This window comes from Phyllobates terribilis, unplaced genomic scaffold, assembly GCF_046119375.1.
Source record: "Phyllobates terribilis strain yellow unplaced genomic scaffold, ASM4611937v1 Scaffold_13__5_contigs__length_258822181, whole genome shotgun sequence".
NCBI lineage: Eukaryota > Metazoa > Chordata > Amphibia > Anura > Dendrobatidae > Phyllobates > Phyllobates terribilis.
Genome location: NW_027362773.1, coordinates 221,692,392 through 221,764,480, shown reverse-complemented (window position 1 = coordinate 221,764,480; position 72,089 = coordinate 221,692,392). Strand labels below are relative to the sequence as shown.

Sequence of the window (72,089 nt, the reverse complement as noted above, 5' to 3'; positions counted from 1 at the left end):
TTACGGCAAAAATGGCAAAAAGCAGGATAATACAGAGATTTGATCCGTGGAACTGCACAACCACAGTTCTATTTTCCTGGCCTACACCAGACTCTTTTAAACAGATATATTGGTGTCTGAACAGTCACAGACACACTCAATTTTTTTTTGGGGGGGGGAAATACCAAGGACTGTTTGTTTGATTTAGCAGGCTTTAGAGACCCTACATTACCTATTTCGCACTATTTATCTCTCCCTAACTCAGCAGCACTGACCCTACACTGGTTGATCCAGAGCGACTGTGTCCAAGATGGCGGCGCCCGGTTTTAAATACTCGAGGTGATGCTGTGCGGCCAGCCAATCACTGTAATGCCCACAAACAACATGGCTGCCGCATTACAGTGACTGGCTGGCAGTCCCTGCATGTTCATTGGCTCTGTAAAGAGCGCCAAACGTGCAGGGCGGAGACTCGAGCTCCCGTCCAAGTAACCCGGAAATGCTCGGTGCTCGCCAAACATCCCGAGTAGCGTGATGCTCGGGTGAGTACCGAGCAGTGTCGAGCATGCTCGTTCAACACTAATAGATAATAGTTAGTATATGGATATATAGATACAGTGGGTATGGAAAGTATTCAGACCCCTTTAAATTTTTCACTCTTTGTCTCATTCCTGCCATTTGGTAAATTCTAAAAAGTTCATTTTTTTTCTCATTAAAGTACACTCTGCACCCCATCTTGACTGACAAAAAATAGAAATGTAGAAATATTTGCAAATCTATTAAAAAAGAAAAACTGAAATATCACATTGTCGTAAGTGTTTAGTATTGCTCAGTATTGAGTAGAAACACCCTTTATGGCTAGTACAGCCATGAGTCTTCTTGGGAATGATGCAACAAGTTTTTCACATCTGGATTTAGGGATCCTGAGCCATTCTTCCTTGCAGATCCTCTCCAGTTCCGTCAGTTTGGATGGTGAACGTTTGTGGACAGCCATTTTCACGTCTCTCCAGAGATGCTCAATTGAGTTTAGGTCAGGGCTCTGGTGGGCCAGTCAAGAATGGTCACAGAGTTATTCTGAAGCCACTCCTTTGTTATTTTAGCTGTGTGCTTAGGGTCATTGTCTTGTTGGAAGGTGAACCTTCGGCCAAGTCTGAGGTCCAGAGCACTCTGGAAGAGGTTTTCATCCAAGATATCTCTGTACTTGGCCGCATTCATGTTTCCTTCAATTGCAACCAGTCGTCCTGTCCCTGCAGCTGAAAAACACCCCCCATAGCATGATGCTGCCACCACCATGTTTCACTGTTGGGATTGGCCAAGTGATGAGCAGTGCCTGTTTTTTTTGTCCACACATACCACTTAGAATTATCACCAAAATGTTCAATCTTCCTTTCATCAGACCAGAGAATCTTATTTCTCATAGTCTGGGAGCCCTTCATGTGTTTTTGAGCAAGCTCGATGCGGACTTTTATATGTCTTGCGCTGAGGAGAGGCTTCCGTCGGGTCACTCTGCCATAAAGGCCCGACTGGGAGGGCTGCAGTGATAGTTGACTTTGTGGAACTTTCTCCCATCTCCCTTCTGCATTTCTGGAGCTCAGCCAAAGTGATCTCGGGGTTCTTCTTTACCTCTCTCACCAAGGCTCTTCTCCCATGATTGCTAAGTTTGGCTGGACGGCCAGGTCTAGGAAGACTTCTGGTGGTCCCAAACTTCTTCCATTTAAGGATTATGGAGGCCACTGTGCTCTTAGGAACCTTGAGTAATGCCGAAATTCTCTTGTAACCTTGGCCAGATCTGTGCCTTGCCACAATTCTGTCTCTGAGCTCCTTGGGCAGTTCTTTTGAGCTCATGATTCTCATTTGGTCTGACATGCACTGTGAGCTGTGAGGTCTTATACAGACAGGTGTGTGCCTTTCTAAATCAAGTACTATCAGTTTAATTAAACACAGCTGGACTCCAATGAAGGAGTAGAACCATCTCAAGGAGGATCACAAGGAAATGGACAGCATGTGACTTAAATATGAGTGCCTGAGCAAAAGGTCTGAATACTTATGACCATGTGATATTTTAGTTTTTCTTTTCTAATAAATTTGTCTATATTTCTGTTTTTTTTCCAGTCAAGATGGGGTGCAGAGTGTACTTTAATGAGAAAAAAATGAACTTTTTAGAATTTACCAAATGGCTGCAATGAAACAAAGAGTGAAAAATGTAAAGGGGTCTGAATACTTTCCGTACCCACAGTATATTGATACATAGGTAATAGATATATGGAGAGATAGATATATGGATAGATTTATTGATAGATATATAGATAGATAATAGGTATATGGTAGATATATAGATATATAATATATATATGGATAGTTAGATATATGGATATATCCATCAATATACTGTATCTATATATAGATCTATCCATATATGTATCTATCTATAAATATTTCTATATATCCATATATCTATCTAATTATCTATCTTAGATAGATATATGGATAAATAGATTTATAAATAGATAGATAATATATAGATATACAGATAGATATAAATATGTGATATATATAATCCGTACTTTGCATGTGTACCTTACTGTTCATGTCATTTATTAATAAATGAGTAAATTTCTGGGAAAAAAATGGCGTGAGGTCCCCCGTAATTTTATTAGCCAGCAGAGGGAAAGCGGACAACTGGGGCAGATGCTTTTAGCCTGGGAAGGGGGTAATATCCATGGAGCTTCCCAGCTACTAATATCAACCCCCAGCTGTATACTTAGCCTTTACTGGCTATTAAAATGGGGGACCCCCCCCCCCAAAAAAATGACGTGGGGTCCCCCTATTTTAACAGCTAGCAAAGGCTATGCAGACAGCTGGGTGCTGATATTAATAGGTTAGGAAGGGGCCATGAATTTTGGCTAGTACCAGGAGCCCTCAGCCACCCCAGAAATAGTGTATCCATACTGAGTTCAATTCATTGGCAAGCGTGGGAAAATACTCACTGCGCATGCGCTGACCTCATTTGCCGGAAATACACTGAGTCAGTGTATTGCCAGCTGTTGAACAGAGCGGGCACATTTTCCAATGTGCCCACTCTGTTCATGGAATCTTCGTGAGACCCTCACTATTTGGACTGTGGCAGAAAGGTAGGATGAAGTTGCTTTATTATTTAACTTTTATTACAGGTGATCATGTGCTTCGGGGACTAGGTGTAAGGTGAGTACATGGTGTTTTTTTATTTTTTGCAGGGGCAGCGGACATCGGGGACAAGGCGTAGTTGAGTATAATGTGTTTTATTTTTCTTTGAACATTTTTTTTTATTAATTTTAACATTTTTTTTTACTTTCAGCAGAGCACATGCGCCGGCAGATGGGAGACTATTGCTACCATCCAGCGGTGCCTGCGCTCGCTGTTTTCTATGGCAGGAGGTGCCGGCTGATGGTGGTAGTGGTACCATCAGCCAGCGCCTATGATGCGCTGTAAGCTTTTTACCGTGGGTCACTGTCACAGCTGTGGCATCATGCTGACACCTGTCAGCATGATGCCACAGCACTCTGACCGCGGTAATGCTATTACCGCCGATCAGAGCCTGTGTTTCCTGCGCTGTCACGCAAGTGGCAGCCTGGGAAACCAGGGTTATTCGGCTCCCGAATTGAAATGAATGGTGTCTGTGTTCGGGTTCAGTGTTTGGGTACTGTCCTGGTACCCGAACCAGAACTTCTAAAAAAACTGTTCGGTGTTAGGCTCAATTAGCCAAACTTGAACAGTCACTGGTTCGCCCATCACTAATCAGGGCTGATAATAATCTTTTTGCCCTTAGTCCTGCTTATTTTGGTGAAAATCAATATAATACACCATTTTTACTGCTCCATTTGCTTGTTATAAGCATACTGCCAGATTTGGTTGATTTGAATAGCATTGCTGTATTGTGGAAGCAGAGAAACTTGTCCATCATCTCAGGTTGTCAAATATTACTGCAGTATTAATCCTGTTTTTTTGGCAATCTGCAAAACATTATACTCCATTTAAAGCCTGCTACTAGTGTGTTCAAAATATAACCACACTTGTTCGCTGACAAATAGCATCAGTATACCATCACTGGGCAAAAGGATTGTTCATCAGATGTGATCAAATACTGCGGTATTAATCCTGAGTTTGTTTTCACACTGCAAAACATTATACTCCATTTAAAGTCTGCTACTTGTGTGTCCAAAATATTTCCACACTTGTTCGCTGACCAATAGCATCAGTATACCCTCACTGGGCAGAAGAATTGGTCATCAGACGTGATCAAATACTGCGGTATTAATTCTGACATTTTTTTGCAAGCTGCAAAAGATTATACTCCATTTAAAATGGGCAATGCGCATGGTAAGGGACGGTGAAGTTGACATGATGTTGATGGCGCAAGCAGAGGCCGAGGGCAAGACGAAATTGTGCCTGCTGAGGGAGCACAACAAACACCCACATCATGTCGACCTACCTTCCTGTTCCACTTTCTAGGGGGCCACGGAACACCACTCTTGAAGCCAGAGCTATCTGAAAAGGTTGTTGGTTGGATAGCAGATAATTAGGGATGAGCGAGTATACCCGTTACTATTCGGTACTCGCTGAATAGTACGGTACTCGGGCTACTCGTTACTCCCCGAGTTTCCTTGTGATTACTCGCTAGGAGTAAAGAGTACAATGTAAGTCAATGGTAAATGCGAGTAAGCTGAGTAAGTGTCTGCAGGAGCGTATAAAGTGGTCTGGGGGCTGAGGAAAAGGCTGAAATGGGTGCATGATTGTTTAAAAGCTGGCGGTAAAAAGCCGCCGGCTTTTAAACAATGGTAAAAAGAAAAATGTCTGACCTAGCACCACAATTTATCTAACTGCATGTTTGTGCCAAAGTCCCCATATAAGCAAGCAAAATAAAGAAGGACATGGGACATAAAAGGCACCAAACATACCAAATAATTCAATAGGTACGTAATATCGTGAAAAATTCATACAAAATTTATTATTGTTCTCAGGACATTAAACACCACCATTAAAAAACATGATTAAAAGACATATATGACAAAAAATAATAAATGAACAAAAAAAAAGAGAGAGAGAAATCCCCTTGCAGACAATAGCATATCAGTATAATCTGAAATAGTGAGTAATTAATCTCTGCAAAATAGTCAATAATTGCAGTACATAATTTAAATCCACCTAATATAGATATAATAACATGATTTAAATAGAACAATCAATAAAAAAGCATCATTTGCAAATAACCTCCAGACCCACTCTATATCTAATAATTCATACACAGTTCTCACAAGGAGAATATCCAATATATAGAGTATATCCTAGGAAGGAGAGTGGTACCAGGATAGGGAATAAATATAAAAGTACCAACAATATATATGCACAGATAAGAAAAGGAGATGTCAATAATACATGGAGATGTTTTGTATTATTGACATCTCCTTTTCTTTTTCCGCAGAGACAACGAGTTGGAGTTAGGTGCAGGTTCAGACACTGCAGGAAAAGGGAAGGTTTGGACATAGAGAGAAACAGGTAACGGGCTAGGAAACAGTTCAGACAGGAACTGAACCAGGAATAAAATACAGGAACGAGCCTGGGAACTCAGCCCCTAGGGTGGCGGAGACACACTAGAAGTCACAGATACAGGTAACAGGCCGGGGTATACAGCCCCCAGGGGCGGAAACAGACAAGATACAGGACAGGACCTGGCAACTCAGTTGCAAAGAACACACTGAATGAAAGTGTTGCTCAGGCACCCCCTACTGGGTGGAGGGGGTTTAAGTATCCAGTAACTCACAGCAATAGGCTGGGGAGGCCATAGGAGTGCGCACACAGTACCTATAAGAATCAGGCAGTAGCCGCACCGCCGCGCTAAGCAATCAGACAAGAGACACAGCAGGTACTGGAGCAAAGTGTGCAGCCTGGATTTATAGGTAAGATGGCAGTCTTGCATGGTGGGAGGTGGTAAGCCATGCCAGCATGCCGCCAAGGATGTTACATGAAGCCTGGGAAGGGGGTAATACCGATGGAGCTTCCCAGGCTACTAATATCAGCCCCCAGCTGAATACCTAGCCTTTACTAGCTATTAAAATGGGGGACCCCAAAAAAATGACGTGGGGTCCCCTCTATTTTAATAGCTAGCAAAGGCTAGGCAGACAGCTGGGGGCTGATATTATTAGCCCAGGAAGGGTGCCATGAATATTGGCCCCCTCCCAGGCTAGAAACACCAGCCCTCAGCCACCCCAGAAATGGCGCATCCATAGGATGTGCCAATTCAGGCACTTAGCCTCGCTCTTCCCACTGCCCTGTAGCGGTGGCAGTGAGGTATTAGGGCTGGGGTTGATGTCAGCTTATAATGCCAGCTGACATCAAGCCCAGGTTAGTAATGGAGAGGCATTTATAAGACACCCCCATTACTAACCCCATAGTGTAAGGCAAATGTAAAATAAAAACACCAACTCCCAGAATAAAATCCTTTAATTGAAATAAACACACATTCCTTTAATGTTCTAAATTAAACTCTACTTACCATATCGCCCATTCCAGCTGAAGCCAATGTCTTCTGCAATAAAAATAAAATAATAAACCAACCTCATCCTTACCTTTCCATGGTTCCCAGGACGGCTTCAGCTCTGCTGCATTGACATGACAGGTAGGATCACAACAGAACGCTGCCATCCAGCTTGCCATGCCGCAGACACTGAGAAGCTCCTCAGTGTCTCGCTGTGACGGCATCCAGATGAGCCGAGTTCATGTCCAATGAACTCAGCTCACCTCATGCACGTCACTGACAGCGTGGGAGAATTCTTCTGCTCATGCAGTGCCGGCAAATAACGTCACCGCTTGAGCAGGAGAATTCTCCCATGCTGGGATGGCATTGAGATGGCAGGCTGGATGGTAGCAGAACACTGCCATCCAGCATGCCGTCCTTCAGAGACACTGCGGAGCGCTCGCTGCTCACAATTAAAGAGAATGCATTGCAGGCAGATTATGATGAGATGGAGCAAGGAACTATACATGGTGATGCTACAAAGCCCAGCCTCATCTCATATCAATGCAGATTGGGTGATAATGAGGTGGAAGAGGAGGAGGAGGAACAGGATCTGGTTTCCTGCACTACATACAGTACTACCCACACAACATTCATACTGTATGCTCAGCGTGGATGGCCTGAGGAAAGGGAAAATTAGGATGAGGATGAGGAGGAGAGCATGGACAGTCGTCCTCTTGGTCAGGAAAATTAAATCTTGGCTGTTAGCAGTCTGGCATACATGGCTGACTTTATGTTCTTCTGCCTTTCCCATGACCCTCATGTTGTACGCATTTTGGGCATCAATAATAACTGGTTGGTCACACTCCAAACCCATGCTACAACAAGAACTCTCGATCTCTCCTTCCTGTGGCGGAGAGGTCTAATAATATGTTGCAGTATCAGAAGACCCTTGTTGAAGAATTATTAAAAAAAATTGCAACTGAGAACGCTGGCGGCAGAGGTCACAGTTCCTTGGGCAACCAAGGAGTACGGGCGAGGGAGACACAAACAAGATTCAGTAGAGGCAGTGGAACACTGTCAAAGGTCTGGGACAGTTTTCTCAGCCCCTCCAAGTGCCCAGGCCCAGATGCACGGGCTTCTCTGACAAGGAGGGAAAAGTTTTGGAAGATGCTGAAGGAGTACCTTGCCGACCATACCAGCATTCTCTGTGATTCCTCTGTGCCTTATAACTATTGGGTATCCAAGCTGGACACTTCACATGAACTGTCTCTCTATGTATGTTCTTGTATATAGTATGTTAATGTATACCCCCCAGGGGTAAATGTTTTTCAGCCCATGCACTTAGTGCATGGACATTACCAGTATATGAGACCCACTTCTTAATAATGGGAACAATTTTTTTTAATGATGCCCTCTTTTATGTCTCTTCAAAGGGGTATTGGATTGTGTCCTAATTTTTGGCAGCCCTTGCAATCACTGAATACACAATAACAGTATAGGAGACCCACTCCTTTATAATGGGAAAATTTGTTTTAATGAGGCCCTCCTCTACGTCTCTTCAAAGGGGTGTTGGAGTGCGTCCTAATTTTTGGCAGCCTATACTCCTATACTGAAATAACAGTATGGGAGACCCACTCCTTAAGAAGAGAAAAAAAAAAGTACTGAGGCCCATCACTACGTCTATTCAAAGTGGTATTGGAGTGCGGCCTAATTTTGAGCAGTTATTGAACCTGCTGCATATGCAATAACAGTATAGGCGACCCACTCCTATGTTGTATGTTGCAGTACCAGATGGCCCTTGTTGAAGAATTATTTAAAAAAATATCAACTGACATTGCTGGGCACAGAGGTCACAGTTTCTTGGACAACCAAGGAGTATAGGCGAAGGAGAAAGAAAGCAGATGCAGCAGAGGCAGGGGAATGCTGTCAAAAGTCTGGGACAGTTTTCTCAGACCCTCCAAGCGCCCAGGCCCTGATACGCGGGTTACTGTGACAAGGAGGGAAAAGTTTTGGATGATGCGGAAGAACTATCTTGGCGACTGTACCAGCGTCCTCCATGATTCCTCTGTGCCTTACAACTATTGGGTATCCAAGCTGGAGACATGTCATGAACTGTTTCTCTACTCCTTGGAGGTCCTGACCGCTAGTGTTTTGTAAGAGATGGTTTTTAGTGCCACCGGGGGTATTATAACATATAAGCAATAACAGTATAGGAGATCCCCTCCTTAATAATGGTAAGGCCAATTAAAATCGATTCACTATTCTACAATATTACCTCTCTAATCTGAAATTTGTTTACAGATGAGCTATCGCAGTATAGATAGCGTATTACACCAATCCAGACACATATTATTGCGTACTGCTGAGGAAAAAAAAACAAAAAATCTATTCTATTCCCTATTGATACCACTGTTAGCTGCATTTACAATAGGGACAGGTGCAAGGTATCATCAGCTGGAGATGAGTGTTGTTCATTATCATTGAATACATCTCTTCCACAGTGCATTACTTGATATCTTCCATGCACTGGTTAACCGATTCAGAATTTTTAACGGTGATCTGTAATTAGAAAATGATGAAAGCAGACAGAGTTGCTTGCGTTCCTTCACAGTTTGGTGGTGCAATGTTCCAAAAACAATTTCTCTTGTACTATATTATCTCTATTATCTGACATTTGTGTACGGGTGACCTATGGCAGTTGTAATAGTGTCTTACAAGCATCTAGTCAGGGATTATAGTATTATGCTCCGTGCTAAAAAAAAATTATATTCCCTTGTTGATAAAGCTGTTAGCTGCTTTTAAAATAGGGACAGGTGCTTGATTGTATTATCAGCTGGAAATGAGTGTTCATTCTGGATGCGTCTGATCATGACTCACACACCACATGGCCAAATAAGGTTGTAAAATGTTAAAATTACATTTACTGGTGAATGTATTTTTCACCATTGAAAGAAATGCAAAAGGGCAAAAACACATCAAAACTGTACGTGTGAACAAAGCCCAAGGTGTGGAGGAGCATTTTTGTTTTTGATTATTTATTTTGCCTTATATATAAAGTCATGGAGAGAATGTTTCTTAACATTTTTTTCCAGGAAAATCCATTTTTGCTTTGTTTTTGTATGTTTTATTGTCAGTCCGTAAAAGTGGCGTAATACTCTGACAACATTGTTCACAGCAGTGACCTAGGAGTCAGAAATGATTCCAGGGGTCTTCTCCATGCTGTCCCCATGTCATTTGAGCACTGTTTACATCAATTTGTCCAATATTTAGGCCCTTTCCAGACCGTCGGGGGCGAGGGCCGCAGGAAAAATGCGCGCGTTTCCCATTGACTTACATTTGGCTCATTACTCGGGTCGAGCACCCATGCACTCCGATTTGCTCAACTCGACCAATGAGCACCTCAGCATTTTAGCGCTCGCTCATCACTACTTTTTATACATAAAATTGAATCTTTTATGCTGAAATAAAAGTTAAGACAAAAGAGAGAATTATTGTTTATCATTTAATTGCAGGGTATATTTACACTGCGCAATAATTGTTAATGGTCATTCAGAAAAGTATTGCCCTCTGTAAAAGGTCCTTAACAACTGGCTCACTCAAGCATTAAAATATGTGTGCTCTTGGTTGTTAGTCAACCAATAATTTAATCACATTAAACACATCATCAAACTTCTCCTCAAATGAAGCAGAATTCAATTACAAATACATGTACACTAAATTTAAAGAGAATCTGTTAGTAGGATCAGCCCTTCTAAGCCGTCTGCATGGGCATGTAGGTCATAGAAAGTTGAATAAAATGATACCTTTATAACCGTGACCCAAAGTCTTATTCCAGAGATATCCACAGTTTTCATATTATGCTAATGAGCAGTTAAGATCTTTGGGCTGGAAATATATATCCCTGAGAACCTGCCTCCAGAGCTTATCTTAAATGAGAGGGGGTGTTACCAGTGTGAGAGATGTAATGACTGACAGTCTGCTCTCTTGGTCTACATGTCTCACACTGACCCCTATTATTTACAATAAGCTCTGGAGACAGATTCTCAGGGAGATCTATGCGCAGCCCATAGATCTTAAAGGAAACCTGTCAGGTCCCCCATGCCCCTAGAACCACCAGCAGCTGTGTCTACATATCTAAGTTCTCTGCCTAATAGTCCCTTTATTACATTAAACACATAAACAGACCTTTAGAAAAAGTATTTCTAAAGTCCGTTTATGATATGTAAATGAACCTTTTGACTAGTCAATGGGGCTTAGTTTCCCCAGACTAGTTGGCCTACTTAACATGTTATCACGCTCCTGTGGGCATGATAACATGGATTACAAGAGCCAGTGTCATTGCCAGTGCAATACAAACTTCGAGCATGGCTGCACCATTTTTCCCCTCACTACATTGAGCATCTGAAGCTAAGTGTACATGTGCCGGCTTCAGAGAGACGCACTGCGCATGAACAGAAGTGCAGAAGACGCACGTCGGGGTGAGCGCATCCTGGGAGCAACATGGCTGACCTGCATATAGGTATACATTATATCTATTTAATTATATTACTTATCTATTTGGACAGCATATAATATCATTACATGCAGTGAAGACAGGGTCCACTATATACATGAGATTATTAAATGTATTGATCTATTTAACACATGACCCCTGTCTGTTATCCCTGCACTGAGACACTTTCTTTTTTGAACCGCAGTACTTTATCTTGAGTGTTATACTTACCCATTTGTGGTTTACCCATCTACCTCTTTGAGAACATGCATGTGCACTTTTTTATGTCTCTCCTTTTACTGTGATTTTTAGCCTATTTAGGTGTCAGTATTTCTTATTATCTGACTTTGGACATTATACAGCTATTAATAGATATATTTAAATAAGATTTTCTTGTTATAAATTCATCCATTTGGGACTATTTGTTTTCTTCCCACAGCATGCGCCCGCTCTCTTGTTTGTTGTTCCCACCCATGTCCACTCATTAGTGATTAATAAAACCTAACCTATTGCACCTTTATTTCTGACCTTTTGTCAGTTTTTACTTTTTTGTGTTTTATCTATATTTTCCGATTGGTCACTACTATTTGTAATCCAGACATGCACGGTACAAACACAATGGAGACTTTTCTCTATATATAAATGGATATTGACCACTATATATCCATATTTAAATATTTTAATTTGCATGTATATCGTATTACTCTTGAAGTGTTTCTTAATCCAATATAGATGGCTTAGAAGAGTTCATCTTATTAACATCTCTTTAAAGAGTAATTAACCTTTTATTTTTTTAAATGTATTCATTGACCAGCCTTTGTAAATTATGATTTTTGTAACATACTCCATTAGCTTGTTTGGATTCCTTCTCTTTTGAACACCAAGTTGAATTGCTCTTTTAACTGCCTAGTTCATGCTCTTTAACAAGCTACTTTGAACTGCTGCTCTAGTATAACCCATATTTAATACTATTTACATATACTCTTGCTATGTGAGCTTCTCTACTCCCCTCTCCCTTGCTCAGTCAGGGAAAGTGTTTATAAGGCTACATTCCCATGATCCGGAAGTAGCAGCGTTTTGGACGCAGCGTATATTCGCTGCGTCCAAAGCGCTGGGTTCAAATCACGCAGTTAAATCCACATGTGTTCACTGAACCATGCAGATTTAATGCATCCTATTCATTCTATTATGGAAACTTCTGTTGCAGGGACTGGTGTCTCCACAAGAGAAATTGACATGCTGCAGGTCCTAAAGCTGCGCCGCCGGTGAGTTTACGCGATGGCAAATAGAAGCATAGTGGACATGGGATTTCTATAAATTCCATCCACTGTGCTTCTACTGTACAACGCAGCGGTTTGGACACAGTGCAGGTGAACTTCGTCCAAAGCAGAGCAGCGGTTCAAAACAGCTTGTAAAATAACACAAATTAGGCAGGTAAGACAGCAATTTCAGCATGGTGTTTCAGAAAGAAGCAAGTAAAATTCATAACTTTATAAAGACTGATTAAATAAAGCTTTTATAAGGGCTAATTAAATACAGTATATAAAAAAAGTTTAATTAGTCTAGGATTGTCAGAACGCTAAAATAAAAATAGTTGTCAAACCATTTCTAGAAAATTTTGCAGTGCTTACAAAATTATTTTACAACTTAGCAACATGACTTGTTAGTATTTCAAGCTAGTGCCAGAACATGTTAATGAGTTCAGTGTACTCAAATGCCCCGTATGGTTATCAGATCAGAACAGTTTATTGCTTTGGAGCAAAAAGGAGATTTTCTGAGTGAATATGATCAACCTATCTTCTATTCTTGTATTTGATGCTGTCAACATGGATGAAACTTGAACGTTTATAACATATTATTAACCCCATGACATGTAGAAATTTTAGTGTACTGCTACTGAAGTGGTTACTGAGTCCAAAATAAATGTTGCTTCATTCAGAACAGATAAAAAGAATTGTTCTGTTCTGCACAGCTGTTCATGACAAGTCTTGCCCACTGAACTCAAATCCAAGGACACATTACGCACGTTATTCCATTACGCTGTGCCAAGTTCGCCACCTGATATAAGATCGATGGGTCCCAATGTTCATGACTCATATGCCATCATGAGACCCTGGGTAGCTCTGGCTCTGCTTCTAGCTGGTAAGCCATTCGAGAAAGGAAAAGATTTTTAAACTTTTTCGTTTTCAATTTTTAATCTTATGAACAATTCCTTTAAATTGTAACTGTGATTTAAATTGTTTTCATAAATCAATAGTACACATATAAATAAGAAACTGTAATATATCTTTTTAGATATAGTCTTCCCGGATTGATCAATCATTAAACAATCAATCAACTGATCATCAATCATCCCGGCCCCGTCTGCCTGTGCACTGTGCTGCAGCGTTCTATTGCGCAGGTGCCGGGAAGTGACAGTGACCCCCCAGCGCCTGCGCAATAGAACCCTGCGGCACAGTGCATGGAGAGACGGGCTGGGATGAAGCAAAGCGTGCTCTATGCGAGCGGCGCTTTGCGCATGCCCGGCACAAGTGGGAGCACAGTGCACGTCACAGGGCCCTGTGGCGTGCAGCGGAGGGGGGGGATATAATAATTAAGCATATAGGCAGGGATTTGGGGGAATAATAAGCACATAGGCCCGGACTGCTTGGTGTCCCCCGGAAGCCAAGCCTATGAAAAACGGAGTTAACAAATTTCTCTGCAATCAAACCTCTACTATGGGCCATACAGGTATGTATAGATTTACCTTTCTATACCCTGTATGCCCATAGTAGAGGTCTGATAGCTCCCAGGGGGTGACAGATTCCCTTTCAATGTATATTAATGTTATAGTGATTCAGCACATTTCATACTAGTTTGTACAGTAACAGTTAATATTGTCACCAAGGCAGGTTGCCAAGTGAAGAGTTGGTGGGTGGAAATTGCACACAAAAGTAACACACAATATAGTTTAGATAGCAGAAGCAGAAGCCAGTTGAGAGATATGGTTGTTGGAGAGAGCTAGAGTGAAGAAGAGGTAGAGAACATGAGGAAGAGAGGAGGAAGAGAGAGTCCATAATGGGAGTAAAGAAGAGAAGCTCAGCAAGCACCACTAAATAGCCACATTCAAGCATGTAGGGGACCTTTCCCCTGTGTTCCTATCAGGATTCAAATGGAGAGGCTAAATTGAGGAGAAAAACATGAGGGAGCACCAACATCTGCCAATTGGGGTGAGTGATCATCTGGTTCTAAAGAGCACACACAAGTCTATTGCTGTTGCAAGTGTGCCCAGAGCGCAGGATCTACATTCGGTCATTTGGTGGTTACTAGTGATGAGCGAGCATGCTCGCTACTGCTCAGTGCTCCCCGGAGCATCTCACTGCTCGAGATACTCTGTGCTCGCAAAGTATTTCTGGGGTTGCTCGGCGAGAGCTCGGGTTACCTCCCTGTATGTTTGGCACTCTTTATAGCGCCAATCAACATGCAGGGATTGTCTGCCACACACTGTAATGCCGCAGCCAAGTTGGTTGTGGCATTACAGTGATTGGCTGGCCGCACAGCGTCATCAGGTCTATATCAGACCTGGTGCCGCCGTGCTCATCACAGTCTACTCCGCAATCAGGCAGTGTAGGGAGAGGTGCTGCTGAGCTAGGGAGAGATTTGGTTGTTTATTAGTTAGTGTAGGTATTCTACAAGATTCTCTACATATCCATCTCAACTAACAGTCCTTCTGAGGACTAATAAAGCTGCCGAGTTATCAGTGCTAAGCGGGCAGGCAAGGTATATAGCAGACTGCAGTGCACATAGCAAGAGGGTCCATTCCAGTTCTGTCTGCTGGTGCTTTTAGAGATATTTGTAGAAATAGCCCCAGGTATCATGGGTCAGGAATAATTTTTTTTTATCTTAATCCTGATTATTTGCTTAAAAAGCAATCCAGAGAACACCGTTTTTCTGCGCCATTTGCTTGTTGGCACTGCAGAATGCAGCCAGGTCCTTTCCATATTACAGCGCTAAAAATCCAGCTATTTAAAACGGTGTTTTCTCCGTCACATGGATCACATATAATGGCGCTGAAAATATTGCCATTTATGGCCTCCATTGAAATTTTGTTGCAATGTGTCAGTGAAGTTATTGACATCAGTTTGCTGTTAAAAATAGTTACCTACAGGCCAGCTATTTAAAACTGTGGTTTGTCCGTCACATGGATCACATATAAGTTCGCTCCAAATTCAGCCATTTGTAGAGAGCGTGGAAGATATTGTCCTCCATTTAAAATGGGCAAGACGCGTGGCAAGGGACGGGGAACTGGACTTGATGGTGATGGTGCATACAGAGACCGAGGCCATGGGCAAGATGAAATTGTGCCACAACAAACACCCACATCTTTTCGCCTGACCTTCCTGTCCCAATTAATAGGGGACCGCAGAACACCACTATTGAACACAGAGCAGTGTGAAAAGGTAATTGGTTGGATAGCAGATAATACTTCCAGTCACTTAGCCACCACCACCACCCTGTCTTCCACATGGTCAAGTCTCAGTAGCCGTGAGTCTGGACCGCATATTCCTCACCGTGATCCTCCTTCCTCCCACCATGCCGAGTGCCTGGAGACAACTGATTCCACACTTGGACACTCTGAAGAGCTGTTCACTTTTCCATTTATAGATTCGGACCTGGTCCACTTGAAGAGGGGCAAGTAGACATCGCATGTAGCAATGCCCAAATATTGAGCAGCCACGGTCATACAAAGGTGACGGTGGGAAAGTGTCACAAAGGGTGGACAATGATGAGATACAATTGCCAGAAAGTCAGTAGGAGGACCAGGGTGCGGAAGTCGAAGACGAGGTGGTGAATGATATAGTAACTGACCCAATTTGGCAGGAGGACATGCAGAGCGAGGGCAGCAGCACACAGCGGGAGGGAGGCAGAGCACCCCAACAGGCAGGAAGAAGCAGTAGACTGAAGGCAGGCAACCGTTCCCCGTAACACCAACACGACAGAAGTTGCCAGTACAACTGTTAGGTCTTCCCGATTCTGGTTGTTTTTTAAAGACTCTGCTGATAACCCCAAAAAGGCCATTTGCACCATCTGCCAGGCCAGCATCAGTAGGGGTAGCAAAACTACCAGCCTGACCACCACCAGCATGATCAGGCACATGGCAGCAAAGCACCCGACTTTGTGGGCTGAACCCCAGGGTCCAGGAACAGTGTCTGCGGATGGTAGCACTGCTTCTTCCGCTTTTGTGCATGCAAGCCAATCCCCTGTCCATGGTGCATGCAAAGATGCCTCCTGCCCTGCACCTGTCATTGCACACTCTCAACTAGCACCATCAGCAAGCACGTCCTTGTCCGAGTGCAACGTTCAGTTGTTCATTCCCCTGTCCTTGGAACGGAAGCGCAAATGCGCAGCCAACGCCCCACAGGCCACACTACTAAATTCCCACATTTCGTGACTGCTTGCGCTCGAAAAGTTGCCTTTTAGGCTCATGGAGACGGAAGTCTTCCGCAACCTGATGGCGGCGTTGGTCTCTCGGTACTCGATCCCCAGCCGCCACTATTTCTCCTGGTGTGCCGTCCCCGCATTACACAAACACGCATCCCACAACATTAGCTGTGCCCTCAACAATGCATTTAATGGGAAAGTCCACCTAACCACGGACAGGTGGACAAGTGCTTGTGGGCAGGACGGTACATCTCGCTGACGGCACACTGGGTTAACTTAGTGGAAGCCGGGACGCAGTCAGACTTTGGAACGGAACACATCATCCCGACCCCGAGAATTGTGGACCCAAGTCAATCAGGGTTGCCCCACAGTCTACAGCTCCTGCACCTCATCCTCCTCCTCCTCTTCAGCTTCCATCTCCGAAATGACCACATCAGTCACAAGCTGGAAGCACTGCAGCAGTGCCTCAGCCAAGCGGCAACAGGCTGTGCTGAAGCTAAAATGCTTAGGTGACAAACGCACAATCTTGAAGAGTTGTGGACAGCTCTGAAAGAGCAGGCAGATCTGTGGCTCACACCACTGAACCTACAGCCAGGCATGGTCATGTGTTACAATAGCCAGAACCTGGTGGCGGCTCTGAGGTGAGGCGAGGCGAGCTCACACATGTACCATGCCTGGCCCATGTGCTTAACCTCGTGGTTCAACAGTTTCTCAAAACCTACCTGGAGCTGCCAGATTTGCTTGTCAAAGTATGCCGCCTGTGTGCCCATTTTAGAAAGTCAATTACAGCTTCTGCCGCCCTTGCCATGCTTCAGCAGCATTTGCTGCTTCCGGCTCACAGACTGGTGTGTGATGTCCCCATACATTGGAACTCTACACTGCAGATGTTGGGAAGGATTTTGTGAGCAGAAGAGGGCAGTTGTTGACTACCAGCATCAACAAGGCCGTTGTTATTCAGTTCAGACTCCACACATAAGACCTCAGGAGTGGACATGGATGTCAGACATCTGTACCATCCTCCAAAAGATTGAGGACTCCACCAAGATGGTAAGTGGCGATGATGCCATAATTAGCGCCACCATCTCGCTTCTCTGTCTTCTGAAACGCTCTCTGCTCACAATCAAAGAGTATGCATTGCAGGCAGAGTACGATGAGATGGAGCAAGGAACCATACAGGGTGATTACACACAGCCCAGCCTCATCTCATCCTAATGTGGATTTGGGGACAATGGAGGAGGAGGAAGAACAGGAGCTAGTTTCATGCACTTTAGACAGTACTACCTGTCATATCGTCGGTTCAGTGTGGGAGGCCTGAGGACAGAGAGGAGGAGGAGGAGAGCATGGTCAGTCATCCTCTTGGTGAGGACACGGAAGTCTTGCCTGTTAGCAGTCTGGCTCGCATGGCTGAGTTTATGTTACGCTGCCTTTCCCGTGACCCTCGCATTCTCAAAATTTTGGGTGACAGTCAGGACTGGTTGATGATACTTCTAGACCCACGTTACAAGGAGAACTTTATATCTCTTATTCCTGAGGCAGACAGGTCTACATAAATGGGGCAGTACCAGAAGGCCCTTGTTGCGGAACTATTAAAAAAATTCCCATCTGAAAACGCTGGCGGCAGAGGTCACAGTTCGTTGGACAATCAAGGAGTTAAGGCAAGAAAAACACAACTCCAGTCCAGCAGAGGCAGGGGAACACTGTTAAGGTTCTGGGAGAGTTTTCTCAGACCCTTCCATCGCACAGGCCCTGAAGCGCGAGGTACTCTCACAAGGAGTGCAAAGTTTGCGAAGATGGTGAGGGTGTACCTTGCCGACCTGTAACATACCTGGCGGCGTCCTTGCATGGTGGTCCATCTCCCACTGTGCAAGAGCGCGCACTTGATCTCCAGTCCAGAATGTCTCTCTGGCTTCCCTCCTTGCTGTCTGTTTGTCTGTTTTGGCTGCATAGGGCGACGCCCGCTGAACTTCCTGTTTCTTGAACCTGCTGCGGACACGCCCCTGTTGCACCTTCAGCCTATTGCTGTCCATCTTTGGGTATTTATACCACCTTCTTCCTCAAGATGGCGCCTGAGCATTGTGTCCTGTCAGTCGGCTTTTTGTCTCTGACATGCCAGGTCCTATCCTGTTTTCCTGCCTGTTTTCCAGCCTGTTTTCCAGTTCTGTGTCTGAACTGTGGTCTGTTCTTGTGAACACGCTTCTTGCCTGTTCTTTCGCCTTCTAGGGGCCGTATTCCTAGATCTGCCTGTCTGTGCCTTGCGGTATCTGTTCCCGTCTGAACAGAGTCCTGTTTGTGTCCCTGTCTTGCGGTATCTGTTCCTGTCTGAACTGAGTCCTGTCTATTTCTCCTGTCTTGCAGTATCTGTTCCCGTGTCTGAACTGAGTCTTGTCTATGTCTCCTGCCTTGCGGTATCAGTTCCCGTGTCTGAACTGAGTCCTGTCTGTGTACTCTTGCCTGCTGCCTTTCCTGGAGGCTGTATTTCCAGGCCTGTCTGAACACGCTCCTAGCCTGTTCCTCCCGCCTTCTAGGGGCCGATTACCTAGATCCGTTCCTGTATCTTGTCTGTCCTGTCTGAACACGCTCCTTGCCTGTTCGTCCCGCCTCTCTGGGGGCCGTATTCCCAGACCCGCTCCTGTATCCCGCTGCAGTGTCGGTCTCTTCCGTACACTCAGTTCCAGTCTGAAATCTCTCCTATCCTTTACCTGTTTTGCCTCTATGTCCGTTCCTTTCCTTTTTCTGCAGAGTCTGAACTCGTACCTAACTCCTGCTTGTTGTCTCTGAACTCCCGTTTGTGAGTTTGTGGTCCCCTCGCTACTTCACTGCAAGTACCCTGTGGGTATCTGGCTCTGCCTTTCCCTTCCTGTCTGTTCCGTGTGAACAGAGCCCTGTCCGTCCTGCTCTGACTCCTTGCTCACTGCTCCGGCAGCCTTGCTCCGCTCTTACCCTTTTGCTCACTGCTCCGGCAGTCCTGTCCTGCCCTGCTTCTGCCCGCTGCTCCGGCAGTCCTGTCCTGCCCTGCTTCTGCCCGCTGTTCCGGCAGTCCTGTCCTGCCCTGCTTGTGCTCGCTGCTCCTGCAGCCCCGTCCTGCTCTGTTCTTGCCCACCGCTTTGGGCGTTCCCTCTCTGCTGTGGTTGTCTACCGCATCTGCGGTTCTGTGACCCAGTCTGTACTGGGTCTTAACCTTTCTGTGCTCCAGCCCGTCCTTTCGGCCAGTACCTCCCTGCCTGCATACTCGCCTGTATCCACCCCTCTGCATACCTGCCGTGTTTGCTTACATCCACCAGTCTGTGCCAGCCTAACCTGCCTGTTCCAGTAATTCCAGTGTGGGTCAACCCCCGTGTCCGGAGTTTGACCTGGAGTAGCACCTGGTCCCTCTGCCCGGTTTCTCCCTGGTGCACTGGCGTCGTATGCCGTCGTGCCACCTTGGTCGGATCGGCCAGATACTTAGTCACGCCCCTCCAGGCACTCTCCGGTCCATGGTCCAGTGGAACCACAACACCCGCACACGCCAGTCAGTCCGGGCGTGTGCATAACACGACCGTACCAACATCCTCCGTGATTCCTCTGTGCATTATAATTATTGGGTATCCAAGCTGGACATGTGGAATGAACTGCCTCTCTACACCTTGGAGGTTCTGGCCTGCTCTGCCGCTAGCGTTTTATCAGAGCAGGTTTTTAGTGCTGCTGGTGGAATTATAACTGATAAGCGCATTCGCCTGTCAACTGAAAATGCTGACAGGCTGACTCTTATAAAAATGAACAAGGGCTGGATTGGGCCAGACTTCTCAATACCACTGAATGATAGCAGCGTTACATAAACTCAAATTCAAGTCTTTTATTGGGAGGTGTATTCCCCTGCACCTATTCAAACCCACACATAGGTATACGCTTCCTGATTTTGGCTATTTGCTCTTGTCCTCCTCCTTCTCCTCATTCTCAACCACCATATCACCAGGGTGACCGTGGTCCGTGATGCAACACCCATATGATTTTTTTAAAGGGTGTTTATGATGCCCGTAAATAAAAATTTTTTATACAGTATGTTTATGTATACCCCCCAGGGGTAAATGTTTGTCAGCCCATACACTTAGTGCATGGGCATTACAAGTATAGGAGACCCGCTTCTTTCTAATGGGAACATTTTTTTATGAGGCCCGCCTCCACATCTTTTCCAAGGTGCATTGGAGTGGCTCCCAATTTTTGGCAGCCCTTGCATTCACTGCATAGGCCAACACTATGGTAAACCCACTTCCTAATAATGGGAACATTTTTTCATGAGGCCCTCTACTTCTCTTCTAATAGAAATTGGAGTGCCTCGCCAATTTTGGGCTGCCCTTGCATTCACTGCATAGGCAAACACAATGGGAGACCCACTTCCAAATAATAGGAACATTGTTTTCAGGAGGCCCTCCTCTAAGTCTCTTCAAAAGGGTATTGGGGTGCGTCCAAATTTTCGGCAGCTCTGCCATTCACTGCATACCCAATAACAATATATTAGACCCACTCTTTAGTAATGGGAACAACAAAGAATAGCCAGCTGATGGCTCTCTAAGAATAGTGAGGGTTGACTGCTGGCCCTATAAGAATAGTAAAGGCCGCCTGATGGCCCTAAAAAATAGGCTGTGTGACTTTTAGTGTCCCTCCTTCATAAATGAAACAGAATGTGTCTGAAGATGTGTCACACACCACGTGGCCAGATAAGGTTGTAAAATGTTAAAATGACATTTCCTGGTGAATGCATTTCTCACGGTTGAAAACAATGCAAAAGTGTAAAAATGCATCAAAAACGCTTCTTATGAACATAGCTCAAGGTGTGGTGGAGTATTTTTGTTTTTGGTTATTTATTTTGCCTTATATACAAGTCATTACCCTGGAAAGGATGTTCCTTAACATATTTCCCAGGAAAATCCATTTTGGTTTCGTTTTTGATTATTTTATTGTGAGTCCGTAAAAGTGGCGTAATACCTCTCACAACATTATTCACAGCAGTGACCTGGGAGTCAGAAATGCTTCTAGGGGTTTTTCCTATGCTGTTCCCATGTCAAATGAGGCCTAGCATGGATAGATTATGCTAGAAAACTATATAGCATCAGTACTGGACACCAGACATTAGAAACCTGAAGGGATTTAGTGAAATCACTCTTTAATTGTTACCCATTACTCTGCCTCTCCTGCCACATGTTGTCTGTAATATGGAATTGTTTTAATATCAGTTCATGATTGCCTGTACTGTAACCCTCTCCTGCTGTTTATCCCTTTTGCTGTGCAAGTGTCATGCTAGATATGGGAAGAACCCAGCGTACGGGAAAAGGGGGGGGGCCCTGCAACTAGGAAAAGGGAGAGTGAGGACGCCTAAGCAGATCTAACGACACCCTGACTCCCCTATTGTCTCTAAATAGGTTTCGAACCTATCACCGAGCAAGATACACTAGCCCTGGCTGAACCTAAATCTAGGCCCTAGGTAGGGCGGGGGAGTGGTGAGCTCTAGTCAGGCCCATTGCAACTAAAGACAAACAAGGGAAACAGACAAGGGGGTAAACTTAACTTTTAGAAGACACCAGAGAGATCATGACTACAGTCCACAAAGAAACTCCAAGAAGAATCTAGCCGACTGCTAGAAACTTAGCTTTTAGAAGACACCAGAGAGATCATGACTACAATCCACATAGGAACTCCAAGAAGAATCTAGCCGACTGCTAGAATTCCAGACCTGAACAGAGGAATTTACTATCCCCAGCAACTCTCTGGAGAAACTGAGTGTATTTAAGGATCCAGTAAGGGTGTGTAATCTCCACATTCCACTTCCGGTTTATGTTTCACCAACCAGGGTAGACCCAATACAACCTGAGTGGGAAGGCCCTCCAGGAAACAACAAGGAATTACTTCAAAATGAAAAGACCCAACCCTCAGTCTTATATTATGTACAATCTGAGTCAGACATCTCTGAAAAAGTGGCGCTGAGTCGATAGCATAAATAGGAATGGGCTTAGTTAATGTACAGCATGTGAACGATAATAGATTTCCTAAAGGAGAAAAAACGTGGCGCTATCTAAGCGTTGTAAGATTTGATCAATTAAAAGGGGGAGTATCTATAGGAAATTGCTCACCTGATGCGGTTGTGCAAGCAGAGGCACAACTCCCGCTTGTAGTATGGATGAATTTGCAAAGGACTGCGGCCGACCTGGTGAGGTAGGATTGAATCCTGAGACAGGAGTATCCCACAAAGAGAATGCAGGATGAAACACTCCTCCTCTTCCTCTTTTTGTAACCCTTCCATCCTCACTCTGAATGCAGGATGAAACACTCCTCCTCTTCCTCTTTTTGTAACCCCTCCCTCTCTCACTCTGGCAAAGGGCTATAAAAGAAGGGTCAAGTTAATTTTTTCCATACACCTGAAGAAGGCTGTAAACAGCCGAAACGCGTTGTGTATATAGGTTTTATTGTTTTATATTAATGTGATTAATTAAAAAAAAAAATTTTTTCACTTACGAGCAACCTGAAGTTCTTGCACCTTGATCTCACTTGGTGGCAAAGATAGCGCCATCACCTGGTTCTTCCTTTTGGCATTAACGTACAGCATGTAAGCCCATGAGTTCTCACAAACCCAGCATCAACCATGCTGACTCCAGCTCCACTGTCCAAAAACAGAGATTTTCTCAGTCCTGCTCTCTAACACCACCTCTGCCATCATTAAAAACTGAGAACTGCATGTTGAAGACAAACACACCCCTGATTATCCAACCCCACACTACCAAGGGTTAAACAAGTTCCAGATGAGATGTTCTGTTTTGCTTAGGAACCGAGGGACAGACCCCAATAAAATGTTCCTGTGTATGGGAAGAACCCAGCATACGGGAAAAGGGAGAAAGCCCTGCAACTAGGGAAATAGAGAGTGGAGACCCCTAAGCAGATCTAACAACATCCTGACTTCCCTATCATCCCTAAATAGATTCCGCACCTATCGCCAAGCAGAATACCTTAGGTCTGGCTGAAACTAAATCTAGGCCCTAGGTAGGGAGCGGGAGGAGTGAGCTCTAGTCAGCCCCACTGCAACTAAAGACAATCAAGGGAAACAGACAAGGGGATAAACTTAGCTTGGAGGAGACACCAGAGAGATCACAAATACAATCCACAAGGGAACTCCAAGAAGAATCTAGCCAACTGCTAGAATTCCAGATCTGAACAGAGGAATTTTCTGTCACCAGCAACTCTCTGGAGAAACTGAGTATATTTAAGGATCTAGCAAGGGTGTGTTAATTAGCAGCAGAAGGTGGAGATCCGCTGGGTCCTAAAAGGTATAATCCCCAAGCAAGGTGAGGATCACCGCTGGGCCCTAGAGAGAGAGGGATGATGAAAGGAACAAAAAGGTGTTTGCAAGGCCAAGCGCATTGATTTTCTACAGCCAGATCCAGTATGACTGTCTGTTGAACCTGACACACATGTGACAGCAAGAGTAAAGTTATCATCTGTTTTACCTTTTTACCAAAGTCTCCTGGCTTCAATATCTCTCTCACTCCAAATCTCTTGCTAATCCCTGTCTGCCTCCTCACCAAAACACCATGGGGAACGTTGACACTTCACAAACAATCATGAGGGGACAGCGGAAAACAACGTTGAACCCTCATTCCTTCAGCCGTGTGCCTCACATTTAATGTGCCTCCGCAATGCCAGTCATCGGACATGGCCACCACAGACCGTGTTATCCGGGGACCAGAGAGGATCCAACCCATGCCCAGCATACTAAAGGGTTCCCATCCACCCTACGCTCCGGTGTGTCACAACTGTGGTCTCAGTTTTCTTTAGGTCATTGACCAGGTCCTCCCATGTAGTTCCGGGCTGATTCCTAACCTTTATCAGAATCATCCTTACCCCACAAGGCAAGATCTTGCATGGAGCCCCAGACTGAGGAAGATTGACAATCATCCTGTATTTGTCCCATTTTCTAATGATTGTGCCAACAGTTGTTGCCTTCTTACCAAGCTGCTTGCCTATTGTCCTGTAGCCCATCCCAGCCTTGTGCAGGTCTACAATTTTGTCCCTGGTGTCCTTGGACAGTTTTTGGTCTTTGTCATGGTGGAGTGTGTGGACAGGTGTCTTTTATACGGGTTAGTAGCTCAAACAAGTGCAATTAATACAGGTAATGAGTGCAGAGTAGCACTCAAAAACTAACAGGTCTATGAGAGCCAGAATTCTTGCTGGTTAGTAGGTGAATACTTACTTCATGCAATAAAATGCAATTTAATTATTTTAAAATCATACAATGTGATTTTCTGTATTTTTTTAAGATTCTGCCTCTCACAATTGAAGAGTACCTTCGATAAAAATTACAGACCATTCTTTGAAGGTGGAAAAACTTGCAAAATCGGCAGTGTATCAAATACTTATTTTCCCCACTTTATGTACACATAGTGTATAGATGTAGGAGTTTAGTAATTTTAGCACTTGGTAGTGTAGTTTCTTCAGAACAGAAAGGAAATGTCTAATTCAAGTGTGATGGTGCAGCAGGGGAATTAAACACTTGCTGCCAGATTCATCCAAAAAGTATAACTGTTACCGAGGTGTCTGAAATGGAACAACTTGTGATGATGTCATTGTTGGGGAAATCTGAGAAAAAAATATTTTTCTAATCCAGCTGACCCCTACCTTGCATATCTTACAAAAGTAATTGCTACAAAATTAAAATTTCTCAAAACCATGCCCCCTGACAAAGGGTGTTCTGAAATGCGCTTTGGGGAGGCCGCGAGACAGCTTGGAGTATACGTCCATCCCCTCTACTCGGTCACCGCTTTCAGGTGTCTGTTTGACATAGGTAAGCTTTTACTTATATGGGTATACATGTGGACCAGTGTTTGTGGTATGAATTCGCCTTATAATTATAGGCTAGTGTGTGGGTACAAATAGCCATGCACATATTTGTGGTTTCACATTACCCCTAAGAGTGACACATCGTATTATAGCATATTTATACATTTCTCATTTTGATTTTTATATTCATTCTTTGATATGTAGAGGGTGTATATATATATATATATATATATATATATATATATATATATAATTTACACTCTTGAACCTACTGATTTTACTATGTATCTTCACTGCTGCACGTCCTTATGCATAGCCATTTCCACTGTGCTTTGTTCACTTCCATTTCCCGTGATTGATTATACTAATAAAGCTTATTGTAGTTTTAGATATTATGGCCTCAGGATCGATTTTCTTAGGTGTCTTTGCTTGCTATTGTTGTTACGGTGATTGGCATGACAATTAGTCCCAATATATGGTAGGAGTTTACTATTGAATGTGTGTGACTGATATATGACATATATTGTTTTCCCTACTATTGTTCCTATGAATTTCATCTCTTGCATATTATACAAAAGAAATTGCTACAAAATTAAAATTTCTCAGTATAGATCTCATGGTCATAGGAGAATTGTTGATAAATAAATCCATGTATATACATTTTTTTTATCCATACACAGATTTTGAATATTGGTATCACATTTTTTGCAACAAAAATTGGCTAGCAAGTAAAATTTTTTAATGTTCCCGACCCTAATGTATATATTTAGTGATGTTTTCTCTAATACCAGAATTCATATTGTTGTTGCCACCCTAAAAATATGTTTTTCTACAGTCACTTTAGTTTCAGGTCGACCTCAGTCTAGAAATCTCATACAATTTAGAAAAATAATAAAGTGCATAATACCAGACAGCCGTCCCCTGGATGAATACAACGGCTATGGATGCTACTGCGGACTTGGAGGCTCTGGTACACCAGTTGATGAGCTTGACAAGTAGGTTCTTTGGGCAGACATTTATCTTAAAGGTTTTGAACACAAATGCATACTTGAAACTCCTGAACTCCAATGCAAAATCTGTTACATTACCACTAATACATAGAACTAGAGTTCACTTATGTAGCGCGTAGGGGGATGGGAAGACTTAAAGGGGCATTATGTTATTACATTTGCTTTAACTTGTTAGCATGAAAATAAGCAAGCTTGCAATAGACTTGCTTTTTCTATCTGCCATCACTCTCCTTCTGTAAGAGCTTTTATCTTACAGTGTTCAGCTTCTTTGCAAAAAGCTTGGCCACCAGAGTCTAGCCAAGTGTACACAGTAGTTACATTCTAGGACAGGAATTAATTCATAATGTCCCAGCCACCTCTCTCTAGCTCATTTATTTCTATGCATCAGTTTGCTCACCCCCCTCACCCCCTTCTCAGCTCCTGATAGGCTGTTGTCACTCTTGTATAATCAGAATTACCCCCCTCACAACAGCAGTTTCCTGAGCAGTTCTACTAGTATTTGACTCTCACTTTCCTGATCCAACTACAGTGGCATCTAAAAGTTTAGGCATCCCTGGTCAAAATTACTGTTATTGTGAACAGTTAAGCAAGTTGAAGATTAAAAGATCTGTAAAAGGCCCAAAGTTAATGATTATTTCCTTTGTCTTTTAGGCAAAAAAAGATAAAAAAAAGAAAAAAAATTATATATATATACAGTACAGACCAAAAGTTTGGACACACCTTCTCATTTAAAGATTTTTCTGTATTTTCATGACTTTGAAAATTGTACATTCACACTGAAGGTATCAAAACTATGAATTAACACATGTGGAATTATATATTTAGCAAAAAAGTGTGAAACTACTGAAAATATGTCTTATATTCTAGGTTCTTCAAAATACTCACCTTTTGCTTTGATGGTTGCTTTGCACACTCTTGGCATTCTCTTGATGAGCTTCAAGAGGTAGTCACCTGAAATGGTTTTCACTTCACAGGTGTGCCCTGTCAGGTTTAATAAGTGGGATTTCTTGCCTTATAAATGGGGTTGGGACCATCAGTTGTATTGTGCAGAAGTCTGGTGGATGCACAGCTGATAGTCCTACTGAATAGACTGTTAGAATGCTGTGGTAGCCATGCTGGTTCAGTATGCCTTCACTTTTGAATAAATGCCCAACAGTGTCACCAGCAAAGCACCCCCACACCATCACACCTCCTCCTCCATGCTTCACGGTGGGAACCAGGCATGTAGAGTCCATCCGTTCACCTTTTCTGCGTCACACAAAGACACGGTGGTTGGAACCAAATATCTCAAATTTGGACTCATCAGACCAAAGCACAGATTTCCACTGTCTAATGTCCATTCCTTGTGTTCTTTAGCCCAAACAAGTCTCTTCTGCTTGTTGCCTGTCCTTAGCAGTGGTTTCTTAGCAGCTATTTTACCATGAAGGCCTGCTGCACAAAGTCTTCTCTTAACAGTTGTTGTAGAGATGTGTCTGCTGCTAGAACTCTCTGTGGCATTGACCTGGTCTCTAATCTCATCTGCTGTTAACCTGCGATTTCTGAGGCTGGTGACTCAGATAAACTTATCCTCTGAAGCAGAGGTGACTCTTGGTCTTCCTTTCCTGGGGCGGTCCTCATGTGTGCCAGTTTCTTTGTAGCGCTTGATGGTTTTTGCAATTGCACTTGGGGACACATTCAAAGTTTGCCCAATTTTTCAGACTGACTGACCTGCTCAAAAAAATAAAGGAAACACTCAAATAACACATCCTAGATATGAATGAATGAAATATTCTCATTGAATACTTTGTTCTGTACAAAGTTGAATGTGCTGACAACAAAATCACACAAAAATCATCAATGGAAATCAAATTTATTAACCAATGGAGGCCTGGATTTGGAGTCACTCCCAAAATTAAAGTGGAAAAACACACTACAGGCTGATCCAACTTTGATGTAATGTCCTTAAAACAGGTCAAAATGAAGCTCAGCATTGTGTGTGGCCTCCACGTGCCTGTATGACCTCCCTACAATGCCTGGGCATGCTCCTGATGAGGTTGCAGATGGTCTCCTGTGGGATCTCCTCCCAGACCTTGACTAAAGCATCCGCCAACTCCTGGACAGTCTGTGGTGCAACGTGACATTGGTGGATGGAGCGAGACATGATGTCCCAGATGTGCTCAATCAGATTCAAGTCTGGGGAACGGACGGGCCAGTCAATAGCTTCAATGCCTTCATCTTGCAGGAACTGCTGACACACTCCAGCCACATGAGGTCTGGCATTGTCCTGCATTAGGAGGAATCCAAGGCCAACTGCACCAGCATATGGTCTCACAAGGGGTCTGAGGATCTCTTCTCGGTACCTAATGGCAGTCAGGCTACCTCCGGCGAGCACATGGAGGGCTGTGCGGCCCTCCAAAGAAATACCACTCCACACCATTACTGACCCTCTGCCAAACCGGTCATGCTGAAGGATGTTGCAGGCAGGAGATCACTCTCCACGGCGTCTCCACACTCTGACACGTGTGTCACATGTGCTCAGTGTGAACCTGCTTTCATCTGTGAAGAGCACAGGGCGCCAGTGGCGACTTTGCCAATCCTGGTGTTCTGTGGCAAATGCCAAGCATCTTGCACGGTGTTGGGCTATGAGCACAACCCCCATCTGTGGACATTGGGCCCTCATACCACCCTAATGGAGTCGGTTTCTAACCATTTGTGCAGACACATGCACATTTGTGGCCTGCTGGAGGTCGTTTTGCAGGGCTCTGGCAGTGCTCCTCCTGTTCCTCCTTGCACAAAGGCGGAGGTAGTGGTCCTACTGCTGGGTTGTTGCCCTCCTACAGCCCCCTCCATGTCTCCTGGTGTACTGGCCTGTCTCCTAGTAGCGCCTCCAGGCTCTGGACACTACGCTGACAAATCTTCTTGCCACAGCTCGCATTGATGTGCCATCCTGGGTGAGCTGCACTATCTGAGCAACTTCTGTGGGTTGTAGATTCCGTCTCATGCTACCACAAGTGTGAAAGCACAACCAACATTCAAAAGTGACCAAAACATCAGCCAGAAAGCATTGGTACTGAGATGTGGTCTGTGGTCCCCACCTGCAGAACCACTACTTGATTAAGTGTGTCTTGATGATTGCCATTAATTTCCATCTATTGTCTATTCCATTTGCACAACAGCATGTAAAATTGATTGTCAATCAGTGTTGCTTCCTAAGTGGACAGTTTGATTTCACAGAAGTTTGATTTACATGGAGTTATATTCTGTTGTTTAAGTGTTCCCTTTATTTTTTTGAGCAATATTATATATATATATATATATATATATATATATATATATATATATATATATATATATATATATATATATATATGTACATGGTAATTTTTTACATCTTAAAAATTGCAAAAAGGAAAATGGGCTGATGCAAAAGATTGGGCACCCTTGGAGATTTGTGTGCTCAGATAACTTTGACCAAGGTTTCAGAGCTTAATTAGTAGAGATGAGCGTTGTTCTACTCGAACTGTTCGCCAATCTCAAATTCGAGCTGTTTTGGGCGGTGTTCGAGCCGGTCGGCGAACACGAACAATTTGAGAAAAATTCGGCTGTTCGAGGTTATGTTCGATAACTGTTCGTGCACCAAAATCATAACTGGATTTTTTCTCAGTAATGATGAAAATTAATGTTAATACGCAGTTTGAGTGTACAGCGGGGCGGGGGGAGGGGCAGGGGATGGATCTCTGCAGGAACAATGAAGATCTCCATTTTTTTTTCTCTTTCCCGCATTTGCAGTGGGGAGGTGCAATCTGTCAGCCTATCAGCAGCGCACACACGGAGCGAAGTGCTTTTTTTCACACAAGCAAGGGCATGTGTGATTGGCAGTGTATGTCACATGTCCTTGCCCTATAAGACCAAGCCATTTTCCCCGTCACCACCATTTTCTCACTGCTGCAGCTGCGTGTTAGACGGCACCGCTGTTGCTGTGTGCGCTATACCTTGTTAATTTCAAGCCAATTTTCGCACAAATATACAGATAGCTTGGGAGTAGGGAATAGTTGTGATTGCAGTCCTTTTAAGGACTAGGTTACAACATTTCCTACGACTTTTATCAGGCAGGTCTGTGCTCTTAAATAGATAGATTGTGGGAGTAAAGACTAATTGTAATTGGAGTCCTTTTCAGGACTAGGTTACATCAGTTCCTATCAGTTTTTGCCAGGCAGGTCTGTGCCAGTGCTGTGCAAGTTTTTTTCACAGCATTTGGATGAATCTAGCAAAGCTAATCCTTTTTGGCCTATTGCAGAGTGTGTTAGTCAGTGGAGTAGCCTATCTGTGTTGCAAGATATACCACCTGTTGTAACGGGTCCGGGAGGCGGAACCTCTGAGCTACTATACAAGGGGGCGGCCCTTGTAAGGGAGCGGGTGGCAGTCTCTGGGTGAACGGACAGGGAGTTACGGCAAGTGATCAGGGCAGTCTCTGGGTAAGGGGTAGGTACGACCTGTGATGGCAGAGCCTCCGGGTAGGCTAGCAGGCAGATGGTAGATGTGTGCTCCCAGGTGAGCAAGCGAGAGTCTCTGGAATAGCAGGTGGTCACGGCACGTGACGGCGGAACCTCCGGGCTGGCAGGCAGGCAGGTAACGGAGAAGCGCTCCCAGGTGAGCGGGCAAGCTGGTCCATAGACAGACTGACCGGAGTTGTAAGGCAGACCGTCGGACCTCAGGCAAGCAGGCAGGTAGCTGATGTGCGCTCCCAGGTGAGCGGACAAGTTGGTCCTTAGACAGACTGACCGGAGTTGTAAGGCAGACCGTCGGACCTCAGGCAGGCAGGCAGGTAACAAGTATTCAGGCAGGAATCAGGCAGGTAACTAGCAGGAAACTGGCAGGAAACTGGCAGGTAACTGGCAGGTAACTGGCAACGGGACCTGAGGGCTGAAGCACAGGTGAGACACAGGTGCAAACAACATTGCTCGGGCACCTCCATTTTGGAGGAGGTGCCTTATATATGATGAAGTCCTCCGGCCATTGGCCGGGGACTCCTTAGGACGGCGCGCGCGGCCCCTTTAAGAGGAGGGGAGCGCGCGCGCGCGCGCCCTAAGCACAGGAGCCGGGAAGGAGCGCGCGCTGAGAGCAGAGCGGGAGGAGGACGCCGGGAAGGAGCGCGCGCTGACAGCAGAGCGGGGAGAGGACGCCGGGCACGGAGCAGAGCGGTGAGGGGAGCAGCGTCCCTGCCTAGCAGAGGGCAGGGACGCCAGCGCTACACCTGTGTATAGAATACCAATTTTTTTACTGCACCTAGTGAAGTAAAATCTTTTGGGCATAGCATCATTCTATTAGTCCATTTATACTGACCTCCATCAGGTTGCAAACTGAATATAATTTTTTTCTGCATCTAGCTCTGAAAAAATATTTGGGCTTCTAGCAGTGTGTGGGACTTGGTCTATTAGTCCATCTATACTGACCTCCATCAGGTTGCAAATTAAAAATAATTTTTTTCTTCATTTAGCTCTGAAAAAATATTTGGGCTTCTAGCAGTGTGTGGGACTTGTTCTATTAGTCCTTCTATACTGACCTCCAGCAGGTTGCAAATTGAATATAATTTTTTTCTGCATCTAGCTCTGAAAAAATATTTTGGCTTCTAGCGGTGTGTGGGACTTGGTCTATTAGTCCATCTATACTGACCTCCATCAGGTTGCAAATTAAAAATAATTTTTTTCTGCATCTAGCTCTGAAAAAATATTTGGGCTTCTAGCAGTGTGTGGGACTTGGTCTATTAGTCCATCTATACTGACCTCCATCAGGTTGCAAATTAAAAATAATTTTTTTCTTCATTTATCTCTGAAAAAATATTTGGGCTTCTAGCAGCGTGTGGGACTTGTTCTATTAGTCCATCTATACTGACCTCCATCAGGTTGCAAATTAAAAATAATTTTTTTCTGCATCTAGCTCTGAAAAAATATTTGGGCTTCTAGCAGTGTGTGGGACTTGGTCTATTAGTCCATCTATACTGACCTCCATCAGGTTGCAAATTAAAAATAATTTTTTTCTGCATCTAGCTCTGAAAAAATATTTGGGCTTCTAGCAGTGTGTGGGACTTGGTCTATTAGTCCATCTATACTGACCTCCATCAGGTTGCAAATTGAATAAAAAAATTTTCTGCATCTAGCTCTGAAAAAATATTTGGGCTTCTAGCGGTGTGTGGGACTTGGTCTATTAGTCCATCTATACTGACCTCCATCAGGTTGCAAATTAAAAATAATTTTTTTCTGCATCTAGCTCTGAAAAAATATTTGGGCTTCTAGCAGTGTGTGGGACTTGGTCTATTAGTCCATCTATACTGACCTCCATCAGGTTGCAAATTAAAAATAATTTTTTTCTGCATCTAGCTCTGAAAAAATATTTGGGCTTCTAGCAGTGTGTGGGACTTGGTCTATTAGTCCATCTATACTGACCTCCATCAGGTTGCAAATTAAAAATAATTTTTTTCTTCATTTAGCTCTGAAAAAATATTTGGGCTTCTAGCAGTGTGTGGGACTTGTTCTATTAGTCCTTCTATACTGACGTCCAGCAGGTTGCAAATTGAATATAATTTTTTTCTGCATCTAGCTCTGAAAAAATATTTGGGCTTCTAGCGGTGTGTGGGACTTGGTCTATTAGTCCATCTATACTGACCTCCATCAGGTTGCAAATTAAAAATAATTTTTTTCTGCATCTAGCTCTGAAAAAATATTTGGGCTTCTAGCAGTGTGTGGGACTTAGTCTATTAGTCCATCTATACTGACCTCCATCAGGTTGCAAATTAAAAATAATTTTTTTCTGCATCTAGCTCTGAAAAAATATTTGGGCTTCTAGCAGTGTGTGGGACTTGGTCTATTAGTCTATCTATACTGACCTCCATCAGGTTGCAAATTAAAAATAATTTTTTTCTTCATTTAGCTCTGAAAAATATTTGGGCTTCTAGCAGTGTGTGGGACTTGGTCTATTAGTCCATCTATACTGACCTCCATCAGGTTGCAAATTGAATAAAAAAAATTTCTGCATCTAGCTCTGAAAAAATATTTGGGCTTCTAGCGGTGTGTGGGACTTGGTCTATTAGTCCATCTATACTGACCTCCATCAGGTTGCAAATTAAAAATAATTTTTTTCTGCATCTAACCCAGCCAATAGTTTTGGCCTAATACCACAGTTTTGCCACTCAGCTCTGCTCGGTTACCATCCATTGTTTTTTTGTGCAAACAACTCCAGAGTTGTGAATTAGTTAACCACCAAAATGAGTGGAAAAAGGCCTGCTGCTGGTGGAAAGGGGAATAGGCGTGTTGGGAAGGGGAAAAAAGGTTGTGTCCGTGGGGTAGGTGCAGAAGAAAGACCATCTTCCAGCCAAACTAAAATGTCTACTTCTTTTAGCGGACAATGTGATAAGATCCCTTTCTTACGGCCACGCCAATCGCTACAAATTCCAGATGAGGCACAAAAACAGCAGGTGCTTCAACGGATATCAAGTGCTCCTTTAAGTGGGCTCTCCTCCACATCAACTTCAACATCACAAATACTCCAGTCCTCAAAGGTGTCACCCAAATCGCACTTGCTTCCTCACAGCTCCCAAATCTCCAGCTGCCCGTCTGAGTATGAGGTAGAACAGATGGTTGAGTCTGCAGAGCTGTTTACTCATACTATAGCCTGGGAATCAGAGGTCGACTCCAGCGCTTCTGTGAATCCAGACGAGGAAATGATCTGCACTGATGCCCAGAATCTTTATGAGTCGGATCCAGGACCAGACGCAGAAGGTTCTGACCATAATGTAGACCCTCATTCCCAAACTGTAACTCCTGTTGGTGGAGACAATGAGGAAGACGATGATAAGACTCAAATACCTGATTGGAGCGACAACTTTAGTTTTTTGTCAGGGCAGGAACAGGTTGGCTCTGAGGACGACGGGTGTGATAACGCACAGGGTGATGATGATGAGGTCGGAGATCCCACTTACTGTCAACCCACAGTCAGCCAAGAGATGAGGTCAGCAGAGGAGGTGGAGGAAGATGCTAGTGATGACGAGGTCAGGTTGCGCCTTCCTGGACAGAGACGTAGTACTGGAAGCACCTCAACAACTGTATCCTCAAACACAACTCTGCCTCTCACCACAAGTCGTGGTGGCTCTTCAGGTCGCATGGGTGCTAAGCCTTGCATAGCCTGGGCATTTTTTCAGATCGATAAAGATGACCCAACTCGTGTTATCTGTAACATTTGTCAGCAAAAGCTAAGTAGAGGCCAAAAAATACATAGTTTGAGTACTTCATGCATGAACCGGCACATGGACATGAAGCATAAGTTGCAGTGGGAAGCTCAGTGTGCTACAATGCGGTCTAGCCGGCCGGGCCAACCACCGTCTGCCATATCTTGTGCATCCGCGGCCTCTTCATCCTCTGTGACTGGGGGGACAGCAGTCACACCTGTTTTGGGGCGCAGACCTGCCACCTCTTTACCCGCAACAGCCAGCGTGATTGGCAGGTCATCATTTTCTTTGGAGGTGGTAACACCAGCTGGTCTTGAGCGCTGTCCGACATCGATAGCACCACCTTTGGATCAAGGCAACCTAACATGTCCGCCTGCATCTTCCTCACAGACCGGCAGTTTGCCGGGGACACCCTTATCAACCCCGTCTAAGCACAATAGCCAGCCCTCGGTCCCTCAGATGTGGACAAGTAAAAGACCATTTCCTCCTAGCCATGAGAAAGCTAAGAGGTTGAATTTCACCATCTGCAAGCTCTTGGCTACAGAAATGCTGCCTTTCCACCTGGTGGACACAGAGGATTTTCGAGACCTTATGTCCGTCGCAGTGCCCCAGTACCAGATGCCCAGTCGGCACTACTTCTCAAAGAAAGGTGTGCCTGCGCTCCATCAGCATGTCGCACACAACATCACCGCTTCTTTGAGAAACTCTGTGTGTGACAGGGTGCATTTCACCACAGACACTTGGACGAGTAGGCATGGACAGGGGCGTTACATGTCGCTGACTGGGCACTGGGTAACTATGGTGACAGCAGGACAAGGGGCTGCTGTCCAAGTCTTGCCGTCCCCACGAGTTGTGCGTCAATCCTCTTTATGTCATTTTTCCTCCACTGCTTCTGCCTCCTCAACCTCCTCTCGGTCTTCCACCTGCACCCAAAGCCTGTCTGGTCATGCCACAAGCTTTCTAACTGCGCAGAAGGGATCCTGCACACCTCCTTACTATGCTGGCAGTAGGGCTCAACGTCATCAGGCGGTTTTTACATTGAAATGTCTGGGAAATGTGAGTCACACAGCTGAGGAGTTGTGGTCAGCTCTGGAGAACCAATTTCATGAATGGTTGTCTCCACTGGACCTGAAACCAGGGAAGGCCGTGTGCGACAATGCTGCAAACCTGGGTGCGGCCCTTCGCCGGGGCAATGTCACACACGTGCCTTGTATGGCTCACGTGTTGAACCTGGTTGTCCAGCAATTTTTAGCCCACTATCCCAGACTAGATGGCCTTCTGCAGAGGGCACGGTCGCTGTGTGCTCACTTCCGCCGTTCGCATCCCGCAGCTCAGCGACTTACATCTCTACAGAAGTCGTTGGGCCTGCCACTTCACCGGCTAAAATGCGATGTGCCTACCCGGTGGAATTCAACTCTGCACATGTTGCAGCGACTGTGGCAGCACCGGCAAGCCCTGGTGCAATACGTTCTGACGTATAGCCTGGGCCAACGAGATTCAGAGGTGGGGCAAATCACGCTGGAGGAGTGGTCTCAGATCAGGGACCTATGCACCCTTCTGCACAGTTTTGAAATGGCGACGAAGATGTTTAGTGCTGACGATGCCATTATCAGCATGACTATTCCGGTGATTTACATGCTGGAGCACATGTTAAACAGAATTCGGAGTCAGGTGGTGGCACAAGAGGAGGTGGAGGAAGTAGAGGAGGAGGAGTTGTATGCGGAAGGGCTAACATCTGCAAGGTCCAGACGGTCGGCAGCACCAAGGCGGCAGGCATGTGAGGGTGGGGGAGATGGTTTTACCAGGGCGCATGGTAGCAGCCAAACTAGTGAGGAAGGTGCAGGAGCCCAGGAAGAAGTGGAGGACGAACTGATGGAAGACTCATCAGATGAGGGAGACCTTGATCACATTTCTGTTGTGCGAGGTTGGGGGGAGAGGACAGAGGAAGGAAGCATGATTGTTACCTCGCCACCAACACAACAGGGACTTGGTGCTCCTGGATGCGCAACACACATGAGTGCCTTCTTGCTGCACTACCTGCAACATGACCCTCGAATTGTGAGAATTAGAAATAATCCTGACTACTGGGTTGCCACACTGTTAGATCCCCGGTACAAAAGTAAATTTGCAGAAATTATTCCTGCCATAGAAAGGGATGCACGCATGCAGGAGTATCAGCAGAGACTGTTGCAGAATCTTACATGTGCTTTTCCACAAAATACCAGTGGTGCACGTAGTGAATCTCACAGTTCCAACTTGCCAACCGTGGGACCGTCAAGTGTTCAGCACTCAAACCGTAACAGAACCACAGTATCTGCTGGTAACATCAATTTTGCGGAATCATTTCACCACTTTTTTAGCCCATCCTTTGCAAGGCCACAGGAGACAAGAAGTCTGACACATAGTCAACGCCTAGAGACGATGGTACAGGAGTATCTCCAAGTAAACATTGAAGCCACGACTGTGTCACTGGACCCTTGCTCTTTTTGGGCTTCCAATCTGGATAAATGGCCGGAGCTAGCCACTTACGCCTTGGAGATCTTGTCATGCCCCGCAGCCAGCGTTCTGTCTGAACGTGTGTTCAGCGCTGCTGGTGGTGTGCTGACAGATAAGCGCACGCGGCTCTCCACTGATAATGTAGACAGACTCACGTTCATAAAGATGAACAAATCATGGATCCGAAACGACTTTTCTACCCCTGTGTCATCCTGGGGAGAGTAAAAGCTTGATGATTGGTTAAAATCACCCTACCAACCGTTTTAAGCTTTCAAATTACTAATCATGTTTATCTGTATCTTGACTGGAAAATAATTTGGGCTTTGTAGCAGTGTGCAGCACTGATCCTATTAGGCCATCTATAATAAGCTTCACCAGATTTAAAATTAAAAATAATTTTTAGCTGCATCTAGCCCGGAAAATAATTTGGGGCTCCGAGATGCGCAAGACACATAAGTGCCTTCTTGCTGCACTACCTGCAGCATGACCCTCATATTGTCAGAATTCGAAGTAATCATGACTACTGGGTTGCCACACTCTTAGATCCCCCAAACTTTTCGATCAACCTTTTCATTTTAATAAAGACCAAAAAAATGGTCATTTTTGAAATTATAAGCATTAGCAGGTTGTTAGAAACTGAAATCAAACAGTTTTCAACTCAAAACTTTATTCTAGGTGATGTTACATTTTCACATAGGACCCCTTGTTCGAAAGGAGCTTCTGAACTCTCTCGTCCATTGAATTTGTCAGGTTTTGGATGGTTTCTGCTTCAATTGTTTTGCATGAGGACAGAATACCCTCCCAGAGCTGTTGCTTAGATGTGAACTGCCTCCCGCCATCATAGACACTCCTTTTAATGATGCTCCAAAGGTTCTGAATGGGGTAGAGGTCAGGGGAGCATGGGGGTCACACCATAAGTTTGTCCCCTTTTATGCCCATATCAGCCAGAGATGCAGATGTTTTATGTGCAGCATGAGATGGTGCATTATCATGCAGAAAAATGATCTTGCTGTGAAATATACGGTTCTTCTTCTTGAACCATGGCAGGAAGTGCTGTTTGAGAAAATCCACATACATTATGGAGTTCATCTTTAGCGCCTTCAGGGATCCTAAAGGGGCCGACAATCTCTCTCCCCATGATTCCAGCCCAAAACATTACTCCACCTCCTCCTTGTTGGCGCTGTAGCCGTGTTTGCGTGGGGTGTCCATCAACCAGCCATCCTCCACTCCATTCATCTGGACCATCGAGCGCTGCACGGCACTCATCCGTGAACAAAACAGTTTTGAAATCAGTCTTCATGTAATGTTTGGCCCACTGGAGCCGTTTCTGCTTGTGTGAAGTGGATAGAGGAGGTCGACAGGATGGCGTATGCACAGCTGCAAACCTCTGAAGGACCCTGCATCTTGTTGTTCGGGGGACGTTGGAGGCACAAGCAGCTTCAAAAACTTGTCTGCTGCTATGACAAGGCTTTTTTGCCGCTGCTCTTTCAACCTGACGTAATTGCCTGTAGGAAAGAGTCCTCAATTTGCCCTTATCAGCACGCACACGTGTGTACTGTGAATCAGCTACATACTTCTTGATTGCCAAGACACTTCATCCTGATCATCGCACAATGTTGATTGTAGTCATGCCTTGACCTAAACACTCCACAATTTGTTGCTTCTCAGCAGCCGACACATCCTTTTTCTTTCCCATTTTGGCAGAAAATGTAGGCTGCTTAATAATGTGAGAGAGCCTTCTTAAGTAGTCTTGCCTTTCATTGGACACACCTGCCAAACTAATTAGCACAGGTGTCTGCAATTGCTTACAGTGATATAAAGAGCCCTGACACACATCACCATCAATGAGTTTAACTGACAAACAAACAAATTCTTCCCTTATCACTCCTAAACACTTTTTGCATAATAATTTGGAACGCGGTGTACATGTGCTTTTCCACAAAACACCAGTGGTTCACGTAGTGAATCTTACAGTTCCAACTTGCCAACCGTGGTCTGTATGGAATTGTTCAATAAAGGGCCCAAAATTAAGATAACATAGATGGGAGAGGTCTCTATGAATAGGAATTCCTAAGTATTTGATTCCCTGTGAGGGCCAGGCAAAGGGAAAGTTGGACTGGATGGAATCCTATATGGATTTAGGGAGGGAGACATCGAGGGCCTCAGACTTCGCTGCATTGATTTTAAAATTTTACCATGTAACAAAGTGATCTATTTCAGCCATAACAGCAGGGATGGATATATGTGATTGAGTGATATATACTAGGACATCATCAGCAAATAGAGAGCACTTGTACTCGGTGCCTCCCACCTCAATCCACCTAATATTGGGGTTATGGCGAATTGATAAGAGCAGGTGCTCCGTCACTAGGATGTATAAGAGAGGGGACAGAGGACATCCCTGCCTTGTCCCATTGGTGATTGTGAAAGGTGATGAAAATGTTCTGACGCACCCCCTGGGCCTTGGGACACCCGGAGCCGGACCCTTTTTGGTGGATGCTGGTGGTTGTAGTCTTCGTGGCGGCGATCCGGTTCCGTGGCTCAGGGCGGTCAAACCAGTGGCGGAACTATTTATGTGGTTTTGATGTTTAAATGTCCGACTACGCCACCCGTGGATTGCGGTCAGAGTGAACCGCCGCTACAGGGCAGACCGCTAAGGCTGGTGTTGTGGGTGCAGCAGAGCGTAGCATAACTCCCCACGGGAGGAGTATAGCCTCAGGGCAGTGTATGCGGAGGATGGGGGTGATGGTGCAGGGCAGCAGCAGTAAAGACACGGAGTCAGTGATGCAGTTCAGGGCCTTTACTCACAGTTCTTATTATCCAGACCACGTCTGCAGGTAACGGCTGCCCACGTCGTACTGTGCTCACCAGGTGAGGGGCTCAGACAACTCCCAGATAACTTTGGAGCGCTTCACAGGACCCCCTTTGTGTGTCCTTTGTCTGGCCTTTCTTACCAACACTTCTGTCCGGCTGCCTCGGGCCTCCTCTTGGTAAACTTGGCGCCAGTTTCCCTGACCCTATGTGGTGCCTTCCTAGCGGGTGGAGCAAGGGGCTGCGCCACATAAAATGTCAGAGCCTCCGGTTTCTAGCTGAGGGTCGTTTCCTGCCTCCACTAGTTCGGGGACCGGTCTCCCCCTTTGGCCTGACCCTTCCACGCAGGTGGATTCGGGCGTGCGGTGGCGACTCGCCCGTCCGCACCCCTGGGATCCCTTCATTCCTCGTTCCTGGAGCCTTCTCCGCTCCTCTTCCTTCCTTCTCCCTCTTGCAGGCCTGGGCCTCTGTTACTAGGCCCGCCTCCGGAGCAGAGCTCATGCAGAGCCCCTGCTCCCTGCCACTTCTGCTCAGACTTCTCTGCACTGAACTAAGATGGTGGGCACCTTTTATACTCCCTTCTCAATGCACCCAGGAACTGCTTCCTCCCTGCTCCTGCACTGCAGGGTTCCCCTTCCTCAGTGTTCCCTCCCCCCACTCCAGCCAGGGACAGGGACTGTCGTGCCCATCTCAGGGGCATATTGGTCGCCCTGCCCCACGGCAATGTGGTGTAATGCATGCAGGTGTCGGGTCCTGATCCACACTCCATCCTTATCTGAGAGTGAGATATCACACCTCTGGGTGAGGTGCAATACGTCTGTAGCAACCGAGCCCTCGGTGCTACAGTTCCATTTATCTTCAGCCTAGGTGACGTATTGTGATACAGGGCCGTGATTTTGGCTATAAAATGGTCCCCTAGACCCCTACCCCAAGCTTTTTAAGAGAATCATATATGGCGTGCCAGGAGATTCTATGGAATGCTTTCTCAGCATCAAACGAGAGTATCTACTTACAAATTTTTAACTGCATCTAGCCCAGGAAATACTTTGTGCCTAGTAGCAGTGTCTGCTAGTCAGCGGATTATCCTGGCTGTTAAGCAAGCTACACCACCTGTAGTTTGGACACTTAATTTTTTCAAAGGAAATGCTTCGGGACCACGGGATACTTAGTGAAGAGCATCAGGAGGCACCCCAAGGCATAGGGGCTGGGACTGGCACTAGGATTCCTTGCGGTGGACAGCCGAGCTCGATCCTTATAAAAGCTTTTTAACTGCAGCAGCTTTAGTGGACGCTACTGGAGCTGGAATTACGCGGCTGCTGGCATGAGACTTGCCCTCCAATAGATCCTTGTAAATGGATTTAAAGTGTATTCATTCAAATTAGAGGGACAATTTAAATTAAAAAGCTTAGAGCTGCCTCCACCACAGGGGGGCTCTCTCGACCCACCAGCGGACAGGCACCAGTATTGGGAGAGGGGGGCTGGCCGTCAGGGTTCACCGCGGCTCTGGCACAAACCCGGCGACACGGAGGTGGCACGGGCAGGAGCGGACTGGCCGTCTCGGCTTCTCACTTTTTGGATTTTAGAAGGGCATGACATGCCTATATCTGTGTCTCCCCCTCCTTTTACTCCTCCACCTCTTTTCTTTTCGCATGACTATATGTACTTGTCACTTTTCCATGTGTTAGTTGTGTCTTCTGAGCAGTTTGTCAGCTTTTGGACACCTTTGAAGGTGTTTTCTATGTGTTTCTATGTGTTTTTGTTTGCCTGCCATTGGTTTTAACGGTGTTCGAAGGTGTTCGACGAACAGTTCGACGAACAGTTCGGCGAACACACGGGTGTTCGACGAACCGAACCGAACTCGAACACTACGGGGGTGGCTCAACACTATTAATTAGCTCATTAGGGTTATGCCGTATTCACCATCATTGTTAGGAAAGGCCTGTCGATGAAAATTTCCCAGCTTTATAAAAACCCAGCCTCCTCTAACCTTATGCAAAAAATCAGCAGCCATGGGTTATTCTAAGCAACTGCTTTGCACCCTGAAAATGAAAATGGTGGAGGACCACAAAGCAAAAGAAGGCCATAAGAAGAGAGCAAAGCATTTTCAAGTTGCCCTTTCCTCAGTTCGAGATATAATTAAGAAATGGCAGTTAACAGGAACAGTGGATGTCAAGATAAGGTCTGGAAGACCAAGCAAAATTTCAGTGACAGCTGCTCGTAGGATTGCTAGAGAGGAAAATCAGAACCTCTGCTTGACTGTAAAAGACCTTCAAAAGTTTTAGTAGACTCTGGAGTTGTGTACATTGTATTATTGTTCAGAGACACAAATATGGCCATCATGGAAGAGTCATCAGAAGAAAACCTCTCCTGCGTCCTCACTATAAAATTCAGCTTCAGAAGTATGCAAGAGAACATCTAAACAAGCCTGATCCATTTTGGAAACAAGTCCTTTGGACCTATGAGGTTAAAATAGAACTCTTTGGTCACAATGATCTAAGGTATGTGTGGAGAAAAAAGGCACCAAATTTCAGGAAAAGAACATCTCGCCAATCATTAAGCATGGGGGTGGATCAATGATGCTTTGGGGTTGTTTTGCAGCCAATGGCATGGGGAACATTACACAAGTAGAGAGAAGAATGGATTCATTGAAATTTCAACACATTTTTGATGCAATCATAACACCATCTGTAAAACAGCTGAAGTTGAAAAGAGGGTGGCTTCTACAAATAGATAATAATCCTAAATGCACGTCAAAATCCACAATAGACTACTTCAAAAGGTGCAAGCTGAAGCTTTTATAATGGCCATCACAGTTCCCTAATCTGAACATCATTGAAAATCTGTGGCTAGACCTCAAAACAGCAGTACATGCATGATAACTCAGGAAGCTCACTGAATTGTAAGAATTTTCCAAGGAAGAATTGATGGAAATCCCTCAAACAAGAAATTAAAGACTCTTGTCTGGCTACAAAAAGCGTTTACAAGTTGTGATACTTTCAAAAGGGAGGGCTACTGTGTACTAACCATGCAGGGTGCCCAAACATTTGCATTGGCCCATTTCCTTTCTGTAATTTTTAAAATGTAAGAGATGAAAATATATATATATATTTTTTTGCCTAAAATACAAAGGAAATGTGTCATTGTTAACTTTAGGACTTTTAGAGATCATTTCATCTTCACCTTGCTTAACTGTTCACAATAACAATAATTTTGACCTGGGCTCCTTAAAAATCTTTTAAATGTCACTGTATATTAAAAAAAAAAAAAATCAGAAATCTTACAATTTGTGTCCTGGTGACTAGGCTTTGTATAGGACTGGAAAAATGAGCTAGTATATAGACAATTTTTTAATGGCGATCTTACTGTCATCACAGACAGAATTACAATAACAGATAACACCTTTACATACAGTAAATACAACAGGATCCATCATTCACAATTGGTGATGTTACAGCTCACCTCCTCCTTCTGTATAATCACTGATAACACCTTTATATACAAGAGATAACAAAGGTTTCACCATTCACAATAGGTGATGTTACACTTCACCTTCTTCCCCTCTCTTCACAATGATCTTTTACCTAAGGAGATCATGCTCATTAAATACTTCTGTACAATTAAATAAGGTCTAAGTAAGTCTATATGTCCATGTGCTCAATGGGAAGTAGAAGTCTAATTTTATATAAGAAAATTTCAAGCTTCTTTTTTAAAGACGCTATACAGGTTGGGCCATTTATATGGATACACCTAAATTAAATGGGAATGGTTGGTGATATCATCTTCCTGTTTGTGGCACATTAGTATATGAGAGGGGGAAAACTTTTCCAGATGGGTGGTGATCATGGCGGTCATTTTGAAGTTGGCCATTTTGGATCCAACTTTATTTTTTTCAATGGGAAGAGGGTCATGTGACACATCAAACTTATTGAGAATTTCATAAGAAAAACAATGATGTGCTTGGTTTTAACGTAACTTTATTCTTTCACGAGTTTTTTACAAGTTTATGACCACTTGTAAAATGTGTTCAAACTGTTGTCCATTGTGTTGGATTGTCAATGCAACCCTCTTCTCCCACTCTTGACACACTGATAGCAACACCGCAGGAGAAATGCTAGCACAGGCTTCCAGTATCCATTGTTTCAGATGCTTCACATCTCGTGTCTTCACAACATAGACAATTGCCTTCAGATGACCCCAAAGATAAAAGTCTAAGGGGGTCATATCGGGAGACCTTGGTGGCCATTCAACTGGCCCACAATGACCAATCCACTTTCCTGGAAACTGTTCATGTAGGAATGCTCGGACCTGACACCCATAATGTGGTGGTGCACCATCTTGTTGGAAAAACTCAAGGAACATGCCATCTTCAGTGCATAAAGAGGGCAACACATCATCATGTAGCAATTTCAGATATCCAGTGGCATTGAGGTTTCCATTGATGAACAATGGCCCCACTATCTTTGTACCCCATATACCACACCATACCATCAAGATACGAGATGTGCAGCATCGGAAACAACGGATACTGGAAGCCTGTGCTAGCATTTCTTCTGCAGTGTTGCTATCTGTGTGTCAAGAGTGGGAGAAGAGGGTTACATTGACAATCCAACACAATGGGCAACACTTTGAACACATTTTATAAGTAGTCATAAACTTGTAAAAAACTCATGAAAGAATAAAGTTACGTTAAAACCAAGCACACCATTGTTTTCTTATGAAATTCTCAATAGGTTTGATGTGTCACATGACCCTCTTCCCATTGAAAAAAATAAAGTTGGATCCAAAATGGCCAACTTCAAAATGGCCGCCATGGTCACCACCCATCTGGAAAAGTTTTCCCCCTCCCATATATTAATGTGCCACAAACAGGAAGTTGATATCACCAACCATTCCCATTTAATTTAGATGTATACATATAAATGGCCCACTCTGTATATAGTAATAAGAAGAATAAAAAAGACATTGTCAACAAGGGCATAATGATCTTGGTAACAGAGGGTGTGACCGCAACCTGGCCAGTGGGGTCTGGAGGCCCACCAGTGCTAATGCTGCTTTCAGCTGAATGTGCAACCTCAAATGCATATTGAACTGAAATATATTGCGGTGCAGGCAACCATCGTCTCACTGCATTGCAATTTTTTTTAAGGTGTTGAAGAAGATGATGGTGGACATTATAATGGGATGGGCGCATTACTATGGATGGAGGCCAGGAAGAGGGACATTATTATTGGATGGAGGCCAGGATGGAGGATAGTATCATAGGATGGAGGCCAGGATGGAGGATATTATATAATAGGACGTGGGCCAGGGTGGTGGACATTATTACAGGAAGGGGCCAGAACAGGGGAAAATATTACAGGAAAAGGCTATTATTACAGGATGGGCCCAAGGATGGAGGACATTATTACAGGAAGGGGCCATTATTACAGGTAGTTAAAGGAAAGACAGCACAGGCAATGAATTGAAAGAGGGGGCACATGCCTCTAAGGACTTGATCGAACAGCCAATAATAGTCAAAAAATATAGAGCGAGGTAACACATCTAGTGAAATGAACCTTTTATTCACCCATGCTAGCATGGATGAATAAAAGGTTCATTTCAATGGATATGCTGTCTCAATCTCCATATTTTTGGCCATTATTACAGGATGGACCCCAGGATGGAGGACATTATTACAGGAAGGGGCCAAGAAGGATTATATTATTACAGGATGGGGGCCAGGACAGAGGACATTATTATTGTTATCCAAATTTTGCATCCGTACCCATAGAAATCTAATTACGTCCCTGATTATCAACCTTTTTAAAGAATACATTTAACATAAAAAAAACAGATTAAAACGAAAAAGGTAATTTTCAGAAGATACATAATTTATTTGCATTGCCACAATATAATCCCCTGTGTTACTGAGGTGTTATTTTAGAAATGTATTATCAAAGAGATGAAAAGGGGACGAAAATCCAGTGGCAAGTGTAGTTTGAGCCATTAGGGTTGCAGATACTGGTTACTGTGTTAGGTTCTGTTCTCATCTACTTTGGATCCTCCGTTCATAGACTTCATCAGAGATATGGCAGAAAATGCTGAACAAAATAATGCCGCATGCTGTGCTATTTTGTCCAGAAAATGCAGAACCCAATTTCAGAAATCTGGGTAGATGGGATCTGCTGGGCACCGGTCTTGTAGCCGTCAGCCTTTAGGGCAGTGATTTTCAACCTTTTTTGAGCTGCGGCACACTTTTTATACTTAGAAAATCCTGGGGCACACCACCAACCAAAGTAGCACAAAATGACACTAAAACAGTCATATTATACATATAGTTAATAATATAGATTCTAAATTTATTTTACTCACTCAGTGTGAAACCTGGGCCTGTTTCGATAAACACAAAAGGGATATCCTTGCAGGAATGGTGGAAAGACACACACGAAGCTCTTCCTCAATAGTTCTCAGTTTCTCCCTGTTTTTAGTTTTTATCGCAGTCAAGCTTGAGAAGCCCAGCTCACATAGATATGTGGTTGAAAATGGGAGCAATGTCAAAATAGCTTTGTTGGCCAGAATGGGGAACTCCTTGGCAACAGATAACCAAAAACTGTCCAAAGGAAGATCAGCAAACTTTAGCTTTAAACCGCGATCTTGCTTCAGTTCAACGAGTTCCTCTTGCTCCTTTAAAATCAGTCCTTTCCAGCAACGGATAATGATCTGTATGGGTCCCTAACCCAGTCAAGGCATTCTGTGAAGGCTGAAGAGAAATAGAACGATAACTTCTCCTCAAGAGTTTTCAAATGTCTGCCAATCGCTTCGCACATTGCAGCAGTATTGTCATCATGCAGTTTCTCGGTGAGTGGGAACATCTGAAGGTTGCCACCCTGCACATGTTGTTGCCAGAGCTGCACCTTTAAACGGAATCCGTTCATTTTATCAGTGCTTGTAAGCAGGTTTTCATTTCGACCTTGCATCTGTGTGTTTAGTTCATTCAGATATTGAAATATATCAGCCAGGTATGCCAGCTTTGCACACCACTCATCACTTGCAAGCAGCTTTGAATAATCGGACCTCTCGTTTGTAAGAAATATTTTAAGTTCCTCTCGCAACTCATACACACGGGCCAGGACTTTGCCGCGTGACAGCCACCTGACCTCCGTGTGGAGCAATAAGATTTTATGTTCCGCTCCCATTTCTGTACACAAAGACGCAAATAAGCGACATCTCAAAGGTCGCGTCTTCACAAAGTTCACTATGCGCACAACATCATCCAACACAGGAGCTAGATCTGCTGGTAAGGTCTTTGCAATGAGGGCCTCACGGTGCAAGAAACAGTGGGTAGCAAGAACATATGGGTTTCTTTCTTTAACCCTACTTACAAAGCCTTTGATGCGCCCGACCATGGCTGCGGCTCCATCAGTGCAGACACCTGTGCAGTTTTCCCATGTAAGTCCACTTTTATCAAGATATTCCGATGTGACTTGGAATATTGCCTCTCCTGTTGATTTTTCTGTCAGTGCCTTGCAAAATAGGAAGTTTTCTCTAATGGCTTCACCATCCACAAAACGCACATTGGCCAACAACTGACAATGTCCACTGATATCCGTCGACTCATCAAGTTGCAAGGCAAATTTCTTACTGATGCGCACCTTTTCCAAAACAACTGTTTCAATGTCCGCAGACAAGTCATCAATCCGTCTGGTAATTGTGTTATCAGAGAGAGGCACTTTAGCTATCTCTTTAGCTGCTTCAGGGCCAAGCATCTCATTTACAATAGCTTTACAAGCTGGTAGTATTAATGTTTCTGCCACAGTGTGGGACTTTTTTGATTTAGCTATGAGTTCAGCAACAAGGTAGCTAGCTTTGAGGGCTCTCTCATTTACCTTTGTGCTTTTTCTCAAAAAAGTTGCCCCTTTCTCATTGTTTGTACGTAAGCGTACAAAATACTCCATCGGTTTATTTTGAACGGAAGGGTGTTTCGTTTGGAGATGGCGTTTAAGTTTGCTTGGCACCATAGCGCTATTGGAAAGCTTCTCACCACACACCAAGCACAGTGGTGTTGGTGCTGTCGAATCCCCAGTGGAAGTAAATCCAAATGAAAGATAGCTTTCACTCTATTGCCTTGAGCTCACCGTCTTGTCTTTTTTCTTTTGTCGAACTCTCATACTAGGGCCTTCATTTGGGTTAGAATTGTGTCCAGGGTCCTGTTCGGCATTTGCCTTTTCCATTCTCAAATACTTCTCCATCACTGCTGAGATAGTGTGCGCAGTCACACACTAAAATAGAAGAGTATTACATTATCTGCCACACTTAAAGGACCTCTGCTAGGCATATTTCATTCCTGAGGGCTTAAAAAGCAGCTCTCGTGGTGACAAGAAGCTGATTTAAACCCCCCAAGAGTGAACTTCGCGAGAGCTGTATGTGTGTGATAATAACTTATATTACTATGGTCTGCATTTCCTGCTTGAATTGACACTATTGACGTAGCACTCAGCTTTCTCTATAAGTAGAATAGAGCCGGCTGCCAAGTGCTACGCCACTAGAGTCAATTCAAGCAGGACATGCCTGCTGAAGAACGGTACTAATATCATTTATTATTCCATACATACAACTCTCACGGAGTTCACTCTTGGGGGTTTTAAATCAGCTTCTTACCACCACAAGAGCTACTTTTTTAGCCCTCAAGAGTGAAATATGCCTGGCAGAGGTCCTTTCAATAAATTATTTATTTTAAAAAAGTGAAATAAAAAAGGATAACCCCCTCATATATTCAATCCCATGTAACCTCATAAATACAGTCCCACGTATATGAGCACATGATTATCAGCATCATATACTGTGGTGATGTGCACTGTACAGCGCCACAGTATATGGTGCTGATTATTATGTGGCTCATATACTGCAATATAAAGGGGTACAATGAGAAGTACTATGGCCATGAGGCCAGAGTACAAGTGCCAGCTCATATACTCAGCATATGAGCTGGTACTTGTAGTACTCCAGCCTCATGACTATAGTATTTCTCATTTTACATTTCTCATTGTTATATGCAGTATACTGCTGGAGTACTAAAAGTACCAGCTCATATGCTGAGTATTCTGCCAACAGTTCATATACTCAGGCAAAAGCTCATATAGTCAGCATTATTGGCGGGCATTACCTTGGCGGCGGGCAAATGCGAGAGTCTCTCCGCTCTTAGGATGACGCGCCGGCCTCGGTGACGTCATTAAGTCGCGCGAGGTTCAAAGCTTGCGCATGTGTTATTGTACACGTCTCCTACATTGTAAGAAGGCGTGACTGCGCATCGAGCGCATTGCCGGGAAACAAAACACAGGGGGCACCATAGTTTGGGGAACTTTCCTCGTGGCACACTAGTGTGCCGCGGAACACTGGTTGAAAATCACTGCTTTAGGGGTTTAGCACATACATTTTCTTTCTTATAATGGAAATAACAAAATAAAGGTGCACACTGGAGTTCCTGTTAGTGATTTAGAAGGAATCTGCCAAGGAACTTGCCATGCTGACTTGTGCTTGTTCTTTCACACAGATGCTGTCAGATTCATGATGACTGCTATTCACAATACAAGTCAATTCTAAACTGTAATATAATATTTGACAACCCTTACACTGAGTTTTATGCCTACAGCTGTAGTGACAACACTGTGACCTGTAAAAGTAAGTATAATACTCCTTACGCAGAAAAATGTTCCGATTGTTAAGGGGGCATCAATTGCAGATATAAAAGTAGGGTGGGGCGTTATTTTGTAGCTCTGTCTTCCCTGGCAAATTCACATGCAATGTTACAGTAAACTTGTTAATAATTTGGTTACATTAGAATAAAAATAAGGGAGTAACAAGTAATTGTGGGATACTATAGAAAATGTATGAAAGGATCCAAGCCCATCATGATAAGCTTCAACAGTAAAGAGAGTTTTCAATTTTTTGGTTTTCCCTTATTCACTGGTATAAAGCACATAGGGATGTCACAGAATAGGAATAACGGATCCAGTTGGATAAACACGTAGGTGGGCTGCGCTGCTGAAGTAAATCAATTCTTCAGAGATGATGATGATGATGATGAAAAGGCTTTTTATTAACAACGTGTTTCAACGCCGTACCGGCGTTTTTTTTAAGTACAGAAACCAAATGTGTACAGCATGAGAATGGATGGGTTTTTAAAGGCCCAAAATGGATGCCAGTTACATAGGGAACACCCACAGAAACACTTAAACCAATGGGAAAATTAGGAAGGGGAAGGACGTTCAACTTGCAATTTCAAATAAATTAAAGTTGGGGGAAAAAAAAAAAAAAGGACCATCCTTAATACTGATAAAATGTAAACAGTTGAATGATTGCAATGTGGGAGAAGAACCCAGGACAGGGCAGTGAATAGAAGCCAGTGAGTGAATATTTAACAGGTGAGCCACCCAGGCAAATGTGGGCAAAAGGACAAAGGAAAGAGGTGAAATGCACATTTTCATCCCCCTTTTTAACTCTTCTTTTTTTTTTTATAGTTTTCATCCATTAGTCTCACTACGTCTTCCGCGGCACTTTCTGGACCCTATTCAATGGCTCATATTGAGTTCAAATCCGGTTTCTCCTGCACTCCAAACTGCAGTCTTTACAATCTTTTTTGTCCTTTTTATTCATTTATAAGTATAGTTCCCTTTTCTGCATCACCTTTCCCCCATCCACCTAGATGGCTCCTCTGTTAAATGTTGCCCTTCTGATGTCCATACACTGCCAAATCCCAGCTTCTAATCACATTTCTCCTACACTCCAATTGATTTTCATCAACAATTTCTTTTATTTATGTGGTGCCATTTATATGTGCATCTCCCCTATTTCCTTTGTCCCCTTTCCCACATTTACCTGGGTGGCTCCCCTGTTAAATATTCACTCACTGGCTTCTATCCACTGCCCCTTCCTGGGTTCTTATCCCACATTGCTATCATTCAACTGTTCACATTTTATCAGTATTAAGGATTTTTTTTTCCCCCAATTTTAATTTATTTGAAATTGCAAGATGAACGTCCCCCCCTTCCTAATTTTCCCATTGGTTTAAGTGTTCCTGTCGGTGTTCCCTATGTAACTGGCATCCATTTTGGCCCTTTAAAAACCCATCCATTCTCATGCTGTACACATTTGTTTTGGTTTGTTTTTTTACTTGAAAAAGACGCCAGTACGGTGTTGAAACGCGTTGTTGATAAAAAGCCTTTTCATCATCATCATCATCATCATCATCATCTCTGAAGAATTGGTTCACTTCAGCAGCGCAGCCCACCTACGTGTTTATGCAACTGGATCCAATATCTCCTGGAGGATTTATCTTCCAGCCACGGGGCAGCAGCAGCTGGTTTTCTTCATGCCTTCATAGGGGTTGTGCCTGTCACAACTCCATCAGGTGAGTGTAACCAGCACTCTCCTACTCTCCCCCCATAGGGTATCACCCTATTGTGCGCTCTGTTCCCCACATTTAGATCTACACAGTATAGGAATAAAGCACACAGTGATGTCACACTACAAGTGTGTATGTGCAGTGATGCTCAGTACGAAGATAATAGTGATAATGTTACGATAGTGATATAACATGCACATTGAAGTTATGTGGTCTAAGGGGTTTCTCTTTAAGGAGAGCGCAAGGCGATGTAAGGAGACTTATAAGCCATGCAATGCTCTTCAGGAAATTCAAATATGCAAATAGCATCTTTTCGGATTGCTATTTCCAATAGGTGGCGCTAAACTTCCTATTCTCGTCCTTTCTGAAGTAGCTATTTGCACATTGCAGCTATAACAAAGAAATAATGTGCATAGTGATGTTACAGAGCAGTAATAATTAATGAACACTGTGATAATAAAGCACCAGAATAAGGGAATACAAAAAAGGTCATCATATATATCAGAACATCAAAGTATAGGGAAAATCTAGAATTATGTCACATTCTTGTATAATGCGCATATGATGTTGAAGAATAGGAATAATGCAGTGATGTCACAACACAGAAATTGCAAAAACGTATGCCATAGACAAGTAATAATGCACACAGTAAAATATGCTGAAACTAATTGGAACAGCAATACTACCAGAAACTGCAAGGGCATCTGCAGCAAAAAATCCACACTATATCATACAGAATTTGGTGACAAAAAGACAAATAAAATCTGCCAAAAATGGAGTTAGTTGCAAATTTTAAGCTCTTTTTAAGCTCGATGATCAAATATGCTGCAAATCTGCAATAAATCATCATTGTAGATTGGCAAACTGTAGACATTCCACATCCCAGGTCAATGTCCATAGTGATTCCACCCAGATTTCTTCTGCACAGTATGGATGAGATCTTGTAAAATAAAATCCCCACTGCTTCTACTGTAATATGAAGGAAAATACAGATGGAGAATCCACATAATAGCACCCTGTGTGAACATACCATACCTTTTAATAGGGTTGTTCCCTTTCAGAAAACTTTGCCATAATCTAGTTATGAAAAAACAAAGTGAGTACTACTTACCCTCCCGGGGCCAGCGTCAACTCTCTGCCGCTGCCACATTATCTGTTGTCTGGCTGTAATGATGATATCATGTCATCAGCACTGCAGCCAATCATTTACTTTAATGATTCCGCCCATGAAGACACCACAAGCCACTAAATTCTATGATTGGCTACAGCGCTGTCTATGTGACGTTACCTTTACAATCAGTGTATGGTTTAAAGTTTTCTTAATGGGGACATCCTTTTACACTTAAAGGGTTTGTCCAGTCTTAAGCTACAAATTTGCAGTCGCTTTGCAGACACAGAGTGCTGTGAGGGTTATGCGATGCCAGGAGTGGGCAGTCATGTGACTGTGAGTATACCATATGCATACTCTCGGCCACATTCCAACTAGACTATTTCCGGCCTCGCTCAATACACTTGCATTGAGCAAGGCCACCCCATCTAGTTGGAATGTGGCCGGGCGTATGCATATGTAAGACATATGTAAGACAATGAACATGGAAGAGCGCAGCATGAAAAGCACATAGTGGTTTAGTGGGGATATTCCAATAAAGGTGGGGGGATTAGCCTCTCACCTGAAAGGGTTGTGCACCCCTGCACAACCTCGGTAACGGGCGTCTCTGTGCACTCATGCTGTGTTGCTCCGGGACCGCTCCTGTGCTGTGCTTCCTGGTCTGGTCACATGGGCCCAAGATGCGGTCACGGGATACCACCTCACAGGATGTGACGTCACTTCAGGTCCTGATGCCTGGAGATACTCTCTAGGGCCCCAAGCTGCTCCAGCCACAATCCCTCAAGGGGAATATCAATGTTTTTTGGAAAAATATTTGTGGTCCATTTAAAGGAGCGCTATGGCTAGAAAGCACACTGTGATAGATTGGTGGTGAACAAACCTTTTATTAAACCGCTACGCGTTTCGGCAGCGGACCGCTACCTTCCTCAGGTGGATTTCTCCTTTAATTGACCACAAATATTTTTCCAAAAAAAGGGCGTTTGCCTATGGCATACTGCTGGTCACATGACCACCCACTCCTGACACTGAAGAACCCTCACATTGGTGCATGATATTAGGATTCACAAGTCTGTAGTTACATAGAATGACTGCAGAATTGTAGTTTAAGACCGGACAACCCCTTTAAATCAGAACTTCTATATCTATTGTCGCCACTGGCTGCATCTAGCTGCCATACCATACACAGTCACATAGGTCTGGTCAGGTGCTGGAACGTCAGAGCCCATTGATTCTGCAGATTTGTTGATTGCATATTGATGAATTATGCCAAAGAAAACTTAGCTATTAATGAGTATGGTCAAATATGGTGTGAATGGAGATTAAGGGCAGAGCAGTGAACACACAGTCCCTGCAGTTTCATACTACAAAAGCTATAGGCACTCTGAGAAAAGTTGCTCCGTTCTTGCCTAAAGATAATGCTGCATAATCCAAAATTCTATGGTTTTTTTCCTTACATTATCCCTAATAAATAAGATAGTCATACAGAGGTATAGTACAACACCATCAGAGTTGTATTACATCTAAAATGTTGTAGTGTGGGGAAACATAATTCGGTCATATACATGACCTCTAGTTCAGCAAAAGTGTTTGGTATCTCCAGTATGTTAGCCCTTACAAATCTAAAGGGTTTTTTCCCCATGAAAAAAATCATTTTAATCAAAATATCTTGGAATAATAATAATTTCCAAAATTGAATGTGTTAAATAAAATGTTCCTGTGCTGAGATAATCTTATAAATGTGCCCCTGCTGTGTACTATGTAATGTCTGTGTCTGACCGTACAGGAACATGGTCTGATCATACCACATCTCCTGGGAATTTCAACTTAAAAATTAACTTAAGTCTATATATACACCAAATAAAATTCAGGAGTAATTAAGTAAATAATGGAAGAAATATGGTGAAGTACATAGTTGCCAATATTTTTGGTGATAATATAATCTATGCCCCCCCACCCTCCAGGAACATCCATATCCAACATCCATACCAGTAATTCCATGGTTCCAACTTTTGGGAAGAGTTTATATAATCCCCATCCCTTTTTGCCCAGGAGTTTTGGGAAATACCAGTACAGCTGGCAATTATGGACGTATCATGCTTCACTATCATCTATTTATTGGGGGACGAATGAATATAGGACGTTATACTTGGCACACTTACTGTAGATAATGTATGCATGTTAATAATTTGATGAAGCTTGTTCATTGTATTTTCCATGCTTTATAGGTAATAATAACCCCTGTGAGATGCACATATGTGAATGTGACAAACAAGCCGCTCTCTGCTTTTCTAAAGCCTCCTATAACGAGGCATACAAGAACCTAGATAAGGACAAGAACTGTTAAGGATGGGACAAACTGCAACAGCTACATTTATATGAAATAAAGATAAATGTTGTTTCATGTGGTTCTGCTTTATTTAATTAAAAATTGCGCTTTGGTTTATTTTTTGCATTGAAAAGAAATATTTTGATTAGATCCATCCAACAAGGAGCAGCTCAGAAGGTGATTCTAGGGTATTTTTTCTTACTCCATCCCTGTCTAATTGACACTGACTGGTTGTAGCGGTCATGGGTCGCACACTTTAGGTGTTGGGTGCTCAGCAGGATGGATAAGTTTGGGCACAATGGAGTAAAAGAAGAAACAGCTGAAGAGGGGTAGTGGAGTTGGAAAATGACAATTAGTGAAACAGCGCTGTAACAATGGCAACTAGTGTAGTAGAGTGGTATTAGTGCTGGATTGCTGCTGCAGGAAAGTGTCTTGTATGAAATAGCATTGTAGTAGTGCTGGCAAAGTAGTTGCAGTGCCAGAACAGCGATGTTAAAGCATTGTAACAGAGCTGATTTGCTGATGAAGCAGAGCTGTCGTGATTTTGAAATAACAATAAAGCAGAGTAGAAGCAATACTGGTATGCAATATTATTAAGAGATATGACACCAAATACCTTAACCCCTTCATCTCAAAGCCTGCGTTTACCTTCCTGACCAGGCCAAATTTTACTCTTGGCCAGTGACATTTTATGAGGCAACAACTCTGGAATGCTTCAAAGTATCCCAGGAATTTGAAAATTGTTTTACATTACACATTGTACTTTACGGTAGTGGTAAATTTAGGTTGATATGTTTTGCATTTATTTGTGAAAATATCGGAATTTTGGCAAAAGTTAAGAAAATTTCACAATTTTCAAATTTTAGTTTTTATGACCTAAAAGCAGATAGCTATATCACGCAAAATAGTTAATAAATAATATTCACCATGTTTTGTTTACATCAGCAGCATTTATCATTTTTAAAACATAATTTTTTTCTTAAGAAGTTAAACGGGTTAAAAGTTTATCAACAATTTTCCATTTCTCCAACAAAACTAATTTTTGTGTGGACCACATCACATTTGAAGTAATTTTGATAGGTTTTTATGTCAGAAAATACCCAAAAGAGACATTAATTTAAAAAGTGCACCCCTCAAAATGCTCAAAAAACACATTCAATAAATTTATTAACCCTTTAGGTGCTTCACAGAAATTAAATCAATATGGAAGAAAAAAAAGAAAATTGTACTTTTTCCCACAAAATTGTTGCTATAGCCCCAAATAAAGCAGTTTTCACAAGGGTAACAGGTGAAAATAGACCATACAATTTGTTGTGCGATTTCTCCACAGTATGCATATACTCATATGTGGTGGAAAACTACTGTTTGGGTGCACAGTAGAGCTCGGAATGGAAGGAGAACCAATTGACTTTTGCAGTGCAAAATTGAATGGAATAGATACTGAATTGCATGTCGCATTTGCAGAACCCCTCATATAACTAAACAATGGAAGACCCCCATAATGGAAGCAACACCACTCAAGGACCTTATGTAGATCTGTGGTGAGCACCTTAAACCCACAACCTTAAACCCACAACGGCTAAACTGAATTTTATAACGATGAGCTGTGAAAATGAAAAAATACATTTTTCCCCTCAAAAATGTTGCTTCACCCCCAAATTTTTCATTTTCACATGGGTAGCAGAAGAAAATGGACTATACGATTTGTTGTGCAATTTTTCTTGAGCACACCGATATCCCATGTATGTGGTGGAAAACTACTGTTGGGGCGCACAACAGAGCTCAGAAGGGAAGGAGTGCCAATTGACTTTTGAATATAAAATTAACTGGAATAGATAGCGGACGCCATGTTGCGTTTGCAGACCCCCTCATGTGCCTAAACAGTTTAAAACTCAAACAGTTGACTCAAATTTGGAAATGATAACCCTCAAGGAACTTATTTATAGTGTTGAGCCACACCCGTAGTGTTCTGTTCGGTTCGTCGAACACCGGGATGTTCGTGGAACTGTTCGTCGAACATCTTAGAACACCGTCGAACACCGTTAAAACCAATGGCAGGCAAACAAAAGTTTAGTGATCCCACTGGACCATGAACCGGAGAGTGCCTGGAGGGGCGTAACTAAGTATCTACCCGATCCGACCAAGGTCGCATGACGGCATACGACGCCTGTGCACCAGGGAGGAATCGAGCAGAGGGACCAGGTGCTACACCAGGTCAGACCCCGGACACGGCTGTTGACCCACACTGGGGAATACAGGAAAAGGCAGGCTAAAGCACAGGCTGGGTAGGGTCCAGTACAGACTAGGAGACGGGTTCAGAGCCGCAGATGCGGTAATCAAGCAGAGTAAAGCGAAACCGCAGGTGCGGTGGACAAGGCTGAGCAGAGCGAAGCCGCAGGTGCGGTGTAAAAGGCTGAGCAGAGCGAAACCGCAGGTGCAGTGGACAAGGCTGAGCAGAGCGAAACTGCAGGTGTGGTGGACAAGGATGAGCAGAGTGAAACCGCAAGTGCGGTGGACAGGGCTGAGCAGAGCGAAACCGCAAGTGCGGTGGACAGGGCTGAGCAGAGCAAAACCGCAAGTGTGGTGGACAGGGCTGAGCAGAGCGAAACCGCAAGTGCGGTGGACAGGGCTGAGCAGAGCGAAACCGCAAGTACGGTGGACAGGGCTGAGATTGGCGAACAGTTCTAGTCGAACACCGCTCATCTCTACTTATTTAGAGGTGTGGTGAGCCTCTTAAACCCACAGGAGCATCACAGAGTTTTATAACGTTGAGCCATGAAAATGAAAAGATACATTTTTATCTAAAAAAATGCTACTTCAGCACCAAATTTTCCAATTTCACAAGGGTAACATAAGACAATGGACTGGGCAATTTAATGTTAAATTTCTTCTAAGCACAACACCCCATATGTGGCGTTAAATTACTGTTTGGACACATAGCAAGGCTCAGACGGGATGGAGCGCCAACTGAATTCGGGAGCGCAATTTTGGTTGAAATAGATTTTGGATGCCATGTCATATTTGAAGAGTCTCTACCAAGAGACATAACAAAACAGTAGAAAATCCCACATGTGACCCCATTTTGGAATCTATTCCTCTTGAGAAATTCATCTAGAGGTGTAGTGAGAATTTTTAAGCCTCAAATCTTGCTTTATGGGACAGGCAGAAGTTGTGCTTGAGTTTTCAAAAGCATCTAACAACTAGAGGGGTTAATGCAGCCACAGAAGACTGGGAGTGGCTAGCACAGCTCCTGGGGGATGCTGGGAAAGTTGTTATTGTCTAGGAGCTGCAGGAAGAAGCAGTTGTGTGCTCAGAGTCTCATGGAAAACTAAGGCAAGTTAAGCTATCAAGACCAGATTGTTAAGAAAAGCTGTTGCTGGAATCAGAAATGCAGTACTGACAGGAGTCAAATCTGTTGCATCAAAATAAGAGAGTGAGAGAATCACCACAGAGGTCTATTTCCCTCACCAAACCCCCATTCACCCCAGTGCAGGATAAAGGTACATAGAGATATTCTATGTAAACACTGTGCATCTGTGAAGAGACTTTCATAATTGTACTGGAAGTATTGTACAGAGAGTAATGATTCTGTTTGATGAAGATAACTCTGAATAAACCCCTGTGATTGATTTCAACTGGAAACTGTGTCATAGCTGTGTGTGCCTGGAGGCTGTTATACCTCAAGTCTGTGGAAGCTCTGATTAATGGTCACCCTGAGTGAAATGCCCACAAGATTTCAAAGAAATTGTGTTTATTTGTATTGCCTCTATATACCTTGTGGTGTGCATGCAAAATTTGGTCTCCAAGTTTTTAATTTTCAAAAGGAATATTAGGAGAAAAGGAACAGTGTAAATTGTTATGCCATCCCTCTTCAGTACACTAATACCACATATGTGGTGAAAATGTGTTGGTTTGAGGGTACAATGTCACATTGGCGGAGCCTCTGAGGGGCCAAAACAGCAGAAGCAGCATTACAATGCTTTATACCTGTCAGTGCTGCACTGACAGAAGCCTCTTAAGCCATGATTTCAGCATGGTTTAACATGCTTGCCATACCTGGCAGACCTGGGGGTCATCATGATGACGATCGGCCTTCACAATGACGTCACGGAGGCACCAATCACATGAGGTTGGGAGGTGTTGCGATCGCGGAATTTATGGAGTTAAATAGTCTGTGGCGGTGCGGCCACTGCTCCTGCGTGTGAGAGCCAGAGCTCAACTATTACATAAGCCGAGCTCCCGGCAGCCGTCATGCAGGCACGGCTCCTGTGCTGCACACAATCGCCATGACGTTCCTATACATCATCAGTCAGGAACCCCTATCTGAACAAGAAATAAAGGTATGTCAAATGTCATGAAGAGGTTAAAGTGAACCTGACACCTGATACATACTACCTATTCCATTGGCAGTAAGGGTATGAACACAGCCAGGTAGGTTTGTCTCTGAAACACAGCTGAGATAACATAGCCAGTGCCTGATACAAGCTACTCCTGGATCGGGTAGTATGCATGAATATAGCCATAGAAAACTGGTTAGTAGAGGAGAGATAAAGGCTATAGTCCTGTGCTATCTTCACTCTAATCATATAGTAGGGCTATACTAGGTGTATTAAAGAAAAAGATTCCCCTCCTTTTAAAGCTACTGTCAATGGGCCTATTAGTCAGTTGCCAAATTCTAACACACATCTACATGCTACATCGCTCCCCCTTTCTGGCCAATCATGTCTCCTCTTCTTAAGCTCACCGATAACATCATCCACTTGGGTCATTTAATACCCTCTCCCACAGACGATTTTCCATTTTTTCATTTTCTTTCTTTCCTCCTCTTATTCCAAGAGCCATAACTTTTTTTATTTTTCATAGCCGTATGAAAGCTTTTTTTTTGTGGGACGAGTTGTACTATGGAATGACACCATTAATTTTTTCATTTGTTTTACTGGAAAGCAGGAAAAAAATTCCACATGCATTGAAATTGCAAATAAACTGCAATTTCACAATTTTTGGGGGTTCTTTTTATTTACCATGTTCACTATACAGGAAAACTGACCTGAGAGTACGATTCTCAAGGTCAGTTCAAGTACGCAGATACCAAACATGTATAGTTTTTTTTAATTTATTTAAGCATTGAAAAAAAAAATCGGAAATTTGTAAAAAAAAAAGAAAAACAAAAAAAAATATGCCTGCGTGTGTTAAATACCGCTGTCATAAAATGACACCTCTGCACCACCCGCAGCAGTTAAAGGAACATGATCGGTAATTAAAAAAGCCAACATCTGCCAGGAAAAATGCAGGTTTGGCGTATGAGCAAGCATCAATATCAGGGAGCATATGACGTACATATACAAGTGCTTCTCACTAAATTAGAATATCATCAAAAAGTTAATTTATTTCAGTTCTTCAATGCAAAAAGTGAAACTCATATATTATATAGAGTCATTACAAACAGAGTGATCTATTTCAAGTGTTTATTTCTGTTAATGTTGATGATTATGGCTGACAGCCAATGAAAACACAAAATTCATTATCTCAGTAAATTAGAATAATGAACAAAAAACACCTGCAAAGGCTTCCTAAGCATTTAAAAAGGTCCCTTAGTCTGTTTCAGTAGGCTCCACAATCATGGGGAAGACTGCTGACTTAACAGATGTCCAGAAGGCAGTCATTGACACACTCCACAAGGAGGGTAAGCCACAAAAGGTCATTGCTAAAGAAGCTGGCTGTTCACAGAGTGCTGTATACAAGTATATTAATGGAAAGTTGAGTGGAAGGAAAAAGTGTGGTAGAAAAAGGTGCACAGGCAACCAGGATAACCACAACATTGAAAGGATTGTTGAAGGCCATTCAAAAATTTGTGGGAGATTCACAAGGAGTGGACTGCTGCTGGAGTCATTGCTTCTAGAGCCACCACACACAGACGTATCCAGGACATGGGCTACAAGTGTTGCATTCCTTGCGTCAAGCCACTCATGACCAATAGACAATGCCAGAAGCGTCTTACCTTGGCCAAGGAGAAAAAGACCTGGACGGTTGCTCAGTGGTCCAAGGTGTTGTTTTCAGATGAAAGTAAATTTTGCATTTCATTTGGAAATCCAGGTCCCAGAGTCTGGAGGAAGAGTGGAGAGGCCACAATCCAAGCTGCTTGAGGTCTAGTGTGAAGTTTCCACAATCAGTCATGTTTTGGGGAGCCATGTCATCTGCTGGTGTAGGTCCACTGTGTTTTATCAAGACCAAAGTCAGCGCAGCCATCTACCAGGAAATTTTAGAGGACTTCATGTTTCCCTCTGCCGACAAGCTTTTTGGAGATGGAAATGTCATTCTCGCAGGACTTGGCACCTGTGCACACTGCCAAAAGTACCAATACCTGGTTTAAAACAACTTTATCACTGTGTTCTTGGGGTTGTACTCATCCTTCTTCCTCCAAGCATGGCGAGTGGAGTACCAGAAAGTTCTATTTTGGTCTCATCTGACCACATAACCTTCTCCCATTATCCAGATGGTAATTGGCGAACTTGAAATGGGCTACATTTCTGTTTTTTTTCAGTCAAGATGGGGTGCAGAGTGTACTTTAATGAGACAAAAAAATGAACTTTTTAGAATTTACCAAATGGCTGCAATGAAACAAAGAGTGAAAAATTTAAAGGGGTCTGAATACTTTCCGTGCCCACTGTGTGTGTACATACAGTATATATATACAGTATAAATATATATATATAATATAATGGGCCAAGTGTTCCTCTGTCTGTAGCCTCTAGACTGCGCATGTGCGACGCGCAGTCTGGCTCCAGACAGAAGAATGCTTGGAGCCGTTACAGGTAAGAGGAGTGAATGCACCGGAGATCGCGGCATGCGTAGACACTGAACACATACCGAGATCTCCGGCGCTATACTTACATTACTTACCTGACCGGGAGCAGCGCTGCTGCGGTGCCTTTCTTCTGGCTGGAGACCGGGGGCGGAGTGAATGTGTCGGAATCACCGCGTGTGCATAGCGCTATCCGGTGCCATTTTACTGAAAACACATTTACAGTGTGTCTTCAGCAAAATGGCGCTGGACAACGAGGTGCTACAGCGCCGCACTCCTCCCCCGGCCTCCGGCAGAAGAGGACGCAGGAGCGCTGGAGCACAGGGAAGAAAGGTGAGTATAAGTGTTTATTTTTTTTGTATGTGTGCAGAGGATACCATGCATACTAGGATTAGGGGGATGAGGGGTACCATGTATACCAGGATTAGGGGATGAGGGGTAACATGCATACCAGGATTGGTGGGTTGGGGGGTACCATGCATGCCAGGATTGGGGGATGAGGGGTACCATGCATGCCAGGATTGGGGGATGAGGGGGCCACGCATACCAGGATTGGGAGATGAGGGGTACCATTCATACCAGGATTGGGGGATGAGGGGTACCATGCATACCAGGATTGGGGGATGAGGGGTACCATGCATACCAGGATAGGGGGATGAGGGGTACCATGCATACCAGGATTGGGGGATGAGGGGTACCATGCATTCCAGGATTGGGGGATGAAGGGTACCATGCATACCAGGATTGGTGGGTGAGGGGACCATGCATACCAGGATTGGGGGATGAGGGGACCATGCATACCAGGATTGGAGGTGAGAGGACCATGCATACCAGGATTTAGGGATGAGGGGGCAACGTATACCAGGATTGGGGGATGAGGGGTACCGTACATACCAGGATTGGGGTATGAGGGGGACCATGCATACCAGGATTGGGGGTGAGGGGACCACACATACCAGGATTGGGGGTGAGGGGTGCCATGCATAGCTGTATTGGGGAAGAGGGGACCATGCATACCAGGATTGGGGGTGAGTACACCACGCATAACAGGATTGGGGGATGAGAGGTACCATGCTACCAGGATTGGGGAGTGAGGGGGCCCCTCATATCAGGATTGGGGGATGAGGGGGCCACAAATACCAGGATTGGGGGATGAGGGGGGCCATGCATACCAGGATTGGGGGTGAGGGGACCACACATACCAGGATTGGGGGGTGAGGGGTGCCATGCATAGCTGTATTGGGGATGAGGGGACCATGCATGCCAGGATTTGGGGTGAGTGCACCATGCATACCAGGATTGGGGGATGAGGGCTACCATGCTACCCGGATTGGGTGGTGAGGGGACCACTCATACCAGGATTGGGGGATGAGGGGGCCACAAATACCAGGATTGGGGGATGAGGGAGCCACACATTCCAGGATTGGGGGTGAGAGGACCATGCATACCAGGAATGGGGGATGAGGAGACCATGCATACCAGGATTGGGGGGTGAGAGGACCATGCATACCAGGATTGAGGGATGAGGGGACCATGCATACCAGGAATGGGGGATGAGGGGACCATGCATACCAGGATTGAGGGATGAGGGGTACCATGCATACCAGGATTGGGGGATGAGGGGGCCACGCATACCAGGATTGAGGGATGAGGGGTACCATACATACCAGGATTGGGGGATGAGGGGTGCCATGCATACCAGGATTGGGGGATGAGGGGTACCATGCATACCAGGATTTGGGGATGAGGGGTACCATGCATACCAGGATTGGGGGATGAGGAGTGCCATGCATACCAGGATTGGGGATGAGGGGTGCCATGCATACCAGGATTGGGGGAAGAGGGGTGCCATGCATACCAGGATTGAGGGGTGAGGGGTACCATGCATACCAGGATTGAGGGGTGAGGGGTACCATGCATACCAGGATTGGGATCTGGGGGGGCCATTCATACCAGGATTCGGATGAGAGGCCATGCATACCAAAATAGGGATGAGGGGTACCATGTATACCAGGATAGGTATAAGGGGTACCATGCATACCAGGATGAGGGATGAGGGAGCCATGCATACCAGGACGAGGGGCACCATGCATGCCAGGATTGGGGATGAGGGGTGCCATGCATACCAGGATTGGGGGATGAGGGGACCATGAATACCAGGATTGAGGGATGAGGGGTACCATGCATACCGGGATTGGGGATGAGGGGGCCACGCATACCCGGATTGGGGAATGAGGGGTACCATACATACCAGGATTGGGGGATGAGGGGTACCATGCATACCAGGATTGGGAGATGAGGGGTGCCATGAATACCAGGATTGGGGGAAGAGGGGTACCATGCATACCAGGATTGTGAGATGAGGGGTACCATGCATACCAGGATTGGGGGATGAGGAGTGCCATGCATACCAGGATTGGGGATGAGGGGTGCCATGCATACCAGGATTGGGGGAAGAGGGGTGCCATGCATACCAGGATTGAGGGGTGAGGGGTACCATGCATACCAGGATTGAGGGGTGAGGGGTACCATGCATACCAGGATTGGGATCTGGGGGGGCCATTCATACCAGGATTCGGATGAGAGGCCATGCATACCAAAATAGGGATGAGGGGTACCATGTATACCAGGATAGGTATAAGGGGTACCATGCATACCAGGATGAGGGATGAGGGAGCCATGCATACCAGGACGAGGGGCACCATGCATGCCAGGATTGGGGATGAGGGGTGCCATGCATACCAGGATTGGGGGATGAGGGGACCATGAATACCAGGATTGAGGGATGAGGGGTACCATGCATACCGGGATTGGGGATGAGGGGGCCACGCATACCCGGATTGGGGAATGAGGGGTACCATACATACCAGGATTGGGGGATGAGGGGTACCATGCATACCAGGATTGGGAGATGAGGGGTGCCATGAATACCAGGATTGGGGGAAGAGGGGTACCATGCATACCAGGATTGTGAGATGAGGGGTACCATGCATACCAGGATTGGGGGATGAGGAATGCCATGCATACCAGGATTGGGGATAAGGGGTGCCATGCATACCAGGATTGGGGGAAGAGGAATGCCATGCATACCAGGATTGAGGGGTGAGGGGGCCACTCATACCAGGATTGGGGGATGAGGGGGCCACAAATACCAGGATTGGGGGATGAGGGAGCCACACATTCCAGGATTGGGGGGTGAGAGGACCATGCATACCAGGATTGAGGGATGAGGGGACCATGCATACCAGGAATGGGGGATGAGGGGACCATGCATACCAGGATTGAGGGATGAGGGGTACCATGCATACCAGGATTGGGGGATGAGGGGACCACGCATACCAGGATTGAGGTATGAGGGGTACCATACATACCAGGATTGGGGGATGAGGGGTGCCATGCATACCAGGATTGGGGGATGAGGGGTACCATGCATACCAGGATTTGGGGATGAGGGGTACCATGCATACCAGGATTGGGGGATGAGGAGTGCCATGCATACCAGGATTGGGGATGAGGGGTGCCATGTATACCAGGATTGGGGGAAGAGGGGTGCCATGCATACCAGGATTGAGGGGTGAGGAGTACCATGCATACCAGAATTGAGGGGTGAGGGGTACCATGCATACCAGGATTGGGATCTGGGGGGGCCATTCATACCAGGATTCGGATGAGAGGCCATGCATACCAAAATAGGGATGAGGGGTACCATGTATACCAGGATAGGGATAAGGGGTACCATGCATATCAGGATGAGGGATGAGGGAGCCACGCATACCAGGACGAGGGGCACCATGCATGCCAGGATTGGGGATGAGGGGTGCCATGCATACCAGGATTGGGGGATGAGGGGACCATGAATACCAGGATTGAGGGATGAGGGGTACCATGCATACCAGGATTGGGGATGAGGGGACCACGCATACCAGGATTGGGGGATGAGGGGTACCATACATACCAGGATTGGGGGATGAGGGGTACCATGCATACCAGGATTGGGAGATGAGTTGTGCCATGCATACCAGGATTGGGGGATGAGGGGTACCATGCATACCAGGATTGTGGGTTGAGGGGTACCATGCATACCAGGATTGGGGGATAAGGAGTGCCATGCATACCAGGATTGGGGATAAGGGGTGCCATGCATACCAGGATTGGGGGAAGAGGGGTGCCATGCATACCAGGATTGAGGGGTACCATGCATACCAGGATTGAGGGGTGAGGGGTACCATGCATACCAGGATTGGGGGATGAGGGGTACCATGCATAGCAGGATTGTGGGATGAGGGGTACCATGCATACCAGGATAGTGGTCTGGGGGGGACATGCATACCAGGATTCGGTTGAGAGGCCGTGCATACCAATATAGGGATGAGGGGTACCATGTATACCAGGATAGGGATGAGGGGTACCATGCATACCAGGATGAGGGATGAGGAAACCATGCATACCCGGATGAGGGGCGCCATGGATGCCAGGATTGGGGATGAGGGGTGCCAAGCATGCCAGAATTGGGGATGAGGGGTGCCATTCATACAGGATTGGGGGTGAGGGGTGCCATGCATAGCAGGATTGGAGGAAAGAGGTGCCATGCATACCAGGATTGGAGGTGAGGGGTGCCATGAATACCAGGATAGGGATGAGGCGTGCCACGCATACCAGGATTGGAGGTGAGGGGTGCCATGCAAGCCAGGATTAGTGGTGGGAGGTGCCACGCATACCAAGATTTTGGGTGAGGGGTGCCATGCATACCAGGATTGGAGGTGAGGTGTTTCATGCATACCAGGATAGGGATGAGGAGTGCCATGCAAACCAAGATTGGGGGTGAGGGGTGCCATGCGTACCAGGATTCAGGATGAGGGGTGCCCTGCGTACCAGGATTGAGGGTGAGGGATGCCATGCTTACCAGGATTGAGGGTGAGGGGTGCCTTGTGTACCAGGATTGGGGGTGAGGGGTGCCATGCATACCAGGATAGGGATGAGGGCAGTACATAACAGGATGGGGGAACAGGATTGGGGAGCACAAACACCAGGAAGGGGGCAACACAAATACCAGGATGGGAGACCATATACCAATAAAAATTCTCGCCACTCGGGCATAGAACGGGCTCAATAGCTAGTACATCTATATCAGGGCTAGGCAGTCAGGCAATGTATGTGGCAGACAGCAGTGTATAATACAGTAACTATCATACGTCACAATGCTAATAGGGTCACTCCAAATCACATATAGAAACACACATACCTCCTTATAGGCAACATTAAGGAGTATACTGGGGTATGGACACAAATGAAAGTTTAAAATTCATATATTTTATTAAGTCATAATTAAAACCATCATCACAACAATTAAAAATTAAGCCGGAAACCAATCTCTATCAGCACACAGGATTATACAAATGGGTCTCAGGTCCAGGCTGCGTATACAGATTTAAATTAATGAGGAAAACATTTTTTTTTAATAAATTTAGTCTCCAAGCAGATCTAAGGTGTCCATTGCCATAAAGTGACAGTGCCAACAGCCAAAACAGAGGCCCAAATTATATACTCTCTAAAGTGACCGTGCTAGCAGCGACAATGTATCGTTCGATTAATGCCTAAATAGTCAAAAGTAATTACATTGATAAGGTTCAGCAATGAATTTATACTCTCAAAATAGATCTAAAGTGTCCATTGCTATAAAGTGACAGTGCCAACAGCCTAGATAAAGGTCTGGATTATATTTTCTAAAGTGACAGTGCTAGTATTGCATATTGCCCGGTCAGTATAAATGTCCTGGCAAAGTCATAGATAATGAATGAATGAATGGACATAGGCTCACATCAATATCAGTAACTAGTGGACATCAAACATCACACAAATGATGGAGTGGACTACTTACAGCCAAACAACATGAGAAGAGGTAACCCACGATTCCTGGTGCTGCACCCCGACGACGCCGTTTCGCCACGCTTCTTCCAAGGGGCGTTAACTATTCCAAATAAGCCTGCCCCTTAAGTAGTACCCGTATCCAATCAGATGGCATTATTATTGCGTCGCTAGGTATTCTGGGCACATGAGCGCCGTCCGGCAGCCATAATTGCAAACCGAAGACTTCCGCTTCAGGCGCTTGGAACGCAAGCGTGGAACGCTTCACCCTCCCAGGTGCACCAAAGCGGAAGTCAGCAGGCCCCGTCAGCTGCGCATGCGCACCTACCAAGCAAGGCATATTATATGCAATATCTGACAGCGGGGAGCTAACAGAACGGAGACACTGCAGTGGTAGTGAGAGAGTCATAGTAGAGAAAAAGGAAAGAAAGGAAAAAGAACATATTAAGTATAACTGCATATAAAAAAGATAAGAGAAAGAAACAAGTAACGTATAAAATAAAAATAATACATCAAATGGGGAAAGAAAAAGAGGAATGTAAATGGAAGGATGAAAAGGGAAAAAGAAAAACCCTAGAAAAATAATAGTAAGGGGCAGACAATCATGTATACACACAAAAAGTGGACACAGAGAACAATTGGAAATAAAGTCCAAAATAAATACAATCACTCATGCAGGGGAAAATGTTTAAAAGGAAAGACTCACAAAGGGTCCCTTTAGCGTTAGGCCCCTAATCACCACCCTTTCTGCACTTAGAACCCTATCCTGTCACCCCACTCAAAGTCATCCTAACACAATTAGAAACAGAGGGTTATATATTAGGGGTGAGGGGGGGATTAATCAAGAACCTATTATATCCTAAGATCCGACAACCTATATTAATTTATACAGTATACATATGTCACATTTGTTCCCTGTCAGGGTAGTACACTGGGTACTAATTGTACACTGGGTAGTATAACCACATATCAAGGGTCATGTTGAGTGCAAAAAATTGTTTAACGGCCCAGGTCGTCTTCCTCTTTCCCCTTCCTTGCAATCCGATGTTAATGGGTGAAGTATTCATCCAATGTATAGTCATCTTCAATCCAAGTTCATCGACTCTCCCTACCAAGCGCTCCCAGATGTATTGTACCACTAAAGAGCAGAATATAAAATACACACAGTAAATATACATAATTAAAAGAAAATTAAAAACATACACTTGAGTCAGGAGATTACCTTTACAAGTTTATCACAGGAAGGACGCGAACCCCAGGTTTTCATTTAGGCCTTGCGGGGATATAGTACCCAACCTGTAAATCCACTTGCTTTCCACTTGGGCCAAAATCCTCCACAAGTCACCTCCCCTAGGGCCCAGGGTGACCTGATTAATAGCCTTAATCACTAATTCCTCTATTTTACAGCAATGGTGTTCTTTAAAATGTCTGGGTAGTGTTTTCAGCATTTTAATATCATTAACCGCTATAGCCTTCTCAATATCTCTGACATGTTCACGTACACGTACCTTCAATTCCCTCGTTGTCAGGCCTATATAAATCATCCCACAAAGGCATTCGGCATGATAGATAACACCTTTTGAGGTACAAGTCAGGTATTTTCTTATTTGGAATATTCTTGAGGCATCATAGTTGTGGAAGGTCTTATTCTTTTTCAAATTCCTGCATGCCTTACAGAAGCTACATGAAAAGAAGCCAACCGATGAGCTGGTGAATACGTTCTTTGGCCTCATATCCGGTTGGTAGTGGCTATGTACCAGGACATCCTTCAAATTCCTGGATCTTCTCGCCACTATAGAAGGTGTCTCAGGCAGAATTGTTTTCAATGTTGGATCCATTAATAGTATGCCCCAATGTTTCTGCACTATACTTGAAATCTCTTTCCATTGCTTGTTGTACATAGTGATTAGTCTTATTTGTTGATTTGGTATCCACTTCTCTCTTGTGGCTGTTCCGAATAATAAATCCCTTCTTGGAGTATGGTGGGCTCTTAGGAATCCCTTCCGTATACATCTCTTGCTGTATCCCCTTTCCTCAAACCTACATGCCAATTCTTTGGCTTGGTTCATGAAGACCTCATCACTCGAACAAATCATTTTGGTTCTCAGGAATTGGCCAGTCGGTATTCCTCTAATTGTGGAGGGGATGTGTGATGATGAGGCATGTAGAAGAGTATCTGTAGAGGTAGCTTTTTGGAATACATCGGTTACAATCCGTCCATCCGGGAGGGTCCCAATACGGATGTCCAGGAAATCTAATGATCTCCCATGGTTGTACGTCAGATTGATGTTCAAAGGGTTGCAATTCAAGCTAGTCCTAAATTCTCCAAGTTCCGCCAGGGGGCCCTCCCAGATGAACCAGACGTCATCGATGTAGCGCATCCAACCATGTACGTTGTTTATCCCAGATACTGGTTCAACCTGAAAGATTTGGCGTTCCCACGCTCCTAGAAATAGATTTGCATATGAGGGGGCACACGCAGCCCCCATTGCTGTCCCTTGCGTTTGCAAATATACTGTATTGTTTGATTCCAGAAACCATTTCACTGCCCTGATACCATCAGTGTGTTTAATTGAGGAATATAAAGCTTCGACATCAGCTGTCACCATTGTCATGTTGTCTTCTAATTGAAGATCACTTAGCCGTTGTAATGTAGCCGTCGTGTCCTGAATAAACGAGGGCAGGGTACGAACTATAGGTTTGAGGTAATGATTGATGACAAGACATGCAATTTCACATAGGCCTCCATTGCCTGACACTATAGGCCTCCCCGGTGGGTCTAACTGGTTCTTATGTAGTTTGGGTAATAGATAAAAGGTAGGAAGTTTGGAGTGTAAGTTTATCACAGTGTCGAGGAATCTTTTAGGAATGATGTCTTGTTCATACGCTTTTGTAAGAATATTTATTAGTTGTTGATGAAATTCATTGGTCGGGTTCCAAGAGAGTTTCCTATAACATGTAGGTACATCTAGAATTTTATAGGCTTGCTTCTCATAGAGGTCGTTTGGCCATATTACCAGGTTCCCCCCTTTATCCGCTGGTTTTATTGTAACACCCTTTAGGGACTGTAATTCCTGAAGTGCCATCCTCTCATCTTTAGATAAATTAGATATCCAATTCGGGCTGGGTGGAAGTCTTTAAATTTCGGCCACAACCATTTTAGTGAAGATATCCACGGAAGCACATGACCCTAGAGGGGGAAAAGTTTTAGATAAACTTGTAATGGTAATCTCCTGACTCAAGTGTATGTTTTTAATTTTCTTTTAATTATGTATATTTACTGTGTGTATTTTATATTCTGCTCTTTAGTGGTACAATACATCTGGGAGCGCTTGCTAGGGAGAGTCGATGAACTTGGATTGAAGATGACTATACATTGGATGAATACTTCACCCATCAACATCGGATTGCATGGACGGGGAAAGAGGAAGACGAACTGGGCCGTTAAAGAATTTTTTGGACTCAACATGACCCTTGATATGTGGTTATACTACCCAGTGTACAATTAGTACCCAGTGTACTACCATGACAGGGAACAAATGTGACATATGTATACTGTATATATTAATATAGGTTGTCGGATCTTAGGATATAATAGGTCCTTGATTAATCCCCCCCTCACCCCTAATATATAACTCTCTGTTTCTAATTGTGTTAGGATGACTTTGAGTGGGGTGACAGGATAGGGTTCTAAGTGCAGAAAGGGTGGTGATTAGGGGCCTAACGCTAAAGGGACCCTTTGTGAGTCTTTCCTTTTAAACATTTTCCCCTGCATGAGTGATTGTATTTATTTTGGTCTTTATTTCCAATTGTTCTCTGTGTCCACTTTTTGTGTGTATACATGATTGTCTGCCCCTTACTATTATTTTTCTAGGGTTTTTCTATTTCCCTTTTCATCCTTCCATTTACATTCCTCTTTTTCTTTCCCCATTTGATTTATTATTTTTATTTTATACGTTACTTGTTTCTTTCTCTTATCTTTTTTATATGCAGTTATACTTAATATGTTCTTTTTCCTTTCTTTCCTTTTTCTCTACTATGACTCTCTCACTACCACTGCAGTGTCTCCGTTCTGTTAGCTCCCCGCTGTCAGATATTGCATATAATATGCCTTGCTTGGTAGGTGCGCATGCGCAGCTGATGGGGCCTGCTGACTTCCGCTTTGGTGCACCTGGGAGGGCGAAGCATTCCACGCTTGCGTTCCAAGAGCCGGAAGCGGAAGTCTTCGGTTTGCAATGCGGGCTGCCGGACGGCGCTCATGTGCCCAGAATACCTAGCGACGCAATAATAATGCCATCTGATTGGATACAGGTACTACTTAAGGGGCAGGCTTATTTGGAATAGTTAACGCCCCTTGGAAGAAGCGTGGCGAAACGGCGTCGTCGGGGTGCAGCACCAGGAATCATGGGTTACCTCTTCTCATGTTGTTTGGCTGTAAGTAGTCCACTCCATCATTTGTGTGATGTTTGATGTCCACTCGTTACTGATATTGATGTGAGCCTATGTCCATTCATTCATTATCTATCACTTTGCCAGGACATTTATACTGGCCGGGCAATATGCAATACTAGCACTGTCACTTTAGAAAATATAATCCAGACTTTTATCTAGGCTGTTGGCACTGTCACTTTATAGCAATGGACACTTTAGATCTATTTTGAGAGTATAAATTCATTGCTGAACCTTATCAATGTAATTACTTTTGACTATTTAGGCATTAATCGAATGATACATTGTCGCTGCTAGCACGGTCACTTTAGAGAGTGTATAATTTGGGCCTCTGTTTTGGCTGTTGGCACTGTCACTTTATGGCAATGGACACCTTAGATCTGTTTGGAGACTAAATTTCTTAAAAAAAAAAATTTTTCCTCATTAATTTAAATCTGTATACGCAGCCTGGACCTGAG

The 72,089-nt window shown here is 44.3% G+C and overlaps 1 protein-coding gene across 1 annotated transcript; it reads left to right on the top strand.

Moving 5' to 3' along the window:
* Positions 1–12,996: 12,996 nt before the first annotated feature.
* LOC141174401 (phospholipase A2, minor isoenzyme-like) lies at positions 12,997–54,594 on the top strand. The gene is made up of 4 exons (XM_073659314.1): positions 12,997–13,103; positions 26,020–26,179; positions 49,231–49,358; positions 54,415–54,594. Exons 1-4 carry the CDS (start codon positions 13,034–13,036, stop codon positions 54,531–54,533), a joined length of 477 nt encoding a protein of 158 aa, XP_073515415.1. The 5' UTR covers positions 12,997–13,033; the 3' UTR covers positions 54,534–54,594.
* The last annotated feature ends 17,495 nt before the right edge of the window (positions 54,595–72,089 follow it).

What these genes read in the sequence shown, in the direction of transcription:
- LOC141174401 (XM_073659314.1), top strand. Translation starts at nt 13,034, where the DNA reads ATGGGTCCCAATGTTCATGACTCATATGCCATCATGAGACCCTGGGTA. An exon ending in CCAGTTGATGAGCTTGACAA is followed by an intron (nt 26,180 to 49,230) that starts GTAGGTTCTTTG and finishes TCTTTCACACAG; the next exon opens with ATGCTGTCAGATTCATGATG. An exon ending in CAACACTGTGACCTGTAAAA is followed by an intron (nt 49,359 to 54,414) that starts GTAAGTATAATA and finishes CATGCTTTATAG; the next exon opens with GTAATAATAACCCCTGTGAG.